The sequence below is a fragment of the Myxocyprinus asiaticus genome, chromosome 6 (genome assembly GCF_019703515.2).
Source record: "Myxocyprinus asiaticus isolate MX2 ecotype Aquarium Trade chromosome 6, UBuf_Myxa_2, whole genome shotgun sequence".
NCBI classification, from domain to species: Eukaryota; Metazoa; Chordata; class Actinopteri; order Cypriniformes; family Catostomidae; genus Myxocyprinus; species Myxocyprinus asiaticus.
The window spans coordinates 47620324-47672225 of record NC_059349.1 but is presented as its reverse complement, the minus strand read 5'-3'; the positions used below and the strand labels follow the sequence as shown (position 1 = coordinate 47672225).

The 51902-nt window shown below is 38.4% G+C and overlaps 1 protein-coding gene across 1 annotated transcript; it reads right to left on the bottom strand.

Moving 5' to 3' along the window:
* Positions 1-7462: 7462 nt before the first annotated feature.
* LOC127442067 (fatty acid CoA ligase Acsl3-like) lies at positions 7463-50413 on the bottom strand. Its single transcript, XM_051699783.1, has 17 exons — positions 50240-50413; positions 37749-37990; positions 37474-37624; positions 32716-32916; positions 30754-30931; positions 29657-29766; positions 27798-27936; positions 24906-25056; positions 22791-22914; positions 22483-22554; positions 22262-22401; positions 21951-22123; positions 17656-17730; positions 17029-17220; positions 16749-16863; positions 16191-16348; positions 7463-12822 (listed from the first exon to the last, which is right to left on the bottom strand). Exons 3-17 carry the CDS (start codon positions 37621-37623, stop codon positions 12665-12667), a joined length of 2136 nt encoding a protein of 711 aa, XP_051555743.1. The 5' UTR covers position 37624; positions 37749-37990; positions 50240-50413; the 3' UTR covers positions 7463-12664.
* Between the last annotated feature and the right edge of the window lie 1489 nt (positions 50414-51902).

Here is a 51902-nt window from a genome sequence, read left to right as displayed (position 1 = left end):
AAACACTAACACTATTAAGACTATGAGGCAAATTACTAGAAAAAGACAGTCATATGGGTTTGGAACAATATGAGGGTAAGTGAATGGTGACAGATTTTTCTTTTTTGGTTGAACTATCCCTTTAAAGGAATATTCAGGGTTCAAAACAAGTTAAGCTCAATCAACAAAATTTGTGGCAAAATGTTGATTACCACAAAAATTTGATAGACATTTCATCAGACCCCTAAGCCTAAGTGTTAAATCTCAACACATAACTCATTCTGCACCATTTGTGCTACAGACGTGAAAGAGGTGTGCTATTACTTTTCAATGCAATCTGACTCTTGTGCGGTGGATGATAAAATGGGAAAAAAAAACATGTGAATGTGTCTAAAGCAAAGCGATGAACACTTTGGCAATACAAATGTTCAGGTATTTGTCATGCCATTAAAGCACACTAAATTAAAATTGATGAAGAGATAGACAGAGCAACACTGACTCATGAGCATGTGCCCACCACATTCTGTCGATGTATGTGTGTGTGTGTGTGTGTGTGTGTGTGTATACAGGTTATCATTTATGTATTAATGTTTTTGTTTTTGTGCAGGTGTCAGTCTAAGGTTCCCCTGATTATTATTTTGTTTATCAGTTTTCTTCTATGTGTCATTCTTCATCTCTCAACTGCCAGATACAAAGTTGGAGAATAGCAAACAGACAGTCAGTCTGCTTTCTCTCTCACCAGCACACGCACATACACACATACCTTCACACCCAACTTCACTGTATTTAATGGCCAAAGTATCCACTTGATTCTGAAAACTAATGATGAACTGCAGTTGTAATTGTATGTGTTGTGACATGTTTGTGTGCATGCATGTGCCAGTATGTATGTATCTGTTTACAGTCAGCGAGATCAATGGTGTTTGTATGAATGCAGGAGAAAAGAGACATTGAAACTGATTCGCAATATTGACAGCTGTGGTTGATAAAGTGGAAGTTTTATTAATGGGGTTTTTTTTTTGAACAGTAAATTATCTGTGGATTTATTTAACTGTAAAGGATCTGTGGATAACACCATATTCATAAAGGTCTGGAGCAAAAGATGCACATTATAAATACAGAATATTAGAGATAGGGAAAGGGAGACTGACTGTATGGCTTCTGAGAATTTGTCATAAATTGAAACTGGCTGAATGATAATGCATTTGGCAGTGATCCATGTTTACCACAGCTCCCGGTGGATTTTATGATAATACATTTCCCTTTTTTGTTATTTGCAGCCAAGTTTGAGTCAAAGAGCCTTACATGTATTCATACCAAAATTTGTCCATTATAATATTTTAAACACAATTTTCATATTTTGCGTAACAATAGCTAGAAGATATGCTTAAATGTTAGTCACCAATAACGTCACCAATGCTTGTGTATATTGAGTATGTATTGTTTTGAGCAAAGTCAACTGCGCATGTAGTGTACATTTACATCTATCTATCTATCTATCTATCTATCTATCTATCTATCTGTCTATCTATCGTTCATTTGTTTGTTCGTTCTATCTTTCGATCTATCATTTGTTTGTTCTACTGTTCATTCTATCATTCGTTCTATTGTTCAGTATATTTTTGTTCTATCATTTGTTTGTTCTATTGGTTGTATCATTAAATCTATTGTTTGTTCGTTCTATCATTTATTCAAACATTCATTCATTCTATCATTTGTTCTCTATTTCATTCTATCATTCATCGTATTGTTCATTCTATCATTTGTTTGATAATTTGATCTATTGTTCATTCTGCCATTTGATCTATAGTTTGTTCTATCATTTGATTTTCCGTTCATTCTATCATTCAATCAATTGTTTATTCATTCTTTCGGTAGTTTGAAGTTTTGTTCGATCTTTCATTCATTTGATCTGTTGTTAGTTCAGTCTGTTGTTCATTCTTTTTTTTTATTATCTGTTTAATGAATGTTCTGGAGAGCTTTATTTAGTCATGTATTGATGGTACCAGCATGAAATTTGAGGTTTGATGTAGTATGAACAGTGTACAACTGAGTCATTTTGTAGGAATCTGTTTCTGATCCTCAGCTGTATTGTGCTTGAATCATTCTTTTTAATTAAATATATTTTATTTTATCTTTTCAATATGACATCTTATAAAGCCATTCAGCAGACCTCGGCTACACTGACTTTATGGTGCATGTTGGTCTCCAAGTTTCAAAGAATTTCTTTGTATTCTCCATCTTTATCTCTGTACTGATGAACTCTACAAAAGACATCCGCAGTAGACTTGTGGCCTTGGTTTCCATGGACACTGAAACTTGTCCAAGGGACTGACTTGTTTAATTGACTCTGGTCGTGCATAGCTTAGCTTTAGAAGCAGCAACTTGCAACCCTGAATGTTGCACATCATCTGAGACTTCAAGCCCCTGATGTTTAAAGAAAAGAGTACAGATTGAAACATTTGACGTCAACAAAGCAAGGCCATGGAGGCAGGATTTGTATATAAAAAACTTCTAGGCTATTCAAAACCAGTGTTAGGGAGTAAACAGACTGATCTTAACTAGAAGAAGTGGCGCTAATAACATTACATTTTTCAGTAGCATGACCCAGTGAAATCTGAAAAAGTAGGTTGACTTTACTTTAGCCTAAATCAGTCTCTTCTTACCGAAATTAGAAACAGTGCCCAAATGTTGTTGTTCATATGGGCACGTTTGAGCTCCAATTTCCAGGTGAAATGTCCACTGAGGTGTGCCAAAAACAAGTTGTAAAGATAGTTGTTTTCAGCTGTACAGAATTTAATACAATGAAGAGGAATGCATATTTTACAAACTTAACCCCCCAACCTAAACCTAACCATCAGTAGAGTAAAAATGTAATGTTACGGGGAAAAAAGCAACATCCAAAACACGTTCGTCACTAATTATGCAAATTCGATTACTTCTGGGTTTCAATGTAGGACGTGATCCCGGGTCTCGCATGCTGCTGACGTAACACACTTCCGGTCGTGTCACAAGGGAATATAAACACATCTGTTAAGAGATGGCACTTCTCAGTGAGTCGGCATTATGTGACCGATTCTAGGGTACTGGAACAGTGGATAAAGGGAAGTATCTGTGTTGTGTGATCAAGCACTACATCATTGCTTTAAATTGCGTATATTTTGCGCTCACTGACGGACATTCAGCGACAAAAACACTCTCCTTAACTAGTGTCCTTTCTCTGATGTGTAGAATGTAACAGAATCGGTTCGTCCTAAACGGTCCTTCCTCTCTTTAATATGTAGCATTGGAAAGTACAAATCATTCTAGAGAATACTTTCGTCCTAAACTGTCCTGCCTCTCTTTAATATATCATTGGAAAGTCCAAATCATTCTAGAAAAGCAGTTAAGAATCCGACGGCACGCCCACAGTCTGTGTACTAACCGTCTGACGCATATAGCACACAAAATTGGAAACGCTTTCTCAGTCCAGTCAGACCAAATCTAATTGGCTGACTTCTACAGGATTTCCAAGAGCCTAGTTTGTGCTGGTACGGGTGGAAGCACGAGTAAAGTTCACAACATTGGGTTTCTTTGGGACGGGGATGATTGTGGAGCATTTGAAGCAGCAGGGATCTTCACACTGCTCCAGTAATCTGTTGAAGATGTGTGTGAAAATGGGGGCCAGCTGGTCAGCACAGGATTTTAGACTAGTGGGTGAAACACCATCTGGGCCCTGTGCTTTTCTTGTCTTCTGTTTCCAGAAGACCTGGCACACATCCTCTTCACAGATCTTAAGTGCAGGTAGAGTAGCAGGAGAGGTGAGGAGTGGGGTTGCAGGAGGTGTAAATGTTTGTGTGCTGTGAAGGTCAGAGTGGGTGTGGGGTGAGACTGGGCTTTTCAAATCTACGGTAAAACACATTTAGGTCATCAGCCAATTGTTGATTCCCTACAGTGTTGGGGATGGTGTCTTGTATTTGGTAAAGTATTTCAGGCCTCTCCACACTGATGCAGGTTGTTAGCTGAAAACTGTTTTTTCAGCTTTTCAGAATAGCTTCTTTTAGCCTCTCTGATCTCCTTTGTCAGTCTGTTTTTGACCTGATTATACAAGATTTTATCCACACTTCTGTAAGCGTCCTCTTTGGCCTGATGAAGCTGCCTGAATTTTGCTGTAAACCATGGTTTGTCATTGTTGTTTGTTAAATAAGTCCTAGTAGGAATGCACATATCCTCACAGAAACTGATATATGATGTCACAGTATCTGTGTGCTTGTCCAGGTCTGTGGCTGCAGCCTCAGAAACATTCCAATCAGTGCAGTCAAAGCAAACTTTTAGTTCCAGCTCTGCTTCATTGGTCCATATCTTTACCGTCCTTACTACAGGTTTAGCTGATTTTAGTTTCTGCCTGTAGATCGGAAGAAGATGAACCAGACAGTGATCAGAGAGTCCCAAAGCTGCTCGAGGGACAGAGCGATATGCATCCTTTATTGTTGTGTAGCAATGATCCATTGTATTTCTGTCTCTGTTGGGGCATGTAATGTGCTGTCTATATTTGGGCAGTTCACGTGTGAGATTTGCCTTGTTAAAATCCCCAAGAATAATCATAAGTGTGTCTGGGTATTGTTGCTCCATGTCTGTGATCTAATCAGCCAGCTGTTGCAGCGCTGCGCTCACGCATGTGGAGGAATAAAAACACACAAGAATACATGAGGAAAACTCCTGCGGCAAGTAGAAAGGCTAACAGTTTATGAAGAGTGCCTCTAAGTTAGGACAGCACATCTTCTTCAGCGTTGTTACATCTGTACACCAACATTCGTTGATGTAAAAAACACGTTCCACCACCTCTCGTTTTCCCCGTTAACTCTGCGGTGCGATACGCCCTGAACAGCTGGAAGCCCGGTAGATGTAATGCGCTGTTCAGAATGGTTTCACTCAGCCAGGTTTCCATGAAGCACAATGTAGCAGAATTTGCAAAGTCTTTATTTTTGCAGGTGAGGAGAAGTAATTTGTCCGTTTTGTTAGGAAGACAGTGGAGATTCTCTAGATGGATGCTTGGCAGCTCGGTTCGAAAGCCGCGCTGTCAGAGCTTGACCAGTGCGCCAGCTCGCTTCCCTCATTTGTGTCTTTTAATGCACTTGTACAGCACCACTGCTCCTCCAACTAAAATATCCAGCAAAACATCCGAATAATCAAAAACCGGTAACAGATTGTCTGGTGTGTGCTGCCGAATATTCGGCAGCTCGTCTCTGGTAAAACTGATCTGAAATAAATCACTAAACACAAGACAAACAAACAAAAACAACAAAAGAACTGGAGAGCTCCATACCGAGGTGGCCATCCGCGGCGCCATGACAGCAAAATCATGGCTTACACTCGTTACACATTTTCCGCTATTTTCCCGTGTATTTTCTGTGCAATCGCTCGTGGAGATTTGCACACCATTATATAAATTATTTATTTTCCAATGCCGTTCTTTTATTATGGTATGAGCCATCTCTGATGGGCCATCTCTGATAACCCCACCTCTAAACATCACGTAATGACAAATCAGACTGTGACTGGTCGCTTTACATGCCAGTTACATGTCTTTTCCTGCCTAAGTGGGCAGTTCGTTGCCAATATTAGCTGCGATAGACCCCAGACCTTAGGCTTGTTCGAGATGAGCAACTTCTGCGCAGAACCGATCATCGGTGATCACCGGCAGGTGCATGCCGGTTAGAAATCTGTCCGACTTACTGTGATGTCATAACGACTATGTCTGAAAATTTCCTGCGAGAGTGAGGTGGCCGCAGCTGTAGCAGGCAGGCGGTGCAGTTGATTTTCCGAGTTGTACATGATGGGAAATGACTTGCTGACAACACAGCTTAATGTTCATTGGCTTAAACAATCGTGATGTTTCGTTATCTTCTAAAATTTTTTTTTTTAATCTCTAATATCATAATTTTTATGTGTATAAATTATCTGTGAATATTCCCAACACTCTGACAGCGTGATCTTTGAATGGGATGTGTGATTTTGTATCATATTTCTGAAAAACCTAAAATACGTGTCTTTATTAAACTATAAATGGATGGAAAGACACGTCTTATTGGCGAAATTAAATAACATGTAGCCTACACTGAATATGTTTTTCATCATATTTATATCCACTTTATCAGCAATAGCGCATGAATGTGAATCCCGCGATACCTGCCTTTGATCTCGTAGATGTCTGATCCACTACGAGAAGTGAGAACTGTCCGACTTGACAGCTCTTGATTCACTCCTCCCTTGACTGCAGCCGTCTACTCTCGTCCACTTTCAAGGCGAGGCGTTTGGCATCTCGAACAAGCCTCTTTGCTGTTCAAGTCAAGTCGCGAGACTAGTTCGTCCTAAACTGCAGCCTTGGAAAGTCTGAGTCATTATATTGAATCGGTTCAATGGGACGGTTCATGTAAATGAACAGATTCAAACAACGATTCTCCGATTCGAAACCTTGGACCCGGCGAAGTAGTTTAGGTCTAGTTTTTATAGCTAAAATTGTATTAAATACTACTGTTCATTACTATGTTTTTGTTTGATAAATTAGTTGTAGGCCTATTCAGTATTAGTTGTAGTTGTATTAGTGTCCCCATTGTTTTTGTGCCAGAAAACAATGTGTCTCTTGATTAAATTATATCATCAGATAGTTAGCCTAAGGGCTATATATTGTACATCTATTGTCCTCTTAAGTAGCTTCAATGTAGTTAACAACATTTTGTTATTTTTGCTATTAAATTTGAATGGTTTACAACATTTTGGAATATGGCATCTGCATTTAACAATATTACATGCCAAAAGTTACTTTTGTTCATAAAAATGTTTACAGACAACATAATCCTATTAGTCAGGAATTTAAGAGAGTTTAAAAAACCGTTGAAGTCTTCAATGGCTAGTTTCTCAGTTCTGAATTGTATTTAAGGACTGTTCAAAAGGATCAAGAGCAATTGTTTGATTCTTGCTCATTATTAAACAGGCTACAAGTACAGTAGATATGGGTGTTATCTCACACTGACACCTACTGGTGAATAACTGTTATGTGCTCCACCTAAGGTAGTTCATATTCACATACATATATACAGAAAAAACACCACTTTGAAGAGAGAGATAGGGATAGAAATAGATTCAACCTGTGTTGGATTAAAAGCACATCAGCGCATCTTTAAATCACTTGACTAAACGTGTCAAAAGACTGTTTACACTCTAAGGCATAAAAAAAAGTATTTGCTGTTAGTGTTTGTTTGCAGATTGCTTTGAGATCCTCACTATGAGATGTTTTCTTTTCAAATGTTTTTTCAAATTTTCCCTTTTCATTTTGGTAAAAGAACACTACTGTTCATTTTTTACCTCACTTTCATCTTTTGCGTTTCATTTGACTTCTCACACAAATGCAATTTTAAAACCCATCATTCTGTCTTCTATTCTATATATCTATATAAATATTAAATATATTAAATACAATAAACCCTCAATAATGAAACCCACAGAAGACTCACAAAACTTTATTCCTTATGACATACTTTCAAGGCCAAATTGCGAATAAACTGTGTCATAACACAGTAACTTCACCCACAGAGGAGAAAAGACCCCAGACCTGCTCAGTAACAAAGATTTGACATATTTAAAGGTTTTACATCTGCTAATGTCAACAGTCATATTTACAGTGGGTTATACAAGGAGAGAGAATGAATCCACCAAATCAAACAAAGTTGATCAGCTGTATATTATGAACTGATCAAAATCATCCTCTGATGGTCCACCTGAATGACCTGACGTTAAAAGTTCCTGGCTAAACAGCTTTTAAATCCTGAAGCTAAATGCACTACTTTCAGGGTTAGATATTTCAGAATAATATTGTTGTTGCCAAGGCCATGAGTGACATACCAATACAGTAATCAAATTACAATTCTCCCAAAATCAGTAGAAATACACAGATCAGCCACAACATTAAAACCACCTGCCTAATATTGTGTAGATATTAGGCACCATATCTGGCACCAACAATCATCCATGCAATAATCTAATCAGCCAATTGTGTGGCAGCAGTGTAGTGCATAAAATCATTCAGATACGGGTTAGGAGCTTCAGTTAATGTTCACATCAACCATCAGAATGGGGAAAAAAATGTGATCTCAGTGATTTGGACCGTGGCATGATTGTTGGTGCCAGATGGGCTGGTTTGAGTATTTCTGTAACTGCTGATCTCCTGGGATTTTCACACACAAAAGTCTCTAGAATTTACTCTGAATGGTGCCAAAAACAAAAAACATCCAGTAAGCGGCAGTTCTGTTGACAGAAACGCCTTGTTGATGAGAGAGGTCAACACAGAATGGCCAGACTGGTTCTAACTGACATAGTCTGTGGTAACTCAGATAACCGCTCTGTACAATTGTGGTAAGAAGAATAGCATCTCAGAATGTTATTCTGAGATGCGAGTTGGCTCTGTTTTGGCGGCACGAGGGGGACCTACACAATATTAGGCAGGTGGTTTTAATGTTGTGGCTGATCGGTGTAAGGTGGAGCTCTCTCTGCACTAAGAGTTTATTGGCCAGCTGCTTGTAGCTGGAACTAGTGACATAGCAGGATTTAACTCGCACACAATCGAAGTAAGCGGAGTGCTAGCGGAGTGTACAGCAGCTAAAAGAGGGGGATGAGTCACTCCCTGATCTTGAAGACAGAAATAAATTATCAAAAGTATAAATTCCTATAAACCACATTTAATTTCCACTGTGTAAAAAAAAAAAAAAAAAAAAAGCAATCAACATCTTTGATCGAGTAAAGGCAGACCTGTCTTAAATTGCAACACCATTTGCCTTCAAGTTCCTTTTAGGAAAACAATAAAAAATAAAAACATTCAGTAAAGAGCTTTATGTCATGAGCTGGAGTGTTTCTTTAAACAAAAACTTAAACTAAAATTCTAAAGGAATCAAGAGAACATAAAAAAACAAAACAAATCCAAATATTTTGAACTATTTGCCTTGAAAATGTTAAGTGCTGAAAATGATCAGTTACAATACATCTTCACATAAATAATAATGAATAAATGTTAAGATTTAGAAAACATTTGCCCCGTATTTGCAAAATGCCACATCCATTAATGTTCGCAATTCACTATGTTCTTAGTCGAAGCTTAATGGTTTGGTTTACATCTCCTGAATCATGCAAAGTCAAATACAAATCATACTGCATCAGTTGTCAAATCGAAAATTGTGTAAGTAATGAGTGATCTGCACAGTCCAAAGCAGAATAAATGTGTCCCTTCCGTTACAGTAAAGAGTTTGGTGACATTCATGCTCTTGGGGCCGGCCTGTGATTTTCAATTTACATAGTCCAGAATACATAATTATATTGCACATTCAGTTCATAATTTTCCTTGATATCACTTATCGTATATATCACAATATAACGCTTACTCAAATAAACAAAAACAAAAAAACAAACAAACAAAAAAAAGAATAAAGAAATATATATATATAATGGCTTTTTAGGAAAACAAAAATTGTACACAAACACTGCACTGCATCTCGAGTCTGATCACACTTGGTTCCCTTGCAAAACATTCACGCAACACAATGGCTGAGATCATAAAATCACATGACATTTTAAAGGAATAAGTTTAAAGGCTTTACAAATGGAGTTCAAAGAATAATACACTGGTTGTATTTCTTGTGTGATCTGGTTGGCCCTGTAGTGATGAGTAAAGCAATGTGGGACACCAGAGATGTATGAGAAATTAATCTCAAGCTTTTTTCCAGAAGTAAGTTGTCAAAAGATATTAAGAGGTCTGTTAATGCAAAGTGCGCACACATAAAGTGCCCATAAACATGGGTGGACGCCAACTCACTGAAGTGAACCTAAATACACATAGTTTGGATAGTGTCGCTGAAGGGGAGTAATAAGTCAGAATACTGTTAAAGTTGCCCTGACTTCTAATGCTGTGGAAAGCTGCTCAAAACTCTCAAAACAGCTCTTTGCAGCATTAAAACAGCTCTATGGTTTAAGACTGCACTCTGCAGGATCAGAACAGCTCCTTGCAGCATCAGAACTGCTCTCTCCAGCATTAGATTGCTCTTTGCTGTCACAGAACAGCTCTATGGGCTAAGACTGCGCTCTGCAGCATCAGAATAGCATTAGAACAGCTCTCTGCAGCATTAGAACAGCTTTCTGGGTTAAGACTGCGCTCTGCAGCATCAGAACAGCTCTCTACAGCATTTGATTGCTCTTCGCTGTCACATAACAGCTCTCTGCAGCATCAAAACTGCTCCTTGCAGCATAAGAACAGCTCTCTGGGTTAAAACATGTTCCGTGAAGCATTAGAACTGCTCTCTATAGCATTAAATTGCTCCTCGCTGTCATAGAATAGCTCCTCGTAGCATTAGAATAGTACTTTGTGTCAACACTGCTCCCTGCAGCATCAGAACAGCTCTCTACAGCATTAGATTGCTCTTCGCAGTCACAGAACAGCTCTTCATAGCATGAGAACAACTCTGTGGGTTAAGACTGCGGACTGCAGCATCAAACAGATCCTTGCAGCATTAGAACTGCTCTATACAGCATTAGATTGCTCTTCGCTGTCATAGAATAGCTCTTCGTAGAATTAGAATAGTGCTCTGGGTTAAGACTTCTCCCTGCAGCATCAGAACTGCTACCTGCAGCATCAGCACTGCTCCTTGCAGCATCAGAACAGCTCTCTACAGCATTTGATTGCTCTTCGCTGTCACATAACAGCTCTCTGCAGCATCAAAACTGCTCCTTGCAGCATAAGAACAGCTCTCTGGGTTAGAGCTGCGTTCTGTAGCATCAGAGCGCAGTTCACATGTTCCGTGAAGCATTAGAACTGCTCTCTATAGCATTAAATTGCTCCTCGCTGTCATAGAATAGCTCCTCATAGCATTAGAATAGTACTTTGTGTCAACACTCCTCCCTGCAGCATCAGAACAGCTCTCTACAGCATTAGATTGCTCTTCGCAGTCACAGAACAGCTCTTCATAGCATTAGAACAACTCTGTGGGTTAAGACTGCGGTCTGCAGCATCAAACAGATCCTTGCAGCATCAGAACTGCTCTATACAGCATTAGATTGCTCTTCGCTGTCATAGAATAGCTCTTCGTAGAATTAGAATAGTGCTCTGGGTTAAGACTTCTCCCTGCAGCATCAGAACTGCTACCTGCAGCATCAGCACTGCTCCTTGCAGCATCAGAACAGCTCTCTACAGCATTTGATTGCTCTTCGCTGTCACATAACAGCTCTCTGCAGCATCAAAACTGCTCCTTGCAGCATAAGAACAGCTCTCTGGGTTAGAGCTGCGTTCTGTAGCATCAGAGTGCAGTTCACATGTTCCGTGAAGCATTAGAACTGCTCTCTATAGCATTAAATTGCTCCTCGCTGTCATAGAATAGCTCCTCGTAGCATTAGAATAGTACTTTGTGTCAACACTCCTCCCTGCAGCATCAGAACAGCTCTCTACAGCATTAGATTGCTCTTCGCAGTCACAGAACAGCTCTTCATAGCATTAGAACAACTCTGTGGGTTAAGACTGCGGTCTGCAGCATCAAACAGATCCTTGCAGCATCAGAACTGCTCTATACAGCATTAGATTGCTCTTCGCTGTCATAGAATAGCTCTTCGTAGAATTAGAATAGTGCTCTGGGTTAAGACTTCTCCCTGCAGCATCAGAACTGCTACCTGCAGCATCAGCACTGCTTCCTGCAGCATCAGAACTGTTCTCTACAGGATTAGATTGCTCTTTGCTGTCATATAACAACCCAGATATCAGTTCTAATGCTACGGAGAGCTAAGACTGTGCTCCGCATCATCAGAAAAGCTCTCTGAAGCATTACACTGCTCTTCCAAGCATTGAAACAGCTTTCTGGGTAAAGACTGCTCTCTGCGACATTTGAACAGCTCCCTGCAATATTAAAACAACTTGCTGCAGCATTAGAACAGCTCTCTGGGATTATTAGAATTCTCTGCTACTTTTCTAGGTACATAGTTCTCAATGTGCATCAGCACCTGAACTACACCACTCACTGTGTCTAATTAACTCCTACACAGGGCAACAATAACAGCCTTTGGATACAGGTAAACCAGAAATGTTTAAAGTAACAAAATACAAACACAAAAGACCAAAGTTGTATTTCATGAAAACGTAACATTTGAAGTAATACAAGAAGAGAAGCATTCAAAACACATAAGAAAGAAAGAAAAAAAAGAAGTATCACCAAAGTGTAAAAACTTCCCTGCATAGAACTGGATGAAAATTCAGTGTGACCGCTTTGCAGTTAGGGTGGAGTCATCAAGCTCATATCCGCCTGCAGTACAATGTGAGAGCGGGGCTGGGGGCGTGTGAAAAACAATGAGAGAGAGGGAAGCGGAGTGGGTAGGTTCCAAAAGTCTCACAGTCTGTAGGTTGTATATTGTGTCTCCCAGGAGGTCACTCTTGTAGGTCATCTTCAGAAATGACAATCCAGTAGTCCATTTTTTGTTATTCAGTACCTGCTCCAGCAGGTGGGGTATGCTCTTGCACCATTCCCTCTCCGTTTATTTTAGTCAAACCGAAATCAAACAATATTCTAGTATCCCAGGGTGCATGAAGGCAGGGGATTGTGGGTTGTTTTCGCATGTATAGGCATTGTGGTATGGTGTGTCCTAAACCCCCATCCCTCCCCCCACATCACCCTGCTGGCATTCACTTGCCACCGTACATCCTCTCAATATCGTCCTGATAGTGCATTTTCAGTTCCTTGCGTTTGAGTTTGAAAGCGTCGGTAACCAGGCCCGTCTCTGGCGTCCACGGCTCAGCACTCAGACAGATTTTCTTTGGGATCTCAAAATGCTCCAGTTTACCTGTGAATCAGAAGAGAGATTTTAGACACATAAAGCTTGCCAAGCTACAAATAATTAAAACTAGTTAAAAGAGTCAAGCTACCCTTTACAAAAGTAGTCAGCTGCACTACACATTACTAAAAATACACATCAGTATTTAAATATTTATTTTGCCCCCCCCCACCCCCCCACCCCAAAATAAATAAATAAATAAATGTAAAATGCAACATAGGGACTTCTACGAACACTACTAAGTGAAGTGTTCCTATGAAAAGAACTGTTTGAATTATCCTAAACCTAATTTTAGTCAATAATGTAAATAAGACTTCCCAATGCTACTTAACCCTTTAAGCTCAGATGGGCCCATAAGAAAAAATAATTATCAAAATGTTAATAACTACAGTCTTGACCAACACAAAATAGGTATCATTTTAAAGCTTAGAAGCTCTACTTTACAATGCATGCAGACATTATGACCAAAACTGAACAAGTGCTTTGAAATTTGCAGACAAATTAGAAGTGTTCCATTTTGATAACTTATTAACTGTACATATTATTGTAATCTGTAAAAACACCAAACTCATCAAATAAAGCTCTTAAAGAGTAGAATACAACCAGCCTATTTGTTTTACTCACAGACAAAAATATAGCGAGTAATAGCTAAGTATATGTCTTTGACATATGTACATGTTTTATGTGGACAGGTGTTGCTCATCTGCCACGTTTTCGAATGTAACTTCACGAAAAATAAACAGAACATAAAATATCACATACCATTACTTAGATGAGGCAATTTTCTTTAAAACGAGCCCACTCACAAAGTAATCGGATACATAGATCATTAGATAACCCACATGAAGCCCAATGTGCACACAGCATCTGGCTATCTGGCATCTTGCTATCTGTCTACAAACACTTTCCTGAATCAGATGACATCAGCAGAAATGCTGTAGCATCATGGAACGCTAAACCAATCGGAGAGGTTCAGATTGCTCCAACCAGTGGTGATTGTCCTTCATATTTGGGCAGACTATTTATGGCCACCAGGAGATGGTGCCAAGTACATGACACAGACTCAATGATGACTGAAATGGCACAGAATGAAACTCATTCTGTGAAATCTCATAACTAAAATAATGTCTGCATTAGTGTTGTCAAAAGTACCGGCATTTCGGTACCAAGTCAGTACAAAAATAAAAAAGATGTAATGATACCAGTGATTCTACAGTACCGGTAGTACCGAGCACCGTCTTAATTCGGTACCCGCACACTGTCTTACTGACACACGACTCCTTTCAAATGCTCACATGTTATTTGAGCATGTGCTCTGTTACTCCTTTTCCACTGAAAAGCACAACTAATCAAATTAAAATCATATGTATCAGTGTGATTATTAAACTGTGAAATGCTGCAATCTTAGTCTGCATTCCAGCTGCATGAGCTTTAAATGAATGTGTGAAGCAGACCGCTCATAAACTGGAAACACCACTGACATTTAGAATCATTCGTGTTGTATGAGAGATGACAGAGCAGAGCACTAATCCACTCTGAAGCGTTATTTTTATATAATTTATATAATTAAATCACAGCATTTGCGCTTTAACGATCACACTGAGCCATGTAGCTAACTGTTTATCCGGAGAAGTTAAACTTCCATCAAAAACACACTGCAAAATAAAAGTACGATTCATTATAAAAGTTAAACACCTGAAATTGAAGAAATAACAACAGAAATGTATTATAACTGTAGAGTAAAATGTAATCCTCACTGTAGAAATAATAACAATAATAATAATAATTAATGATGAATGAATAATGATTATAATGATACAATATTAAGCAATATATCACAAGCAAGAATGCTTTTGTACTGAACAAAATTTTGTCAAAAAATGCAATGGTATGTTGAAAACTAACTGTTCTATTTTTTTACTTGTTAAAAGTTTTGAAAAGTTTACCATTTTGATAATTAAATTAAACTTTAAAACATGGAATTCTGAAAAAAAAAAAAAGAAAAAAAAATAAGGAAAAAAGGATTTGGGGAAAAAATAAAACAGATTTCAATAGGGCCCTAAAAACAAACAAGTGTTAGAAACACGAAGGAAATATGCATATATTTTCATTTATTATTTACATTTAAATTTAACTTTAAATAGCCTATTTAAAAGGGCAGTGGTGGCTCAGCAGTTAAGGCTCTGGGTTACTGATCAGAAGGTTGGGGGTTTAAGCCCCAGCACTGCCAAGATGCCACTATTGGGCCCTTGACCCTATCTGCTCCAGGGGCGCCATATCATGGCTGACACTGCACTCTGACCCCAGCTTAGCTGGGATATGTGGAAAAAAAATAATTTCACTGTATATGTGCAAATGTATCTGTGATAAATAAATAAAAAATACAAGAATAAATAAAAACAATTAAAAGGAATGTTCAACAGCATATTAGCACATCAAGAACCATGAAATTTCACCAGTATTGGTACCGTGACAACACTAGTCTGCATGCTATGCAAACTTTCAGTCATTGTTGTGTTTGCATGTGATATTAGTTCTTATGTACATTTATTATGTTTTATTTGTTTGGAGACGTTTTTGGACACTAGGTTAAATTATTTTTGTAATGTTATAACTTTTGATTGCTTTATTTTATCAACACAACATTTTACTCAGTTACAGGTGCCATGATTAGGAACAAAACAAAAGCAGAGCCACCTTATTTACACCCTGAGGTATATAATGTCAAAACAGAAAAATAAAAAAAATGGCTCAAGATTTTTTGTGATTTCTTCAGCAGTTTCTTAGGCAGAGTCACATAATTTATTATAATCTATACCATTACATTTAAAACGTTTTCTTTAAAAACACCCTCAGAGCTTAAAAGGTTCAGAGAGAAAGAACGTTTTAAGAGTGTGTTTGACAATTGCCACAGCTTGCTCGGAAAGCCAGTGAACAAATTACATTGCAACTAAAAAATGTGATATAGCCTATTATTGGAAAAGCTATCAAGTTTTCAAAACAGAGGAGCTACTTGAATGCTACTGAAAAATGTAATTGAGTTAGTAGTGTCTCTACTGTTTGTTCCTCCCCAACTTCGCTCACTTACAAGCGATTCACCCAATAATGAACCACAAAATGGCCTATGTGAACATAAATTAACACAAAACACTGACACAAGAATAGACATAAAAACCAATAAAAGAAAAAAGAGGTACATTGGGTGTTTTTCATGTCAGATTGGAAATGTATGTATTGCTAGATCTTCTATAGGATCAGATGGACCTTTGACCCCATATAATGACAAAAAAAAAAAAAAACGAAAAAAAAAAAAAATACAATAGATCAATGTTGTTATTCCAAGTAAATCCCATAGATGCACTCTTTTTGCGATGTACCTGTTATAGCTGCTTCTGTGATGATGCGTAGAACCTCTTTCTCCATCTCTGCAAGGTTACAGATCTCTTCCCATGATCCTCTGATGCCCCTCTGCGCTGCAAGCGCAGTTAATTGCTTCTGATTGGGCACCACAAAGCCAATCACGTAGGACTCATCGCTGTGTAAAGAGAAGGAAAGACTTTTACATCTCAAACATTAGAACACTATGCATAGCCTTATTATAAAACGTGAGAGTGAATGCTGAGCTGTCACAATAAAAGGATTTCCACACTTTTTGACCAAGGAACTTTCATGACTTTTCCACTCATTCGTGGTTACAGATAGAGACTTATTTATTGATATTGCACTCAAAAAGTCTAATTTCAAGCAGATGAACTATTTTAGAGCTGAGCATAACTAGGAAAATCTATGTTCACTATTGAAGATTTTTATACATTTTCATAATTTTTCCAGACCTAAACATGACTAATTGCTTGATATGTCTAGGCTTTCCATGACTGTGTGAGCCCTGTAATAAGTGTTTGTTTATCTGTGAATATGTCTTTGTTTGTGTTTACCTGTTAGCATAAGCACAGATGTTGTCAATGAGAGAGCAGTTTTTCAGGACTGCCTCCACTTTCCCCAAAGACACATATTCACCGGCCTGCAACTTCACCAGGTCCTTCTTACGGTCTGCACACACAACCATAAGGCACAACTCATTATAAGGAACCGCTTTGGTAGGATAGTAAAGCATACACAGAACAAGCTCTGCGAATGACTGTCTTTATAAAAAATGCCCTAATTGGAGTGTGGATACACCATTTGCCCGTGTTGACTATGTGTGTGTTTCTGTACCGATAATCTTGAGGCAACCGTCGGAGTGAAACTCTCCGATGTCTCCAGTGCAGAACCGGCGCTGGCCATTCTGATCCACACAGAAATCCTCCCGGTTCTTCTGCTCGTTCTTATAGTAACCCATGGTGACGTTGGGCCCACCAATCAGAATCTCTCCTCGTGGGTTAGGTTTATCTGTGCTGTGATAACCACCTACAGATAGAAAAAAGGAAAAATGTGATAATGTTGGCTAACATAATACCGTATATACTGTAATTACCCTATAAGACGTGCTAAGTTTAAATTTTTTTACAATGCATAACAACAAAAACCAAAAACTTTAAAACAACAATTAAATTGATAGTTCAGCCATTCTGTCATTTACTCACCTTCATGTTGTTCCAAACTTTCCTGAGATGTCAGGCAGTAAGTTAGTCACTTTCATTGTATAGAAAGACATGCAATGAAAGTGAATGGTGACTGAGGCTGTCATTCTGCCCATCATCACCTTTTGGGTTCCATGAAAGAAAGTCATACAGGTTTGGAACAACATGAGAAAGAGTAAATGACAGAATTTTTAATTTTGGTTGAACTATCCCTTTAACACGAACATAAGCGTCTATAGTTATTGAATAAAGCAGAGCTCACCTTCCTCCCAGTCCTTTAGAGTGATCTCTGAACACACCAGAGGAGCTCCAACACGCCCAGTGCTGTAGTCAAACACTGCAGAAACACACAGAGTCTTAAAACACTTTGAAAATGACATATTATCCTTGAAAGTAGAATTAATGTAGTGTAAATTGCTTTGAATGTTTTGGTTCTACTATCACCTGCTTTTAAATCTAGCTACAGTATGATTTGCCAACCGTTTACTAGTATTGCTGATGTGTAAAATTCTTGTAATCGCTGTATTAAACCAATTTTTTATTCAAGAACCCATGCCACTTATTCAAAATGTGTTAACCTCAGGGTTTCCACGCCTATTGACCAATGAATTTCCATGACTTTACCCAGTCATTTGTTATTAGACAATATTGCCTTGTATCTAAAACTAATTTTGTGATTTCAAAGGGCAATTTCTAAGCATTAAAATATTTGAAGCTGAGCATTAACTACAACTAGAGAAATCACAGTAGCACTTTAGTAAACATTAATAAATGCATTAGGTATCATGAACTAACAATGAACAATATATTTTTACAGAATTTACTAATCTTAGTTAAAGGGATAGTTCACCCAAAATTAAAAATTCTCTCATAATTTATTGCCCCTCATGCCATCCCAGATGTGTATGGCTTTCTTTCTTCTGCAAGACACAAACAAAGATTTTTAGAAAAATATCTCAGCTCTGTAGTTCCATACAATGCATACAAAGTGAATGGTGGCCAGAAATTCGAAGGTCCAAAAAGCACATAAAGTTAGCATAAAAGTAATCCATATTACTCCAGTGGTTAAATCTATATACAGTGCATTCAGAAAGTATTCAGATCCCTTCATTTTTTTTTTTTTTTTTCACATTTTGTTATGTTGCAGCCTTATGCTAAAATGTTTAAAAAAAAATTCACATCAATCTACACTCCATACCCCATAATGACAAAGCAAAAACCTGATTTTTTATAACTTTTCAAATTTATTAAAAAGAAAAAAACTGAAATATCACATTGACATAATATTCAGATCCTTAACTCAGTATTTAGTTGAAGCACCTTTGGCAGCAATTACAGCCTCAAGTCTTTTTGGGTATGATGCGACAAGTTTTGCACACCTTGATTTGGGAATTTTCTGCCGGTCTTCTCTGCAGATCTGTCAGGTTGGATGGGGACCGTCGGTGGACAGCCATTTTCAGGTCTCTCTCTCTGTTCGATTGGTTCAAGTCCGGGCTCTGACTGTGCCACTCAAGGACAATCACAGAGTTGTCCCTTGTGACGAGGAGGAGGATGGGGCCGGTCTGTCCCCAATCGGGCTAATCAGCCGAGGAGAGGGATAAATGCAGCCGGATGTGGCAGTTCGGCAGAGAGAGAGAGAGAGACACACGCAGCTGCTTTGTGTGTGTGTTTGTGTTTTTTTGTTTAAATTAAATATTATTTTGACTGTTCATGCGGTTCCTGCCTCCTCCTTGCCCATTTGAACCCTGTTACATCCCTAAACCACTCTTGCGTTGTCTTGACTGTGTGCTTTGGGTCATTGTCCTGTTGGAAGGTGAACCTTCAGCCCAGTCTGTGGTCCTGAGCACTCTGGACCAGGTTTTCATTAAGGATATCTCTGTATTTTGCTGCATTCAGCTTTCCTTCAACCCTGACCAGTCCCCCAGTCCCTGCTGCTGAAAACACCCCCACAGCATGATGCTTCACCGTTGGGATGGTATTGCGCAGGTGATGAGCAGTGCCTGGCTTCCTCCTGACTTAAGGATATCTCTGTATTTTGCTGCATTCAGCTTTCCTTCAACCCTGACCAGTCCCCCAGTCCCTGCTGCTGAAAACACCCCCACAGCATGATGCTTCACCGTTGGGATGGTATTGCGCAGGTGATGAACAGTGCCTGGCTTCCTCCTGACATGACGCTTGGAATTGAGGCCAAACAGTTCAATCTTCATTTCATCAGACCAGAGAATCTTGTTTCTCACAGTCTGAGAGTCCTTTAGGCACATTTTATGTGTCTTGCACTGAGGAGAGGCTTCTGTCTGGCCACTCTGCCACTCTGATTGCTCAATTTGGCCGAGTCCTGGTTGTTCCAAACTTCTTCCATTTAAGAACTATGGAGGCCAGCGTGCTCTTGGGACCCTTCAATGGAGCCGAAATTTTTGTAGCCTTCCCCAGTTCTGTGCCTCGACACAATCCAGTCTCTGAGCTCTGCAGGTAGTTCCTTTGACCTCATGGTTTGGTTTTTGCTCTGATTTGCATTTTCAGCTGTGAGACCTTATATAGACAGGTGTGTGCCTTTCCAAATTATGTCCAATCAATTGAATTTGCCACAGGTGGACTCCAAACAAAGTGTAGAAACAATTCAAAGATGATCCAGAGAAATGGGATGCACACAAGTTATCAAAAATCTGTTTTTTGCTTTGTCATTATGGGGTATGGAATGTAGATTGATGTGAAAAAAATAAAATAATTTAAATCATTTTAGACTAAGGATGCAACATAACAAAATGTGAAAAAAATGAAGGGGACTGGATACTTTCTGAATGCACTGTATTTTCAGAAGTGATATGAGAGGTGTTGTTGTGAAGCAGATTCATATTTAAGTCCTTTTTTACTATAAATCTCCACTTTCTACTTCACTTCCTTATTCTTCTTCTTCTTTCTTTCTTTTTTTTTTTCCTTCTTCACCCAATTTGGAATGCCCAATTCCCAGTGCACTTTTAAGTCCTCGTGGCTGCGTAGTGATTCGCCTCAATCCGGGTGGCGGAGGACGAATCCCAGTTGCCTCCGCGTCTGAGACCATCAACCCGCGCATCTTATCACGTGGCTTGTTGAGCGCGTTGCCACGGAGACATAGCGCGTGTGAAGGCTTCACGCCATCCACCGCGGCATCTGCGCTCAACTCACCACGCACCCCACTGAGAACGAACCACATTATAGCGACCACGAGGAGGTTATCCCATGTGACTCTACCCTCCCTAGCAACCGGGCCAATTTGTTTGCTTAGGAGACCTGGCTGGAGTCACTCAGCACGCCCTGGGATTCAAACTAGCGAACTCCAGGGGTGGTAGCCAGCGTCTTTTACCACTGAGCTACTCAGGCCCCCTCCTTATTCTTCTTATTTTCTATTTTGGCAATAAGCATTCTTTGTGCATATCATCACCTGTTGGGCAGGGAGTAGAATTTATAGAAAAAAAGGACCTAAATATTGATCTTTTTCACAACCATACCTATAATATTGCTTATGAAGTTATGGATTTAACGACTGGAGTTGTGCGGATAACTTTTATGCTGCCTTTATATGCTTTTCGGACCTTCACATTTTTGGCCACCATTCATTGTATCGAACTACAGAGCTGAAATATTCTTCTAAAAATCTTGGTTTGTGTTCAGCAGAAGAAAGTAAGTCATACACATCTGGGATGGCATGAGGGTGAGTAAATGATGAGAGAATTTAAATTAATAATGTTATTTTTATTTATTTATTTTTTTTAAATATAATGGTTCATTGTTAGTTCATGTTAATTCATAATGTATTAACTAATGTTAGCAGGTATAAAAAAAAAAAAAGCATTATTACATGTTGCAAACAACAATAAACAAGATTAATAAGTGGTTTAAAACTATTTTTCATTGTTAGTTCATGTTAAAGCTGAAGTATGTAATTACTCCACCACTAGCACCACCAAACGGAACTGCAAAAATAAACATTGTTTTCAAAACAGCTTTCTGAAAATGCCTCCTTGCATTGATCGAACAAACAGATAGGCCCTGCCCATAAATCACGCCATTGGTTGAGTCAATTTTATTGTCTCTCTTGAGACACGTCGCTCAAAACAAAGAGGAATTTTCATAGTGCCCCAGAGACAGTGCTTACAGTTTTCAAGAAAATTAACCTATGAATGGCTTACTTATGGATGTCTCTGCGTATTAAGCTGCAAGTATTTTAACACCATAAAAGTTACACACGTCAGCTTTAACTAATGTTAACAAATGTAACCTTATTTTAAAGTGTTACCAAAATCTCTATAAAAATTTCAATGACATTTTATGACTTTTCAAATCACTCTTTAAAATTCAATCTTAAAATTCCCTGATATGTCCCAGCTTTTAATACTACAACTCCACTGAACACCATTGGTTTTACTGCACCTGGCTGTAAGTCTATTGTCCCATCTTTTAATTGTATTACTTTACTAAAACAAGTTTTATGACTACTGTTTTGAGTGCCATTCTCATGCCTAAAGTTCTACCTCCCCTAGCTTCAGTTCTAACCCGACCAGATCTGAATCTCATGCTTACAATCACTGATGGTTCCAGCTCCACAGGTCTCAGTTAGGCCGTAGCCCTGACCCACAGGACAGCAAAAACAGATGTTCATAAACCGCTGAGTAGCAGCAGACAAAGGAGCTCCACCAGAGAGCAGCACACGCATCTTACCGCCAAGCAACAAGCGCACTTTCTTAAACACCAACCTGGAGGTGCGTGCACAATCACCCACACACACACACACAAGCAAGAAAGGAATTAGAAATAAAAGTAAAATACAAATATAAACGTATATTGCAGAGACAAGCTAGCATAGTCAATTTTAGTTCAAATCATTGTGTTACCTGTCACACAGTGGTGTGCTGTACCCTTTGGAGATCTGCTCCATTTTGTAATTGTACGCCAGAACAAAAAGTGTTTTCTGAACACTGCTCATCTCTTCAACTTTAGTCATTACATTCTTATAGATTCGGTCCATAATCTCCTACAGAGAGAGACAAAAATACAAATTGTACACAACAACTACTACCATCAATGCTTCTCCGTGTGTGTGTGGGTTTCTTACTGGTACAGCTGCCATCAGTGTTGGTTTAAGGACACTAGTGTCTCCTTTGCTGCCCTTTTTAATTTTGGACGACTGTGGCAGAGAGGAAAAAGAGAGAGATAACTGCATGCTATCTCCTTTATTTATCTTGCATTATTGCAATTTGTCTTTACTTTGCAATAGTTTCAGTATATGAAGCTGTCGGCCAAACAAACTTTATCATATGCACTCTATTCTCTGAGATTGTAAAAGAACTGACATGATGATAACATCATAAGACATAATGACATGTGTGTCAACACATCAGCATGACTAATGTGTGTTTGTACCTGGTCAGCAAGCGTCTGAGGTGACGAGTATCCGATCCGGCAGCCATGTGACACACACACCAGCTCAGCGCTGAGCTCCAGGACATGAGCAAGAGGCAAGTAGCCAATATAGGTGTCATTCTCACTGTTCGAATGAAATAAAACACTGTTAAAAACAGATTTTTGATATCCGACGTATTGTTTTTTCCCCCATGTAAATAGCAGCCCAAAGTTCAGCCACAGATAGCATCGAAGTGGCTTGGCTAGCAAAAGCAATCTTTGAAAGTTTCACAACAAATAGCTTATGAAATTTAATATGAGAAGTAAATAAACCAAGTCTGAAATTTTAGCATAGTTTACAACAATCTACCAGTTACAAAAGTTAATATAACTACAATAAAACTATGTACAGTGGCAAGAATAAATATGTGAACCCTTTGGAATTACCTGCATTTATGTATAAATTTGTCTTAAAATCTTGTTTGATCTTCATCTAAGTTACAATAATGAACAAACACAATCTGTTTTAACTAATAACTATTAATGTAAATTAATGTATTCTTCTTGTACATACTGAATACATCATTCAAATATTCACAGTGTAGGTTGGAAAAAGTATGAAAACCCCTTGGCTAATGACGTCAACAAAAGCTAATTAGAGAAAGGAATTGGCAAACCTGGCATCCAATTAATGAAATGAGATTGGACATGTGGGTTAGAGCTACTTTGACTTATAAAAAGCACTTAAACATTTTGTGTTTGCTATTCACAAGAAGCATCTGCTGACATGGACCATGCCTTTAAAAAAAAATAAATAAAAGAGATCTCAGAAGACCTATGATCAAGAATTTTTGCTCTGCATAAAGATGGAAAGGGTTACAAAATTAGCTTGAAGATCTTAGATATTCATCTTTCCACAGTTAGACAAATTGTCTTGATTAGTACTGTGGCTACTCTCCCTAGAAGTGGCCGTCCAGCCAAGATGACCCAAAGGGCACACTGCAAAATGCTCAATGAGGTAAAAAAAAAAAAAAAGTACCCTTGAGTGACAGCTAAATACTAAAGGAATCATTGTAACTGGTTAACATCTCTGTTCATGAGTCTACTATATGGAAAACATTAAACAGGCATGGTGTCCATGGAAGGATATCATGAAGAAAGCTGCTGCTTTCCAACAAAAAACATTGCTGGGCACCTGAAGTTTGCCAAAGAAAACCTGACACTCCACAACGCTACTGAGAAAATATTTTGTGGACTGATGAAACAAAGGTTGAATTATTTGGGAAGAACATGCAGCACTACGTATGGCGTAAAAAGGGCACCGCATACCAACATGAAAACATCATCCTAACGGTGACGTACGGTGGAGGGAGCATAATGATTTAGGGCTGCTTTGCTGCTTCTGGGCCTGGACCGCTTGCCATCATCAAGGGAAAAATGAATTCCAAAGTTTATCAAGATATTCTACAGGATAATGTGAGGGTGGGTGTGTGCCAGCTGAAGCTCAGTAGAAGTTGGGTAATGCAGCAGGACAATTAACCTAAACATCAAAGTAAATCCACTACAGAACGACTTTAAAAAAAGAAAATTCACCTTTTGGAGTGGCCCAGTCACAGCCCAGACCTTAACCCAATAGAGATGCTGTTGAATGACCTCAAGAGAGCCATTCACACCAGACATACTAAGGATATGGCTGAGCTGAAGCAGTTCTGTAATGAAGTATGGTCCAAAATTCCTTCTGAACTTTGTGCAGGTGTAATCTGCAGCTACCAGAATCTTACTTTTTCCACAGCACTGTGAATGTTTAATGGGATATGTTCAATAAAGACATGAAAGATTATAACTGTTTGCGTGTTGTTAGCTTCAAGACATTGTGTTTGCCTATACTTGTGACTTTGATGAGATCAAGTTTTATGACTATTCAATTTAGAAAAACACCTAATTCCAAAGGGTTCACATACTTTTTCTTGCCACTGTAACTTGCAATCAAGGTCATCAATATTTTTATTGTTTATGTTAGATTATTATATTATTTTATTATGATTTTATAATAAAAACAATATCAGATAGTGAGTCAGCTAAAGACTGACTGATAAATCGAGACAGTAAAACAGGAGTGGTGTCAGACAGACGTACTCCAGGTTAGGGATGCGTTCAGCCATGCCGGTGATGCCAGCGATGATGTTGCTATGGGAGATCATGACTCCTTTAGGGATGCCTGTAGATCCACTGGTATACATAATCACTGCTATATCAGATGGAAGAGGCTGTCTACGGGACACGGCCACTGCACACAGACAGAGAGACACAGGTCATTCATTGTGCTCAGTTTCACATGTGGGAAAGCTAGACAGGCAAAGAAGAAAAAAGATAAGGTCTAATACTCCAGTGAAAGGTCCAAATCTTTTATCTCAGTTTGTCTGATTCATGAAAACCTGTTCTATTAATGATAACATCTCCTTCTGTTATCTCAAGAGGATTTTTGCTATTATCTGACACAACGGTTGAGTGTGTGGGCTCTCAACACTGGTCCACCAGCCCCTCAAGAGCCTTCTTTCATCTGACAGGATTATCCTGCTGTGAAAACTCATCTTTCTTCCACAACAAAATCTATATTTACAGCTCTTTTTGTCCTTAGTCTGTTTATTGAGCTTGTAAACTTCAAAACATGACAAAAGTTGTTGTTTTTTTCAGCCGGTTTGAACACTGCTTGTTTCTTTAAATGCACTCTTATGCCATCTCGTATGACTTTCTTTTTTCTGTGGAACACAAAAATATGGAAAAAAATAAAAATATATTTTGAATAAGATACGATGTGTCCATAAAATGCAAGTCAGTGTGGTCCAAAATTTTCAAGCCTGAGAAAGGACATAAAGGCAGCATTAAGGTAATCCATTTGACTCAAATGGTTTAATCCATGTCTTCTGAATCGATACAATCCCTTTTTAATTTATGCACACGGTGCGTGTTCAGCACTCTGCGCATGCATCATCGAAAGGAAGTGTCGAAAGGAAGACTTATGGTGAATGAGTTATATTTTGGACTGTTTTTTTATTTTATTTTTATTACCCAAACCTGATCGTATTTCTTCATAAGTAGGGCTGCATGATATGGAGAAAAAATGCAATATGCAATAAATTGCTGGACAATGCGATATGCAATACGATAATCCTATGTTGATGTCATCATAGTGCGTGGAACATCGGAACCCCCACCGCTCATATAAACTAAAGTTTACTGGAATAAAAAAAGGACCATCTATCCAAGAGATCACAAACATAGGTGTCTTTTGTTCAAAATTGCATATAGACTGCATATAATATACCGTTTTTTACTATTATGTAGCAGATATTAAAATGAATCTTCAATTATTTATATTTTTTTGTAAAAAGCATATGAATATAAAAGTTAATTTCACTATATCGTGGAATTCCTGAAAGAATTGGTGTTGTAAAATATTTTATTTTATTTTTACACAGTAATTCATGTTCAAATTAATTATAAAAATATTGTAATCAATGTGGGACATTTATTTTTTTAAATTATTTTGATGGGAATGATTTAATGGGACAATCCATTAATCGAAACCCATCCTTTGATATGTCCACACAGACCACAGCGACCAATTAATAAACCAAGTTCGAGTTTGTATACTGGCACCTAGTCTCACTATTATCTGCACACACACACACAGCACAGGACTGCGTCGATTACAGGTACATATGCCCAAATTATGACACACACCATCATTTGAGTCAGTGCCTATACACACTGCACGCACAGAGTGACAATCACGTGCCCAGTCTATTCTCTGCTACCTGTGTCGCCTGGAATGTTACTGTATTAAAACCCATTATCTCTTGCGATATGCATATCACGATATGTACATTTATGATATTTAGACAAATTCGATATATTGTGCAGCCCTATTCAGAAGACATGAATTAAACCACTCAAGTCATATGGATTGCCTCACAAAAAATCTAGTTTTCTGGCAAACTAGCTGCAAATTTGTCACTCATAATTTTCACATGCAATGTTTGTAGCTCTTCACCGGTAGTGGTGAACCTGCTGTAAACTTTTGGCAACAATAGACACTCTCGGTTTTTTGTAAGGGTATACCATTATAACTTTATGTTATTTACGAGCTTGAAAGTGTACTCAATTGACTTGCATAGTACACATATAAGTACATCTCTCCTTCAAAATATCTTTTTTTTTGTTTTTCGCAGAAGTCATATAAGTTTGAGATGGCATGTGTGTCAATGATGAAAGAATTATTATTTTTGGGTGAACTATTCCTTAAATATGTTTTTGGGAAACCAAGGATATGTGGAATACCAGTGTACTGAGCAGTACATACAATATACTGCATACGTAAAATAGTATTTTTTACAGTACACAGTGGTCCTCATTAACTAAGATCCCAAATAAAGGGCTCTAATCTGAAAGACAATCCTCAGAGTAGACTATGTCAGTAAATCAGCTTGGAAATTTGTTGAAATCAAGTTTTTGCTTATTTTTATCCATGCAAACCTTTAATAAATCAGGTCCTGTATGTAAGTTTTAAACAGCAGTATGCTACAATGGTGTCACGTTAGCTCACTATTGTCTAGTTATTATCTCTGAAATAAATACTATAATTTTGCATTTTTAAGCCAATTTTGTGTAAAGATGTCAACTTCTGACAGTTCGATCAAATAATGAGTCAAGAAGTAGATGATAAAAATCACAGTTTTAGTAATCAGAAATTACTTATGGTTAATTTGTGACAGTACATAGAAGGTCAAGCCAAGCACGATGCATTATGAGGTACAGTTTCCTGCATAGTGTGCTCAGGTTGCATACTGCACATTTTGCCAAATGCAAAAGGTCAAATATTTGCATACTTTATGCACATGCATACTAAATACTGTAAAAACAGCACATGTAGCAGTATTCCATTCCAAACATATTCCATTTGTTGGAGTCTGAGAGCATGTTGGGAGAACATGTGGGATTAGAGGGGAATTAAGTTTGAGCCCTTACTGTTCTCAGGTTTGGCCCCCAGTTCTTGCACAGCAGCAATATTGTGAACCATGATGCCTCTAGGCAGATCTAGCCAACTAGAGGGCTTATCATCCACAACTATAATGTGCTTTAGTCTGGGGACATCCATCAGAATTGCCTGAGAGAGAGAGAGAATCATTCAGACCATGAGTTACAAGAGCTTTGATGTCATGGCCAGTCCCCAAATCCCATTGCTGTGTTGTATATACAGTGCATCCGGAAAGTATTCACAGCGCTTCACTTTTTCCACATTTTGTTATGTTACAGCCTTATTCCAAAATGGATCAAATTCATTATTTTCCTCAAAATTCTACAAACAATACCCCATAATGACATGAAAGAAGTTTGTTTGAAATCTTTGCAAATTTATTAAAAATAAAAAAACAGAAAAAAAAAAAAAATCACATGTACATAAGTATTCACAGCCTTTTCTCAATACATTGTTGAAGAACCTTTGGCACCAATTACAGCCTCAAGTCTTTTTGAGTATGATGCTACAAACTTGGCACACCTATTTTTTGGCAGTTTCTCCCATTCTTCTTTGCAGGACCTCTCAAGCTCCATCAGGTTGGATGGGGAGCGTCGGTGCACAGCCATTTTCAGATCTCTCCAGAGATGTTCAATTGGGTTCAAGTCTGGGCTCTGGCTAGGCCACTCAAGGACATTCACAGAGTTGTCCCGGAGCCACTCCTTAGTTATCTTGGCTGTGTGCTTAGGGTCATTGTCCTGTTGGAAGATAAACCTTCGCCCCAGTCTGATGTCCAGAGCGCTCTGGAGCAGGTTTTCATCAAGGATGTCTCTGTACATTGCTGCATTCATCTTTCCCTCGATCCTGAGTAGTCTCCCAGTTCCTGCCGCTGAAAAACATCCCCACAGCATGATGCTGCCACCACCATGCTTCACTGTAGGGATGGTATTGGCCAGGTGATGAGCGGTGCCTGGTTTCCTCCAGACATGACGCTTGCCATTCAGGCCAAAGAGTTCAATCTTTGTTTTCATGGTCTGAGAGTCCTTCAGGTGCCTTTTGGCAAACTCCAGGCGGGCTGTCATGTGCCTTTTACTGAGGAGTGGCTTCCGTCTGGCCACTCTACCATACAGGCCTGATTGGTGAAGTGCTGCAGAGATGGTTGTTCTTCTGGAAGGTTCTCCTCTCTCCACAGAGAAATGTTGGAGCTCTGTCAGAGTGACCATCGGGTTCTTGGTCACCTCCCTGACTAAGGCACTTCTCCCCCAATCGCTCAGTTTGGCCAGGTGGCCAGCTCTAGGAAGAGTCCTGGTGGTTCCAAACTTCTTCCATTTACGGATGATGGAGGCCACTGTGCTCATTGGGACCTTCAATGCTGCAGAAATTTTTCTGTACCCTTCCCCAGATCTGTGCCTCGATACAATCCTGTCTCGGAGGTCTACAGGCAATTCTTTGGACTTCATGGCTTGGCTGTGGGACCTTATATAGACAGGTGTGTGCCTTTCCAAATCATGTCCAATCAACTGAATTTACCACAGGTGGACTCCAATCAAGTTGTAGAAACATCTCAAGGATGATCAGTGGAAACAGGATGCACCTGAGCTCAATTTTGAGTGTCATGGCAAAGGCTGTGAATACTTATGTACATGTGATTTTTTTTGTTTTTTATTTTTAATAAATTTGCAAAGATTTCAAAAAAACTTCTTTCACGTTGTCATTATGGGGTATTGTTTGTAGAATTTTGAGGAAAATAATGAAGTTAATCCATTTTGGAATAAGGCTGTAACATAACAAAATGTAGAAAAAGTGAAGCGCTGTGAATACTTTCCGGATGCACTGTACGTGGCATGTATCATGACTGGCATTTTCTCACCTTGAGGCGGCTTTGCAGCAGGTCTTTGCTTGTTATTATATGAGTGACCTCAGTCTCATTCAGACCATGAGCTATAGCCGCTCCTCCCAATGTAGAGTATAGAGTCACCACTGAAAGACAGACAGAGAGAGACAAACATTAAAACCATTAGTTTTAACTGTCCCTTTCTATATACACTCACTGAGCACTTTATTAGGGACACCTGTACACCTACTTATTCATGCAATTATCTAATCACCCAATCATGTGGCAGCAATGCAATGCATAAAATCATACAGATATGGGTTAGGAGCTTCAGTTAATGTTCACATCCACCATCAGAATGGGGAAAAAATGTGATTTCAGTGATTTTGACCGTGGCATGATTGTTGGTGCCAGATGGGCTGGTTTGAGTATTTCTGTAACTGCTGATCTCCTGGGATTTTCACGCACAACAGTCTCTAGAATTTACTCAGAATGGTGCCAACAACAACAAAAAAAATCCAGTGAGCGGCAGTTATGCGGACAGAAACGCCTTGTTGATGAGAGGTCAACAGAGAATGGCCAGACTGGTTCAAGCTGACAGAAAGGCTACAGTAACTCAGATAACCACTCTGTACAATTGTAGTGAGCAGAATAGCATCTCAGAATGCACAACATGTCAAACCTAAAGGCGGATGGGCTACAAGAGCAGAACACCATGTTTGGCATATATATATATATATATATATATATATATATATATATATTTATATATATATATATTTGTGGGTAAAAGTAGCTCAAAAACCATGCATACTTCGAAAATCCAACAAAAATATTAAAACTTTGGCATACTATATCAAGATACAATGATTTGGGACTCACAAATTCTAATCTTGCATTTTTTTTAGTAAGGATAATGTATGATTAGAGATGCAGCCAGAGACTGAAATTTTGTGAATTAATTTTCCTGACTACTGTATAACAGTTCTTATATATTCATTCATTCATTACATTTTCATATATTCATTGATCTTGGATCTAGTATTGACAGATCACAGTAATGGTACTATTTTTGTCCAAAAGTTTATCTATATTTTCCCCTACTCAGCAGATACAGTGTGTGTGGTACTCACATGGGAAGTTGTACATAAAGCAGGCCTGAGCTGCTATGATCCATTCTGCACGTGTCTCGCAGAAAACGGCGATGTTACACAGGGGCTTCTGACCCAGTGCAGCCAGACCACTACCAAACCTCTGAGAAAGATGGAAAGTGTCCTCATAAGACAACCAGTTGTAATCGCCCAAAATCACCTGGAATGAAGAAAGAGATGGTTAGACACATTGGAGTTGTACTGTATTAAAATTTCCTGTGGCCTTGACAGCAGCATGTGATTTCTTCAGTATCATGTAAACAGCTCTGGACAACAGCAGGCCGGAGATAAACACAATTTACAGAGAGAGATGGCCACTGAACTCCTTCCTCTGGAGTTCAGTCACACTCAAGAGAGTTTGAGAGACAGTTCTCATGAGATCGGTCCACTTACCCTTTGACAGATATTTTACATACTTGAAAGTTATGTAAGCATATATTGAGCTTTTAGAAAACAGGGTTGATAAACCAGATGTTTTTTGAGTTTCACCCTGAACTGTCGGATAATTTTTTACACCCAGTTGTTGTGGAAGAATGTGTCGATGCTGATGTCAACATCATTACTATGGCAACCAACGAAGACACACCGATCAGCCACAACATTAAAACCATCTGCCTAATATTGTGTAGGTCCCCCTTGTGCCACCAAAGCAGCTCTGACCCATCGAGGTATGGACTCCACAAGACCTCTGAAGGTGTCCTGTTGTATCTGGCACCAAGACGTTAGCAGCAGATCCTTTAAGTTCTGTAATTTTTGCGGTGGGGCCTCCATGGATCAGACTTGTTGGTCCAGCACATCACATAGATGCTCAATCAGATTGAGATCTGGGATATCTGGAGGCCAAGTCAACACCTTGAACTCTTTGTCATGTTCCTCAAACCATTCCCGAACAATTTTTGCAGTGTGGCAGCGTGCATTATCCTGCTGAAAGAAGCCAATGCCATCAGCGAATACCACTGCCATGAAGGGGTGTACGTGGTCTGCAACAATATTTAGGTAGGTGGTACATGTCAAAGTAACATCCACATGAATGCCAGGACCCAAGGTTTCCCAGCAGAACATTGCACAGAGCATCACACTGTCTCCGCCGTCCTGCCTTCTTCCCATAGTGCATCCTGCTGCCATCTCTTCCCCAGGTAAATGACAAACACGCACCCGGCCGTCCACATGAACTTAAAGAAAACATGATTCATCAGACCAGGCCACCTACTTCCATTGCTCCGCGGTCCAGTTCTGAAGCTCACGTGCCCATTGTAGGCGTTTTTGGCTGTGGACAGGGATCAGCATGGGCTCTCTGACTGATCTGCGGCTACGCAGCCCCATATGCAGCAAGCTGCAATGCACTGTGTGTTCTGACACCTTTCTATCATGGCCAGCATTAAGTTTTTCAGCAGTTTGTGCTACAATAGCTCTTCTGTGGGATCGGACCAGACGGGCTAGCCTTCGCTCCCCACGCGCATCAATGAGCCTTGGGCGCCCATGACCCTGTCGCCGGTTCAGCTATTGTCCTTCCTTGGACCACTTTTGGTAGGCACTGCATACTGGGAACACCCAACAAGACCTACCGTTTTGGAGATGCTCTGACCCAGTCATCTAGCCATCACAATTTGGCCCTTGTCAAAGCCGCTCAGATCCTTACACTTTCCCATTTTTCCTGCTTCCAACACATGAAATTCAAGAACTGACTGTTCACTTGCTGCCTAACGAGATAATAAATGTTATTCACTTCACCTGTCAGTGGTTTTAATGTTGTGGCTGATCAGTGTTTATTGGATATTGACTACACACTACTCAAGAAAAGATCTGATCTGACCACAGTGCGGAGAGTCCGTTCTCAAGATATGATTTTAACATCAAATTGAAATTGTGTACAGTGTGAACAAAGGACAAAAGCCACCAAGTATGTAATGATATGAGTCGGCATGTGTGAAGTGTGCGTCTCACCTTCTTAAAGACTTTGCCGTTTGGTTGGATTTCATCCTCCTCGCTTAACAGCTCTCTTGTGCCAAGACAGTCTCTTTTAGGGAAGTGAACTACGGCATATTCAAACACTTTATCCAAAGTATCCACACCTGCGTGCAATAGGGACACCAACCGCTGCTGGCTGTTCACTGCCCGGTATGGCCCAGCAGGACTCCCGCTTACCTGATGACACACAGCACAGGATAGCAGAATGAGATCAAGGGGAAAAATCTGGAGCTGTTTGGCCAGCATGTGCCAACAAAATGGGTTGGGGTCCACTGCTATAGGCCAAAGGGTTGTCATGGTGAGTGGCGGTTCCAATAGCAATTACACTTGAACATGGTTCAGTACAGTACGATTACATTTAAACCTTTACCGGCCCGAATTCTCAGCATGGTTATCTAACCGTTCTCAGGACAGTGAACCGTGCTGGTCAAACGCCTGTAGTGAAATGGCAATTTACGACTGGTCACTTGCTCAGTCAGTCCATTTTAATCCTGATTTCGCAGCACCAAAATGGAAATAGAAACCATAACTGTGCCAACGTGCATGGATCGGTACATAACAGCACCATTTAGCAAACAAGAATCATTTGGCCCAATGGTGGAAAACCAACTTTTTCAGAGGTCTTGGTTTCAGAAGCATTTTTTCCCATTCATAAAAAACAAAACAAAAACAAAAAACAAAAAAAAAACAAACAAAAAAAAAAAACTACATAAATAACAGCATAAACTTTGATTTGAAAGAAAAAAAAAATACTTGTGGCTTCTATCGATTAAGAACCTAAAAATAAATCTGTTTTTCAATGGACAGATCCCTACTGTTGCGCTCTATAAACTGGGACAAATTCCCTGTACAAAATCCAAACCCACCTGATTCACTGCATAATTCTGAGAATTTAAGCATTTATTTTTTCACCTGCAATTTAATTAAGTGATGCCGATAAGTAATGAGAGCCAAATCCCTCCGCTAATCTCAGGCCGTTCAATAATTTTTGTTTATTGTGGTACATCATGCTCTGTTATTCATGCATTGAATTAAGAACTCAAATGTTCTTTTCAGGTATTCTAGGCCAGGGATGGACAATACTGCTTATTTCCATTTCGAGCCGATCCAATACAAAGTGCTATTATGGTTAATATTACCTCTATTAAATGGAAAGTTTTGGGCATTTCTGAGGATAAATGCGTAATTAATAGGCATTTAACATTACATTTGAAAGACAAAATTTAATAACATTGCACACGATTTATCATTTAATAACAGCAATTAGAAAACAATCAACTTTCTAACAGTTTTAATTTAAAATATAGTTGCATGCAGAAATTAAGGGACCAAGCACAATTTAAGGATTTTAGAACTTTATCCCATGACCTCGAGCTATATTGTAAAAATATATATATTTTTTTTTTTTTTTTTCTAGATAAGCATGTAAGATAAAACTTTAATTAAAGAAAAAATTAGCTGATGGTGATGCTGAAGGATTTGTCTGAGGCAGGGCAAATAATTTTATAGAGGCTGGATGGGAAAAGCATAAGATTAGTGCCCTGGCGGGCATACTGCACCTTTAATCTTAATTAAATTAAAAGAGCACATTTCTATGTTCACAATGATGGTTTTGCTATACATATTCACTGGCCCATTTTAGCTGAATACCTGAAAAGAGCAATGATAACTCAAAGGGGGACTTCTGACATTTAAATAGCTCTTGGGCTTAAACTGTGTTTTGTTACATATTGTTAACATACTGTAAAATGATAGAAGAGACCTGGATTAACAAAAAAATAAAAAATAAAAAAAAAGAGCAGTCTGAAAATGTGCACAGACATTTTAATGCTGTTCATCACCCTATTCAAATAAAGATAATTTGTTGTAGTGAACGATTGCTTTAAACACTATGAAAACTTTAGTTAGCTCACAAAATGATTGCTGAGAAAATGTTGTTGCTGAGCAATGTACCTTCAAACAGCAATCACAAAGTGAACTCAAGTAGCATATAAATTGCATGCATGTGATAGCACAACATGAGGACTCCCCACTCAATTCAGGTATAATTTTCAAAAGCACATTGTAGTATTCAAATAAAGACCATTTGGTGTAGTGGGCCAGTGCTTTGCACACCATGCCACTAAGTTGACATGGATGAAGGATGTTTCAACTGTTTTGTTTTGTCTGAGTTTGTTAAGGTGGGCAGGGCAAATAATTTTATAGGGGCTGGGTCGGAAAAACATAAGATTAATGCCCTAGCATGCATCCTGCACCCTTAAAAATTAAAATTAAAGACCACATTTCTTCAAAAGCAGATCTGATGTACATTGCAAATTCTCAATGGTTCACAAGTTGCCCCAAGCTGGGCTTGAACTGGCATCCTTTCGATCTCTCATAGCACATGGGTGTGGCGCACCTACCTCTGCCCCACAATACCACAAGCTTGACATGTGCTAAAGAGACTTACCAAGCTGAGAGTGTGCACACAAAATTGTTTCTGAGATACTGCTTTTGTTCACGCAGGTTTTGAATAAAATTCAAATAAAAATAAAAAAAAAACACACATTTTGAAATTTCTCTCCAATTTCTAAAGACTTAGTATAAGCAATGATACAAAAAAAGTTTTGATATAATCGAATAAGCATTTTGACCACTATGTGGAAATGACTCCAAACTGCTCAAGTACCCTAAGGCAGTGTTTCCCAACCTTTTTTCTGCCACGGCACACTTTTTACAATTAAACAAATCCCATGGCACACCTCTATCCAACTGTCCCACATAACCATCGTTGATAGTTTTCAAGAACTTCCATGTTTTCTGTCCATTTTAGCTGCGTGTTTACTCGTAATGTTTGAAATTTGGCTATGCAAAAAAACGCAAGTCACGTAGGTACGGTAATGAGATCTCAGGTGGCAAGAGTGCTAATTGCATTTACATTTATGCATTTGGTAGACGCTTTTATCCAAAGCGACTTATAGTGCACTTATTACAGGGACAATTCCCCCGAAGCAACCTGGAGTTAAGTGCCTTGCTCAAGGACACAATGGTGATGGCTGTGGGGACTGAACCAGCAACCTTCTGATTACCAGTTATGTGCTTTAGCCCACTACGCCACCCCCACTCTCACCATAATTGGGTAGTGAAACAACAATTATTTTGTTAATAATTATTATTATTTTTAGCTTTGTTCTTGCAAATTAATTCTTGCATTGCCACAGCAAATAATTATTTATTTATTTATTTATTTACATGGCTCTAGACTAACATTTAAGAGTGGTAGCACTGGTGTTAAATTCTACAAATGGTCGCACCAGCACTTGAGTTGGTCGCACTGGTCCAACTGAAAGAAAATTTGTTTTCTTTCATGGTTTCTTTCTTTTTATCAGGACCTTGATGATTAAAATTCAGTCATTTGAACGCAAACAAAGCCTTTTTCTAAAATCAGAGGGCATTAGAAAAGATTTTACACAGAAGGAAAGTTCCATTGTATCCATAGTTTTAGCTGTGGCATTTGCAATAACATCATAGTAACCAAAAGTATAAGTAAAACCATGATTAGCAGTAACCATAAAACAAATTATGGCATTTTTCATAAGAAAAACACATTCTGAAATTAAATTGTATTCTCTCACTACTATATTGATATAAGTTTTTTTTTTTAATATCTGTGATGTGTGGTCTGTTCATTGTGCAGATTTCTCCTTTATTCCTTTTCAATGCTGTTTAGAATGTTGGGGCCGTTTAATACAATTTTAAACTGGTTTAATTATCAACGCATTACGGGCTTTCACAGAGGTTTTCAACAAATAATCAATGCTGAATTCGCGACCCAGCAAATGCTTCTCGCAGCTCTGTTTATGATGATCTGTGCGGCTGAGTGCTCGAGACCGGTCCACGGGTAAATGCATGTCTCCACGTCCATTGAGCAGCGCTGACTGATCCGGGAAAAGCTGTTTCCTTTCGCGTTTGGAACATTTGCCGTTTGATAACTCTCATACGTAACAAAAAATGACAGAGCACAATCAGAGAGTCAGCCAACTTTGTAGTCGCACCAATGCGACCTCTTGCAAAGTTTAATCGAACTGTTAGGAATAATGGTTGAAAAATTAGTCTCAGTCCGGAGCCCTGATTTATTTTACAGTAGTGTACTGCGGCACAGTGGTTGGGAAACACTGCCCTAAGGACATGATGTCAGAGACACATGCAAATTTCCTTTCAAATCCGACATAGTGTTCAAAAGTTACATTGCTTTATATTCAAATTCAAAATGTCGGAGAGCCGATACAACTGATATTGTAAAAAACTGATGTCGTCGAAAACCTCATGACCCAAGGAATCCCTAACCCTAACCTGTCATTATTTCAGGAGAAACTTTTCAAAAGTTATGGGTTAAAATTGACATTTTTTTAGACTTTTTTGACCAATAAGTGGCGCTGTCACCAAACTTTGCATGTAGCCTCAGATCATGGTTCTAATGAAGCATATTAATGTTTGCTGGTAACACTTTACAATAAGGAAGAATAATAACAAGAAATGGAACGAATACAATAGGTGCTTAAACACCTTCGGTGCTTGACCACTAAGTAACATAACAATTGTCAAACAAGCCCATTATATGTCACATTTAGCTTTGTCGTTATTTAGTGTGAATAAATACAGATGATGTTTCTCTTTCTCAATCTAGATCTATACTTCAAGATTAATTCACCGATCCTTTTTCTAGATCTTCATCAATCCAACAGATCTACTCACTGAGCATGCTTTGAGCCGTTTGGCGCGTGCCTGGTTCTCACTGGCACCAGAGAGTAGATACCAGGGCAGGAATGTGATGACAGAATAAACCCAGACCACCGATCGAAAGACCTGCAGCAGGATAGGGGACATGTCCTCCTTCAACTTCATTCTGAATAACAAGGCATGAGGGGATGAGAGGAATAAAGAGAGAAAGAGAAGTCAAGTTAGTAATGTTTTGCCCTCGGTAACTCAGGTTTGATTTTCTATACCTCTGGTTTGTTTCCTTCACTCACTTTGTATTGCTCTTTCCTTTTGTCCTAGTATGTTGATAGTGTTCCCCCTCTTTTAAAGGTCTTGTTGTGCTCTCTCGTTCCTGGAGTGCTTTATGGTTCAGACAATGCTCCTCTGCCCCTCTAATCCCTTTTGTCAAACCTGCTGGCTGATAGTTGCAACCTCCTGTTCCATTTCCTTGTCCCACTCCCAGCTTCCTTCTATGACAGAGTACAAAGCTTCCTGGGACTCAGGACAAGCTCACCTGTAGGTAAATAATAATAAAAATAAGTCTTAATGTAGACACTAAATTTGGCCCATTGAAACTTTTAATAAGTGTTTCAAATTTCACAGTACATAAAAGGAAATTGTCCCATTTTTATAATCCCTATCTAAACACAGGAGCTAAAAACTTAGCAGCCACGACTGCAGAAAGGTTCTCACTGCCAAAGCAGTGAAAGTGAAATGGGCTCACCAGGATACGTGAATTATCACAAGAACATTATCTCTAAGGTTCCAAGCTAAAATTACCATACAAACAGCAACTTGGACTAATTTTGCATATGACATAGGCTATTTCCCAAAATTAATATTGGTTTACAGGCTGCAGGGAAAGTAATTTTGTATTTTATTTTTGGCCTTTTTGCCACTTTAATTCATAGAAAAAGTACATAGAGGAGAAGACATAATAGAAGAAATGGGATTAGGAAGTGCCGCGAGCCAGACTCAAACTTGACCACATGAGCACCACATAGCATGTGTGCTACTCACCACTACTCCGCGGCTCTAACAGGGGAATTTTGTTCTGATTTAACTGGGGACGGCTGGCAGACATTGAAGACTGTGAGCTCATCAAAACAAACAAGACAGGCTTTGTTGCTCTGGAAGGATGAAGCTCACACTGTAACAAAGTCTTCTATTTGCGAGCAGGATGTGTTCGTGAATGCAAGTGTGAGTTGAGGAGAAAGAAGTGGGGGTGGACACGCATATCCAACACATGGTATCCAAACAGAGATATTTTGCCAAATTCTGGGATCAAAATGAATTACCTGATAAAAGAGCAGCCTGTATAATAAAAAAAAAAAAAAGGACTAGGTATCAGCAACAACATAATGCAATACACATTGTGATACATGCCACCATTCAATTCATCAAGATGCGTCACAAAATCATGATTGGATCTCAGTTGAAACCGCACAAAACAAAGAGATATTGAGCATGTTCTCAAGAGAAACCATGCATATGAATATGCATTCTTGCCAAAATCATTATGTCAATTGAGTAGTATGTCCTCAGTATTTATAAAACAGTAGGCGAGAAATATCCGGATGACCTACTACATCCGGCAGGGTTCTGAAGTGCGTATCTATCCACGGGATATTTTACCATCCAATAATCTTACTGGAGCTAAGACGATGACATAAAACACTGAATTTAAAAAACAAAACAAAAACAACAAAAAAAACGGTGGAGAACAGCAAGTCAGGCAGCTCTTTTCAATGGTAAGTGCTATCTATACCAAGAATTTTTCAAGAAATTTTTTTTCGTGGTTGTTGTTGTTACTACATTATATATTCAGGTTTTCAGGCAATGCCCACGTTCCTGTATGAAGTATGTCCAAGAATGTATTCATACTAACCTGCATACCTAAAAAACATTTGTTTTTAATGGCCGAGAAGTATGTTCTTCATCAAATGCAGTACATACTCTGACAGTACACAAATTCAGACACAGCTAAATCAAGAGTAAATCTGCAGGATCAGTTTCAGTCTCTATTGAACTGTAGGAAATTGTATGAATGCATTCATAAAATAAATTATTAATACAAGGATCCCAAGTATCATGAGAAAATGAATTGCAATATCATAGAAATGATGTTTGAAATGGAGCAGGATCTTAAGTGCAAAATACACTACAAAGCTCCACTAGGAGGATTCATGTTGTTCAGTCGGGTATAAATAAAGCTCTTGCACAATGACAGAAAACAAGAGGAAAAAAATTGCAAGGAAATAGCCTCTCTCCCATTCTCTCTCTTGGAAAAACACAAGCCACAAATTTCTCTCCATCCTCGTCTTATTTCCATACTTTGAAGGAAGGTCAACAAACCAGAATGTTCTCAAATATTAGCTGTCCAGCAGAAATACGTTCTCTGCTCAGTGCACCTTGGAGCTTCAATCACAAGTACCATTAGAAGAGACATGGTCAGGAGTAGTGGTCGACCAATAAGGGGTTTTCAATGACCAATGCCAATATCGATATTATACTTACATTTATGTATTTGGCAGATGCGTCTATCCAAAGAGACTTATAATGCATTCAAGGTATACATTTGCTATTTTTTATGGGAATCAAACCCATGTCCTTGGCTTTACTGGAAACATAGTTTGTGCTACAATTATAATATTTAGAAAGCAAGCTGGCCAAAGGCAGATATAATGAAACAAAACAAAAACAAACATAAAATGCCAAACCCTTAGACTTAAATTGCAATTCACATATTGTAACATGAACTATTGAAGAACTTTTCAAAAGTGCTTCTTACAAAAAACTAATTGTGAATGGATTGCAAACACAATGTCACTCTGATAAACATCTTATGGTGAAGTCATTGCCCTCAAGCACTCTGTCAGGGTTAAGTATGGTGAAGCAATTGCAGACAGCATTCAATGGCTTTGTTGAAATCAACATGATCACACAGGAAGTCGGCATGTTGTTTCCGAGAGTTAAGGTACCCTAGGATCGGCCACATTATGTAGACTCACCGACAGGTGCCATCTCCTATGAGACATTTTTACATTGGCTCCACTGTTTTTAACTTCCCCTGTGGCGTGACCAGAAACGCGTTGCGTCAGCAGCATTGGAGACCCCGGTTCAGATCCAGCATTGAAACCTAGAAGTAATCGTGTTTGCATAACCAGTGATGAGTGCAATTTGGAGGTTGTAGTGTTGCTCCAATACCAAAATTCTGGCTTCAGTGCAATACCAGCACTGGTACCTCGGTATCGATACTAAAATCAACAAATAAAAAGCCTCCGATTTTTTATGAAATTACACAGAAAATGACTGCATAAAAAAACTGCATAAAGTCTCACAGATACAAATTATTCTTTTCCGTTAAAATTTTCTGGATTCCATGTTAAATGTTTAAATGAAATGTTATGATCAAATGGTGTTTAATCAAATTGATACATACAGCTTTAATCAAATAAAAATATAATTTTTTTTTTTTTTTTACAAAAAATTGCAAGGCTGCTATGGCTGAATCACAACATGCTGATAATACACTTGCGTTTGTGATATTGCTTACAGATAATAATAATAATTATTATTATTATTATTACACAACCATTTAATATTATATATTTGTCATTATGAGTATTATTGCTACTTTTTGAATATTACATTCTTATACAAAAGATATATTTTTCAGTCTTCAATTTTGCGCATCCAGTTGAATAGAGCTTCTATTTTAGCAGGGCTTTTATTTTGACAGATCTTTTGAGTTTTTCCTGTTTTCGGCGGGTTAGTTGTATCAAGTTTCCCCATTAATGCTGGGATACTCCCGTTGTGACTCTCAAGCTGAAATCTCCCAGCTGCACCAGAGTTAATTTAAGTGTTAACAGCTGTTTATACTCTAAACTCACTGCGTGTGTGAGTGAAGCAGATGACAGAGCAGAGCGGCAACTCTTGTACTTTCTGTAGCGTGCAGTGCATGTGGCTGTATATTATTTAATTAAATTACATCCTTCTGCTGTTTAATGATCACACTTGGCCATATCCAGAGGTTTTTTTTATTTTATTTTCAAATGGTCATTGATTTCATCTCAAAACTGTCACATCTCGTATCATTTTGCTTATGACAGCATAATGTAATATGGTACCGAAATTAGCAACAAGATGGTATTGTACCGTTAACATTTTTTTGGTATCGCGATACTTCTTTAGTACCAGTAAACCGCGCAACCCTAGGAGGTTGACTTTTTCCCTCTAAGGTTTAGGTTTGGGGGTACAGTTCATAAAAAATGCATTCTTCTTCACTGTATTACAGCCTGTACAATTGAAAAAAAAATATATATAAATATTCGCTTCACAACTCGCTTCTGGTGCCCCTCTGTGGACATTTTATCCGTAAAATGGAGCACGTGCCCATATGCCCAACAACACTAACTACTTTGGCTACAGGGGGCAGTGTTTCAAATTTTGGTAAGCACACACCGATTTTAGCTAAAGAAAAGTCAATCTAATGTTTCCAATTTCACTCTGAGATCATTCTCTTGAAATCCCAGCTCCTGTCTGACAGGAGACTGGAAGCACATGGATGTGAAAGCTTCTCCTTAAAGAGGAATGTCACAGATGAGGGCAAGGAAGAGGCCCACACAAATTTTTTTGCACATTTTCAAAACAAGTTCAATATACTATGCAGAGTTCACAACCTTAAAGATCCCTCCTGAGTCCACCCAGACCATTTATGAAAGCTGCAAAAACTAGTTGTTCAGAAATCAGTGATGTAATAACCATGAACTCATTAACGTATGAAACCTAACACCTAAGCCAATTATAACAAAAGTAATTTACAAACAGATGTCTTTAAGGTAGAGTATCAAAAACAGCCAGTTTATAAAGGCCAGAGAAACAGAGTGAAAAATCATCATGGGAATTGGTCCAAACCTTGACCTACATTATAAATGGACTTCAGGGATGTAGGGCCCTATGATTTCTTGATTTCGAAAATCCAGTCATAAGAATGGAATTGACTATAAAACACAGAATATCACAGAATGCGACATATTTGGGATAAAAAGGAACATCTGAATGCACAATTAATCAAATTAAAATTGTGATATGTCCTAGTGTGATTTTTACAGAAAGCACCACATCATGAACATCACTCTTTCTTTGTGTGTAGCAGATGAGCGCTCATTCTCTTTGAATTGTGCAGCACATACAAGTCATACATTGAATTTATTTTAATTAAAACTCACAGCCTTTTGCGGTTTCATGCCATAAAAAAACTTTTTTTTTTTTTTTTTTTTTTAAAACAATGGGCCATGTTGCGAACTGCTTATGCAACATGACCACACACAGTAAGTTAGCATGTTGTTTCCAAATGTTCCAGTCTCTTAACAGAAATCGGCCACATTATGCCAGTGTTACTGACAAGCTCCATCTCCAATCAGACATTTTTGCATTGGTTCAAATTGAAACTAGGAAGTAATCTTGTTCGCATAATCAGTGATAAGCACAATACGGAGGTTCCATTTTGCCTCTCACATTACATTTTTACTCCACTGACAGTTTAGGGTTAGGGGGTTTGGGGGTAGAGCTATCGGTCGGCTGATATTAGCCTTTCACAGATATATCGGTATCGGCGTATATGTTTACCGATATGCGCAAATATGTAACTTTTTTTCAGAACATATAATGCAGAAAACAATGCTTAGGGGTGATTTAGTAAAATAATTAAAATCGAATCTATTTAAAATAACCAGATGTTCAGAAATTATAGTATAAAATAAGACAACTGCAATATGCAAAGTATTAATTTTTATCTAAACCAAGTCTATCTAGAAAGAAATCTAGAAATCAATATCTAGCAGTTATCAAGTTTACATATAAAGAACAAATTGTACATTAAACAATTTGTATGTATAATCATAAACCCCTGCAAGGTCCAGACATTAAAAGATTTTCAGTCCAGACAAGTTTTCCCAGTTAAGAACAGAAATGAACTTGCGTTACTGATGAGAAAAAATGGACTTGGAAAAAGGAAAAAAACCAAACGCTGTGAAACCTTCTTGACGTTGACCTCTGAGACAGATCGGTATGGTATCAATTCAGGCTGCACGATTTATTTAATAAGACTGAAATCACAATATGGCCATGCACGATTACTAAACAGAAAATCTGACAGTCTGCATTCACCACTTCAGTCAGTGTTGTGTGAGTGCACGGTGCCCTCTAATGTGCAGCGTGGCACTATGAAAAGTTAAATGATTATTATTTCAATTCAACTCGCAAAGTTTGTCAAAATGATCGCTTCCCAAATGTTGGCTATAGATGCAGTACACTTGAAACATGTCACAGATCAAAGCAATAATTAGCGATATCTGAATCATCATGGCAAAACGAGCAGCGTTGGATGTTTAATTCTCCCATTTATTAAAAAAAAAAAAGAAAGGGAAACCATTTTTTCATCAACATGCGCAAAACGCCAAGGCCAATTATGGTCTGGGTTAAGCCAGGGTATACATGCATGATGGACGAATTCGAGCTACAGTCACACAGTACAATCACACTGGAAATATTACCAGCTTTTATATCAGTCTCCATGTTAACCTATGTTACGTTCATTTGGAGCATTGGGGTTGGAGCATTTTTCTCTTCAGCCTTTGGTAGATTGACAACGTATCTATAGCGTTTGTTAATATTTTATGCAAAATGGATTTATAACAAATAAAAATCGTGTGTCAAAGCGTAAATTGAAAATAATCAATAAAATCGCCCATTCCTAATTCACTGTTATAATCATAACAATAATAATAATAATATATACACTCACCGGCCACTTTATTAGGTACAACTGTACATCTACTTATTCATGCGATTATCTAATCAACCAATCATTTGGCAGCAGTGTAATGTGTAAAATCATTCAGATATGGGTCAGGAGCTTCAGTTAATGGTCACATCAACCATCAGAATGGGGAAAAAATGTGATCACAGTGATTTCGACCGTGGCAATGATTGTTGGTGCCAGATGGGCTGGTTTGAGTATTTCTGTAACTGCTGGTCTCCTGGGATTTTCACGTGCAACATTCTCTACAGTGTATAGAGAATAGCACAACAGTGCTATGCAGAAAAGCACTGAGGCGGATGGGCTACAACAGCAGAAGACCACATTGGGATCCACTTCTGTCAGCCAAGAACAGAAAACTGAGGCTGCAGTGGGCCTACCATTTGTGTACCTCAGCAGAAATCCAGATTTGTCAGACAAGGCAATGTTTTTCGTCAACTGTTCAGTTTTGGTGAGCCAGTGCCCACTGTCTCAGTTTCCTGTTCTAAGCTGACAGTAGTGGTACCCAGAGGGGTCTTCTGCTGCTGTAGCCCATCTGCCTCAATGCTTTTCTGCATAGCACTGTTGTAGCATGTTAATTTGGGTTACTGTCACCTTCCTGTCAGCTTGGACCAGTCTGGCCATTCTCCTCTGACTTCTGTCATTATCAAGCCGTTTTCGCCACAGAACTGCCGCTCGCTGGATGTTTTTTGTTTTTTGCACCATTCTCTTTACACTCTAAAAATCCCAGGAGATCAGCAATTACAGTAATACTCAAACCAGCCCATCTGGCACCAACAATCATGCCACGGTCTAAATCACTGTGATCAAATTTTTTTCCCCATTCTGATGGTTGATGTGAACGTTAACTGAAGCTCCTGACCCATATCTGATGATTTTATACATTACACTGGTGCCACACAATTGGCTGATTAGATAATCACATGAATATGCAGATGTACAGGTGTACCTAATAAAGTAAAATAAAATTTTTAAAGCAATATCTGTTACTGTGAATATCTGTGATGACCTGTTGTGCAACACTTTACTTTTTTTTTTTTTTTTTTTTATAAAAGTCACTCCAATGTTGTGTTTTGGATTGTGCTGTGATGATCTGTATAAAAGCGCTATATTTGCTAAAAAATAATGCAATGTTGTGTTGACGCATTCATTTTTCTATTTTTATTTTATTTTTAATTTGAAGTTTTAATAAACTCATTTGATTAGACACCATTTTATTTGGCCCTAGGGATGAGAATATACTACTTAAATATCTTCTAAATTAATAAAGTATTCACAAATGTGCTACCTTTCCTCCATAGCTAAAAAATAACCCTATAATACTTATCTTTCTCTCCCCAGTAGTTCCAGTCTTTTATTCACTATTTCTTTTTTAAACTAAGGTAATAATAGCATAAAATAAGATGACCTAGTACTTCTGAGGTGCAGTAGTTTACTAGATGAGTAAGTGCACTGAGGTGCAGTGAAGATCTTCATCCAAACTCATGTATCAAATATCATCTCCCTTTAGCAACCTGATCCAAACTCACCTGCACTGCGACAACATGCACGCACAAACTTACACACATACAGACAGAAAGGGAGAGAGAGAGCTACTGATATGGCTTTTGTCTATCCTCTTTATTTTTATTTTAACTACATTCAATCTAGTAAGGATATAGTCATTCAGCAGACACTTCCAAAGTGACCAGCAGTACACTTATAACTGTAATGCCTTAGAGTAAAATGTGTCTTGCTCAGGGGCACAATTCTCATAGCTCAAGAAGCTTATGACGCTCATGATTCCAACCTACAACCTTTCATATAGGAGCCCAGATCTTTCATCTTTATGCCACATCATCCCACCACATTTCCAATACCTGATTTATTTAATATTAATGCTGTGCTAACGCAAGCATGACTTTTAATAATGTTCAAATTTAAGGCCAAAGTATACATCGGTTTTCCATGTGCAGGTATGTGACACAAATTCCGTCATCAGTACAGTACACGCGGCCTGTGTGTAGACTAGGCTGTGTCCGAAATCGTTCACTCATTCACTATTTCCTATATAGTGAATGGCAATGAGTGCTCTATATCAGTAATAAGTGAACGAAATGAGTGAGTGAATTGGAGAGAGTGAAGCTGTCGCAGAAACGACTTCATCGCATATGTACTTTTATATTAAATGTGTTGCTTTGCAGAATAATAATAATAATAATAATACTTGTTATTCTTCAGTATGATAGTATATTAATATAATAAATCTTAATTCTATTTGTCATTTTTATATATGTTCATAATGATTTAATAAAAACTACATAAGTTTAATAACATAAATAATGCGTACATTATTGTATTTGTTTATTATGTTTTAGTATCTTTAAACACCGATTCAACCTTGGTAGCATTTCTGGGCGCAAAGACGAGAAAACCATGGGAACATAGCACCCTCATTTGACCATAAAACAGCACTAAAGTTTTCATAACCTATATGTGATAACCGAATACTTGAATCATCCACTAAATTATCATTGCCACCGTGTGCAGTCTCCTGATTCGCAATAATATCTCCTTTTTAATTAATATTAAGATTAATATTCTTTAGTGAAGAATTCTTTAGCTTTATGGCAAAATAAAACTCATCATAACATCATCTATATAAATAAATTATATTTAAAAATGTATCTGTATGATTTTGGCTCACTATGTTACTTTAATCAGGTAATATTTTTCGAAAAGTAAAACAACAGTCAGCATGAAACAAAACACTGCAGGAATGAAGGAAGCTGTTACTGGCTCTCTCGCTCACGCTCTCCCTCTTCTGGCTCGTCAGTCCTCCCCGCGGTGGATTATAGGCAATAAACCGTCGTCAAGTGTAGATCCGATGAACAGTCAAAATCAGAGTGCATTGTGGGTAAGAATGAGTGAACGAATGTAAGGAACAAGTAGTTCACTCAGAATTCGGACACTACTACAAAATGTCCGACACCCGAAGTAGTGCACTATACAGTGGATAGGGGGCGATTTCAGACACAGCACAAGTTTTTCTAGACACATGGACAGTCCACATCTTTGCGTGTCGTCGACGCATGCACCTGCCATTGATTGCGCTAAAACAGTATTACAAAGCAGTCACACTGCTCATGCGTCGGAACACATTCGTGTGGGTTTGTGGTTTTAGGCTGAGCGCTCAACAATGCACAAGACAAAATGGCGAGTATTCAAAGTATACTAAAACAAAGTATACCCTAGCCTTAAAGGGCAGTGATGAACCTGTCTGCTGGTTCAGAAAGTAGTTGTAGTATCATGGGGTGGGTGGCAGAAGAGGAACCAGTAATGGATGAAGGGTTGAGTAACCTCTAATATCAGAGAATCAAATTGAAACCAATCCAGTTTGGAGAGAGATCTGTTCCTTTTTCCACAAACTCCCCCACACAAATCACAGCCTTTTTTCTGTGGCTCACCATGTGTGATGAGTGCTTGCCGAACTGAAAGAACAGGAGTATCTGTCAGTTGTAGCCGGTCTTTCAGACACACCCACCTGGATTACTAATGACTACTTTTTTTCTGTTAAGGGAATTGTAAACTCCTCTGAGTAGCATGCTAGCAGCTAGCTGTTTACAAATGGAGTCTGTGGACTCCTCTCCTTTCTCAATGCTTTGTGCATCATAGGGTTTTTGACCAATCACAGGCTGCAGCACCTCCCACAGTCTCCCTATACGCCCCTAAAATACCTACTCCAGAGTAGGAGATCAAAATCCCCCCAAAACGGCTCAGAGAAACTATAGTTCCTTAGGTGCGAAAGTGACTAAAAGTACTAGTCCAGGGGGAAAGTACCTAAAACAGGCTTTAGTACTGCCAGAGGGAAAGGGCCTACAGTTGCGTTTACCGAACTATGATGACTTCTGCTTTGTGAAAGCAGAAGTGTGAAAAGGGTCCATAGTGGAAACATGGCTAATGATTACTGCATACTCTACAAAGCAGAAAAAACTATTAAACCAGTATTTGTGACAAGTTGCAGTTAGTTTCAGCTTTCACATTCTATTATTGCATGTTCCCTCCCTGTAAATGTTATGTTTTTTGAAATATTGTCATTGAATACTTTGAACGCTCTGTAAAAGATGTGGCATCTCGTTTAGGACCATTTATAGTGTTAAAGGGATATATTACCCAAAAATAAAAAATATGTCAATTCAAACCCCCTCATGTCTTACTTTTGGTGCTCTTTTTGCAGTTTGACAGCCACTGGTCATTTATTTACCATTGTATGGAAAAGAGCAGCTTGGACGTCACGCAAAATATTTCATTTTGTGTTCCATGGAAAAAATAAAGCCAAACACGGGTTATAGATAAACATGCAAAATGAGTAAATTACTACTACATTTCAACAGAACTTTCATTTTTGGGTGAACTATCCAAAGACTGTATCTACATACAGAAAATTGAGAGTTACTAACATTAGTTTTATCACATAAGTGTGAATATGTTAATTCCCCTGATGTTTAGACTTATCAAGACCTCAAGATTTTTTTTAAGTGTGCAATCTGTTAGATCCATAGACACCTGGACAGTATACGTTTGTACAGCTTTTAAAATGGTCGCACTGCTCTCATGCTTTGACCAAAAGCAATCTCTGGCATAAAAGACTACTTACATATTCAAGTTCTGTAGTTTTATAAACTAATATTATGTAGTTGCATGATGGCCATTCAAACACTTCCATGACAATTGCATTGGCAGACATACTAATACTTACTGGTAACCTCCAACCCATAGTAGTCATAATCTGCAGGGATTATCTAAAAACAAAGTCAACCTACTATTTTACCAATCACTCAAAACAAACTGCAGTCCCATGCCACCAGAGTACAGCTCGGTGACCTAATACTTGCAACACATCTTCCGATGATGAAATACACTGCTCTGACATCTGCCTTTCCATCAAACAGAAGAAAATCTGAGATGAGAAATGCGATAGATCATGTGTACGAGATTAGTGTGAGATTGTGTTTTGTTTGTGTGTGAGAGAGAGAGAGAGATTAGTGTGTCATGGTGACATGAGAGCACTAATGTGTTTAGTGTGCATGTGTGCATGCACGTGTCAGTGTTTATGTGCATGGTCATGGCTACAGAAGTTTTGTGTGTTATGATGAGCATGGAAATGTGCTTAAATTTGCATGCATTAACAATTCAGTGCCATTTAAAACTCCAAGAATCCAAAAAGAAATTGAAAATCTGCCATTCAAATTTCTAAATAATAATAATAATTTAAACCTGAAAAATATTCTTAAGAAATCCTTAAGATTCTGCAGTCTCTCAATGTCATAAATCAAATAAGCAAATGTGTGACATTGATCATATTAAAGCTTCCATTGAAGCACACAGGATGCTCATTGGAACATTCTCAAAACGTGCTGGATAACATGAATCATCAGGTTTTGCACAAACTTGTGGAGACCATGCCAGTTCAAGTGCATGCTGTCATTAAAGTGAAAGAGGGACATAACACATACTAATAATGTTAATTTTTTCATTCATTTTTTTCAATAAAACTGTTATGCTGGTCATTTCTTAATATTATTTGTGATGGAAAATCAAATGAAATGGAAAATAAAGGGGATTCAGACTTTTGAATGGCACTGTAGGTGTTTAAATATGAGAATGTAAGTATGCCTGCATGCGTGTATGCATGTGTGCATGTGTTACTTCATATTGTGAGCAGAAGAGGCCTGAGAGATATTCAGGTTCAACACTGGAATGCGATGCATTCCATATCTTACATTCCAACAGCAGCTGAGAGCTGTCAGACCATGCAAACCATCTTCATACACGAGTAATAACCATCAAACAATCGTCTGGTGCTTTTCTACATATCTGTGTGTCTTTGATCTGTAAATCAATCCTCTCCGCGCGCATCTGCAACATACCATATAACCCATACAGACAATAAACACTCACCTGATTCCTCCCAAATAATCCCGCTGCTTCAGTCAGACTCTCAGTATCCCATTTAAATGGGAGAAAAATACAGTTATTGCAGGTAATTTTAGCTACTCAACTCGGTAAATATATAACAAGAATTGTTGTTTCTTTCTGGGTCATTGTATGTTACGGTCGCTCTTTTGCGCCGGTGTCGACGCACTCATCCCGGAAGTGATGGAAAGCGTTGTCATGGCAGGGCCACGGCTTCTCTGCACTCCGATTGGCTGACTCCGGGTGGTGCGTGTTGGAGGCTGACCTGACGTCACGCCGGGGTTACCAGCGGTCATTATTGATTTATATGAAAATTGATCAAAATATTTGTTTATATTTGAGTATCCCATTTCGTCTTTTACATTGTATTTTAGCGTCAAATGTAACTGGTGATATATAACATTAACTATTGTCATTTTTGTTTGTTTGCTCGTTTATAGCTGTGTCACAGCGCCCCGAACAGCTGGCTGCTTTGATTCACATTTTTTCCAGCAGATTCCTGTGTAGTGATTTATGGGAATGTAGCGTCGTTTTATTCCCTTACTTTAGTGCATACAGGTTCTTTAACGATGTTAAGACTTCTCACAATTTTCATGCGATTTGTATGGTATTTATTAGCGTTATAAAAGAATGGATGTCACGCAAAATTGTAAGTTTTGCGACGCTGGTTCGATACCCGGGCGGCGCACTTCATTTTACAGATATATCTTTTCACAATAATTGAATTAGACATAATTCCAGGTATGTCCAATAGATATAAATAAGTGGCTCCAATATTCTAATTTTCTTCTTATTTGGGAAATTGTGGTGAATTAGCAGCCAGACATTTTTAATGAATCAGAAAACATGTCCAACACACAATGAATGTAAAAATGTTTATGAAAATAATTAAATATCATATAGGTGTTATATTTCAAAAATTGTATTGCACACCAATACACACTAAGTAGGTTATAGTTGTAACCCAGAAGAGCATTTAGACTAGTTTACAAAATGTCACCTCCCCATCAGATGTCATTACAAAATCTGAAACATTCATAATGTGAGAAATCACAAACAAAGCTTCCCTCCAAGGCAGCTTCATGAGCCATTTTGTCCCACACTCTTATGATTTTGAAGAGACTTACCATTGATTGTGAAATTTAGTTTTGGTTAAGTCTTATTAGATGGTGCAGGACACCATTTGAAGATCTCAAATAGCAACATAGCTTCAAAATAAGGTATGTTCCCCATATGGAACAGATGTAGCCAACCATAACCTAGATTATGCATATATTATATATTAGCTGTTAATGTTTTATTTTTTTTTTTCATTTTTTTTTTTTTTTTCCTGTAAATGGCTTTGTGATGAATTAACTTTTAATGTAAAGGATCATCAATGCAGTATTGCCTTGTCTGCTTACTAGGTCCTCTAGGTGGCACAGAGCACCTTCATTTGGATTAGACTTTGATAGGAGGATACACAGGGGCGGTACCAAGATTTTTTCACAGGGGTTGTACATGGATGCCTTCATGCAAAAATGTGAAGTTGGTGCAGGAATTATTGATTGGGACCAGTAGGGGTTGCTCACTGTATAGACAAGTGGTTATTAAAAGTTTTACAGCAACTGATCTTTGTAAAAAGAAGTTGTCAAAGTACTTAGTTATC

Bases quoted from the DNA above. Each gene is read 5' to 3' on its own strand.
- LOC127442067 (XM_051699783.1), bottom strand. From the start codon at position 37,623: ATGAAGTTGAAGGAGGACATGTCCCCTATCCTGCTGCAGGTCTTTCGA. The intron at 25,057-27,797 runs GTAAGGGCTCAA...GTCTGTGTGCAG, and splicing joins GGGGGCCAAACCTGAGAACA to TGGCCGTGTCCCGTAGACAG. The intron at 16,349-16,748 runs GTAAACACAAAC...CTCTTTACACAG, and splicing joins ATCTGTGCTTATGCTAACAG to CGATGAGTCCTACGTGATTG.